The sequence below is a fragment of the Saccostrea cucullata genome, unplaced genomic scaffold, assembly GCF_032062105.1.
Source record: "Saccostrea cucullata isolate Sc308-1 unplaced genomic scaffold, CSIRO_AGI_Scuc_v1 ctg164, whole genome shotgun sequence".
Taxonomy (NCBI): domain Eukaryota; kingdom Metazoa; phylum Mollusca; class Bivalvia; order Ostreida; family Ostreidae; genus Saccostrea; species Saccostrea cuccullata.
Window position 1 is genome coordinate 174,362 of NW_026937694.1, and position 72,089 is coordinate 246,450.

Below are 72,089 nucleotides of genomic sequence, written 5' to 3' on the forward strand. Positions count from 1 at the left end.
ACAGCGGTCCAACATCGATGTTTTATGCCAACTCAGCAAAACATGAAATGTTAGGCTTGTTTTCTATATATTTGTACAAGAACTAATTTTTAAAGGTATAACAAAATGTTTTGTGGTCTCTTCCGAAGAACCCACAACTGGTGTTAATGTTTATGTAACACAGTAAACACCACGGTTTTATCTGTAGGATCAGCTTCATATTAGAGCAAATGCTCCAACAAATGCCGAATACGGGCAAAGGGAAAAAGGTTGTGCACGTTGAACTGGTATTTTTGTCATTGGGATCTATAACATACATTGTTCTATCTTTCATAATATGTTCTACTTGACTTTAAAAGTGTTCATAAAGTAACACAAAGTTAAATCATGATGACAGACAGACGGACGGACAGACAGGACAAAAACATACACATGTACCACCAAAACTTCATTTACGGGGGCATACATTTGAATATACATGTTATGAAATGCAGCATTCGATCGCAAAGGAGGCCGAAATGACCATCCGAATGATACATGGTGGCTGCAGAAAAGTAGGTTCTTACATCTGCCCTAAGTGAAGAAATATTAATATAGAAAGCTCAAAGAAATTCAATTTTACATGGATACCCACTTCCGCCCCAGTCCGGGGTTGAACTCTCGACCTACGGAATCTGTCTCCTAGCAGTGCAGGAACAGCGCGCTTGACCGCTCGACTATCTAAGCAAGTCATAAAACTTGCTTTCGAAGCTGATGGAATTCTCGCGGCGCTGCCCTACACTACACGGTCATTGCGAATAGAAGTGAGATACAGTTATTTTGACATTAGTTTTAACAGAGGATTGTTACCAATACATGTTGTAATAAAATTAATTAGTATTTATAAAGCACACATAACAACAACTCTTAAACTAACATAACTGCCCTACGTAAAGACATATTAATATAGAAAGCACAAAGAAATTCACTTTTACATGAATACCCACTTCCGCCACAGCCGGGGATTGAACCTCGACCTATGGAATCTGTCTCCTAGCAGTGCATTGCCTTTATATATTGCTATTTTTCTAGTATTAGAGGTTGTCCATAATTCACACACAAAAAAAAGCAAAAAAAAAAAAATCTTCTCACAGAAATGTGCATTCTCATTTGTCTGATTACAAATTTGTTGTTAAGGATCTTCAACATCCTAAGAAGAATAACATAATAAGTTAAATTATCAATGCAAAAAAAAGGAAAAGAAAAACAAAACATAACCCTACAAAAGATATTATACATTCGAGAAATTAGCAATAACAGATTCTATGAGATCAAAAGATACACTAAAGTATGTGAAAATATTTTTAACATTGATAATTGGAATATGGAACAATGATTACTAATTGTTGGCAATTACATTTAGATGACACAATGACCTTTTAGAAAAAAAGTTTCTCTTTTAATTTTCGTTTTACACGATTTATTCTGTCTTTTGTGAGTACCTTTCAAGATTAAGATTAACAACTCTTTAACGTTTTAAACTGTTTTAAAAACTTCCTCGTGAACGAAAAAAAGTTTTGAAACCTCATTGCTTCAAAGCATATTTTGAAATAATGTAGCACTTCTCTGATTAATAAAGAGCATTGTACGGAAAAGCACTTTTCATGTATTCCATTAATTAAGGTTTATAGGTCACTCCCTAAATTTTCCGGTTGTATCTAAATTAAACATGTACAGCACTTAGACAGTGCAAATTAATTGAAAGGAAAAAAGGAGACGATCAAGATTTTTTTTCAATCATGTATTTATAGATGGTATTTTGATAAAAAAGAAAATAATCATAAATAAACATCAATAAACGTAACCGTGTTTTCAAGTTTTTCTCTCAGATTACCGGATAAAGGAAGAAAACCTTATCAGTTTACAATTTAACCGAATTTAGAATTCAGTGATACCCACAATCACCAAAGTGCAAGTATGTTTTCACATATGATGGATCATTCGTTGCGTAACGTCATTTCATTATTGTTAGCAACCATTTTATTTCATCCAAATTGTTCATCTACTCCAGAATGTAAACAGTGAGTATATGACTTGTAGGCAGTTTTATGAAAGGTCTTGGTTGCAAATTGAAAAGAAATATAATTTTTAAAGATAAACCAGTTTTACCTGGAAGCTATAAGTCTCTATAATGTTTCTTTTCATGCATTTCTTAATTGAAAAGAAGTGCGAAGTTTTTTGTTTTGTTTTTGATTTACTTTATTATTTCTTTTTATTTATCAAACGAATTCTTGACAAATACCCGGTACCATTTGTTTCTCGAATAATGAAGAAAATGAACTTACTAAATATTTGATACTTTCAAAAAGATACTTCAAAGGTTGTTGTCCAGATTACACATGGAATTATGAAAGTCAGAAATGCGAAAGTAAGTATAAAAAGTAAAAGTAATGACTATGCTACCATAGGCATTCCTATACATTCAGATAGAGATATAATGAAGAGTACAAGTCTAACTAGTATACTTGAAACTTTTAATGAAATGTAGTACATATACCCTGTGCTCATACCTCATTCTATTTTTCTTTCGCATTAAAATGTTCCTTGACATTAAGCTTTGTTTAATTATATACATATTATAAAATTCATTTTTAATGATTAATTTCACTATATCATGTATATATAGCTAGTTGTGAAGAGGTCATTAAAATGACAAATTTATCATTATAACCTTGATCCGAAGTTTCGTATCGTGTCTCGTTTGATCTGATGAGCCACGCCTGTCAACTCGACGTGAAACGAATAATTAATATGTTGACATTTTTAAATTTAACTACGTATAGATGAAAATTTTTCTCTTGCTGAGTCCTCCAAACCTAAAACAGGGGCCGACAAGCATGTTCATATTAGAATTATTTCTAAAGAAGCAGAAAATGCATATGTAAACGAACATAGTAATTAAGTTTGTTTTAAACGCACTTCTTTGAATTTTTATATCACTAACTTGCCCTCTTTGAAATGAAATATACAAATATTCCAAACAAAAAGAGTTTAGGTTTTCCCGTTAGTTTAATTCGTAGGTTCTACGTATTATCCGGTTCCAACATGAAGTTATTTATTATAAAGATTGATAACTGAATGGTATCAACAACCTCCTTTAAAATCAAACTTTTTCACAGTCGTACATTTAAACAGTTCCTTAAATCTCGAAAATGAATTTGTTTAGAATGCTAACCAGGATATGGTGGATTCAACTGTTCCCAGTCCTGTCCGTTTCCTTACTATGGAGAAAAGTGCAAGAGGGAATGTTATTGTGAGAAAGACGTTTGTGATATTTCTCGTGGTTGTCCAATGATATCAATAGGTACATGCATATCCTTCTTTTGAATTGTCAATGTTAACACATAAATGTATATGTAGCTTGCTCATCGTCGACGTATTTTGGGGTTATATTACCTTCTCCATTTTTTTTTTTTTTATAAAGGAACAACCATTCTTGCCCAATCATGTTCTATTCAAAACCAAAGGAACCCCGTTTTTTTACCTACCAGTAGTTCGTTTTCCTTCTATATATGTTTTAATTATTCACTCCATTTAAAAGAATAGGAGACTCACTTTTTTCAAATTGTTAAGATTGAGTATATTCAAATTTAAGAAATCAATGCTATCGTTGAGATTATGTATAACAGGGAGAAAAAAAAATAATGAGCAGGAGAGAAACTCACTAGTATTAATTAGAAAGAGTTGTATCACGTGTACTTAGGGAAAATTGGCTCGCATGGTTTTCATGCATATGACTTTTCGCATGATAATGATACAAAAATGCGGAAAGTTCTACATTCAAATTTTATGCAAATACCCTCATACAATATTTATGCAAAATTCATGCGATTTTCATGTGACGATAATTCCGCATGGTATCCGAGCGAATTTACATTTATCAGTTTTTCATATATAAATCGCATAAATATTTTGCAACATTCATACATCAAGAGTAAAAGCAATGAACAAAGATATTGGACAATTCAATGTTTGTTAAGGTGTTTCTGCCACAGTGAGTGATAAAAATTGCCAGTCTCTTATATTGTTGAAATGATCATTGTTAATCCATTGACTTAAATGATGGTTGTGTTTAAAGGCTTGTGTCCTGACAAGCATTTCCTACAAAGAAATTTTACAATAAACTATTACTAACCATACATGTACAAATATTTTAATTGTTTAGGTTAAAGGGACCAATTCCTATTAGGATGACATTATATACAATAAATCAAATGATATCACATGAAAATTCCATGTTTTGTCATCTTGTATTACTGGGTATGTTAAATTGTGATATATGTTTTCAACAAAGCAGAAGGCCGCGTGTTCAGCACATTCATAACTGCAAAATAGAGACGTGTCAGACATTATACAGTGTGTTATTGACCTACTCAATAAATCGGCTTGCTATTGTAAACAAATGAGATAAAATGTTTAATTTAAAATGTAATACTAGTATTCCAATTGAATAACAATGAATTTTACAGACATTAAAAAATATTGAAAAGATGTATTATTTTAAATCTGCAATGATAATAAAAATACATGAATTGTGAATATATCAAACGCAATAGTATACTGTTTATCATTTTGCACAGACCTCAAATTAGTACCCAAGAAGATTGGGATTTTTGTTGAACTTATGTCATAAATATTTTGGGGGATACACTATAAAGTTTCTACAAATGAATCATACCAAAACAAACAGTTAAAAAAAAATCATTTTAAATAATTTACTAAAGAAACCTCTAAATAGATGTAACTGAGCATGATAAAGATCATTTGATTCAACTGACTGCGTTACTGTACGTAGAACCTGAAATGAGAATGAAATCCGATTTACTCTGAAAAACTTCTTTGCAAATTGAATATCAATAAAAATGTGCATTATGAACACAAAATATGACAAAGCATATATATTAACCATTGTTTCAGTGGATAAGAGCACAATCAGCCAACAAGAAAGTATGAAACAAACCAGAGGAAAGTGCTCTCTCTGACTCGATTTTTTTGTAAGAACATATGAAAAACTTTGATCGTCAATTGTGGTCCCGCCCTATTCATAAGGGTAATGATTTGAACAAATAAGAATCTACATGACACGAAGATGATTCCACATAAGATTCATCTATCATAGCCCAATGGTTCTGGAGAAGAAGATTTTATAAAGATTTTTCCTATATACATGTACAGTGTGTATAACTCTGTAAAATTTTGATCAGCCAATGTTGCAACACCGTTCTTCCAGGGGTCTTGATTTGAACAAAGTTAAATCTACGGTACCTGAGGATGTATCCGCATAAGTTTTAATTTTCCTGGCCAAGTGGTTCTGGAAAAGAAGATTTTTTAAAGATTTTTCCTTTATATTCCTTAATAAAAAATTTGATCAGCCATTGTGGCTCCGCCCTACTCCTAGGGGTCATGATTTGAACAAACTTTAATAAACATTACCAGAGGATGCGCTTCCGTATGAGTTTCATATTTCCTGGTCCAGTGGTTTTTGAGAAGATCAATTTTAAGACTTTTCCTATCTAATCCTTTTTACAATTTTTATCAGCTATTTTGGCCCCGTCCTAGCCCATGGGGTCATAATTTGTATAAACTTGGATTTACATTACCCGACGATGCTTCAACATAAGTTTCAACTTTCCTGGCCCAACGATTCTGGAGAAAAGATTTTAAAAGATTTTTTCCTATATATTTCTTTGTAAAAATTTGATCAGCTATTGTTTCCCCGCCCTACCCCCGGGGCTCAGGATTTTAACAAACTCTACACTACCTGAGGATGCTTCCATTGTGAGTTTCATTTTTCCTGGCCAAGTGGTTATTGAGAAGAAGATTTTAAAGACTTTTATTATGTGTTCCTATGTTAAACTTTGATACACCACTGTGCCCCCATGCTACCACTGGTGGTCATTATGTGAATAAACTTGAGTCTACGCTAATTAAGGATGCTTACGCATAGGTTTCATCTTTCCTGTTCACATTGTTCTTAAGAATAAGATTTTTTTCAAATGTCACTATTTTTTCACTAATTCATAATTATCTCACCTTGGAAGAGGGGATGGCGCTTCATTTGAACAAACTTGAATCCCCTTCAACCAAGGATACTTTGTGCCAAGTTTGGTTGAAATTGGCCCGGCGGTTCATGAGAAAATAAAAATGTGAAAAATTACAACAGCGACAACGACAACGACAAACAACGGTCATATTTTGATCAGAAAATCTCACTTAAGCCTTCGCTTCAAGTGAGCTTAAAAGTAAGTACCAGCTATCAATATACTACATGTGCATTATGGTTGATTATGATCATCATAAGATTTGACATTTCTAGAACAGAGGTCATATTAACTTCAAATCTGTGTACATGTACCTTTAACCTTGGTCATAACTTTTGACTGAGAAGTGATGGGGCTTTTGTGTTAACTGTGTATATTACCTGTGACACAACATTTCTAAATAAACTTTTTTTTAACATTCCTGAACTGTTATTTTTTTTTTATAACGTTTGATTGAGAAAAGTACTTTCACATTTGACAGCTGCATTACCTGTGGAGGTACGATAAGACTTTCCAGAGAATATTGTAGTGTACTCTGTGCATGCAGAGAGCAAGAGCCATCTTATGCATAAAATGGCCCTGTACTTATATCAATTAATAAACTATCACCCTCTTTCCATTTTCATATATCAAAATAAAATAGACACTTGGTGCTTTTATGTTCTATAATTGAATTTCGTTTCGAGAATCAAAATACTTGAAAACAGGCTTTGAGAAATTAAAATGTTCTTGAAATTTGTAGAAAATATGCATATTTGACTACCTTCTGTAAAGAATTAAAATATGAGCACAGCCCACGATCCAAAAAATAAAACATGTTTTTTGATCTTCAGAAATAGGCCTTTCATTATGTATTGGCATATTTTGGATCAGAGATTGTGCTCTATATGAAATATCGAAAAAACGCTTCAACTTTAGGTCATTTTCAAAGAAATTTACAGGATATGAGGAAAATGACGCATTTTATGACGTCATAATGCATTGACTAGATGTGAAATTACGTCCCAATTAATAGATACGTGGTCAACAACATTCCAAGTGATAAATACTACATTTGCAACCTAAACTGAGCGGTTTTGAATTTTCAGAAATTCTCAGGGCCAAATAAGGCCCAAAGTGGCTCTACATTTTTCTAACTTCAAATGTATAATTGAAAATGACGTAAAGTCACTGCATACTTGAGCTGTAATGATGGGGATAGTGTCATAAACTTTACGTCTTATTGCAATCAGCATATAAAGATGCAGAATGCTACTTTAAGATAAACGTGTTTTTATATTTTTTTTCAAAATTTTAATATAACCGAATAATTTAGACAACTTTGCTTTATTACTCTTGTTTAAGAGTCAGTGTGTTCAAATTACGTACGAAAATATACGTTTGACATTTGCCCTTTTTTAGACCCTTGGAAAGAGAGAGAATTCATAATACGTGTATTAAAAGAGCCTGGCACAGGTGATTAATGATGATTTATTTAATATCTTTTGCGGAAATATGTAAGAGGAGTTTTCCCTCTCACTAACTCCTGCTTGGGAAAATGTATGATGGCTTTGTTTTAAAACAATTGACAATATTCAGCAGAAAATACCCTCAGATTTGTCGGTTAGTTGAAGTTAATTTAAAAAAAAATTGTACCCAAATAAAAGCACATTTCGGGTTCACAAGGATCCAACAAGTTTATTTATGTGAGAAAAAAAAAATTAATTGTAATTGTGTTAATAACCTGCGCCGACGCGATTTATGTAGAGCATTCCAAAAAAGAAAAATTACCGTCACGTGATTAAAAAGGTCATGTGATATTGTGCCAAATATGTTCATATATAGCCTAGAGAACTCTCTATATGAATTGGTCGTACTTTAGTACATAACTTAAAAATAAAACAAAAAATCAACTTTGCAATGCAGTTTTACGTTTTAGATGCATTTTTATCTTTGGGAAGCCTTAACAGTACTGCGTGTGACATGTGCAATATATTTCCGATCATTTTATGATTTCTGGCCCCTTGACTTGACCTTCATGTTTGACTTAGTTTCAAAATTAAACAAATTTTATGATAACTTTTGAATGATGGGCGTTCGTATTTGACACAATATGCTATTATAATGACATGCCGCCCACAAAGACACAAAAATCAGAGAGACGACAATTCTTTGAAATTGCTTTTCCTGGAAATTGCCTGAAGATATTAAAAAGTCTTCAAAACGTGACATGCAACCAGGAAAAAAGATAAATATGGTATATAATGTATAATGAAGGGATTTTGAATGATTTTAAATTAATCGAAAACACATTGCTAGATATTGATAAAAGAGAAAGTACCAAAATTACAAGACTGATAATATGTAAGGAAACCGGCATTTTGTGCATTAAAAGTTTTTATAAGAGTTTAATTGCCCTTGATGAAAAGATTTCTCAACATTTCTGTTTCATAGTTTAATAAAGAGGGGGTTATTGCATATTTTCATCAAAATATTTGTTTGAAATCAAATTTCTTTATACAATATCTGATAAAAAAAAAAGCGTGCTGCCCATAGACATCAATGTAAAATTAAAGGTGCAATTAATTGGAAAATAAACATTATTTTTTTTATAATTCCTTTGTTGGAGCAATTTTATTCGATAACATCTTCAAAATGCTACCATGATTAAAATTATAGGATCATTCATTTATTAGATACAAAATATGGTTGTTATGCATTGAATACCTTAAATGAATAAATTATACAGAAAATATTGAAAACTCCAATCCCAGTTTCGTGTCAGGTTTTAAAGTTCACATTCTGATGTGTTTCGTGTCAAAGTTCCAGGTTCTCATTCTATTGTATATTAATTTGCTTTGTGAAAAAAAAATGTGGTATTTTAATTTTGGAAATCAATCTCCTAGGTATTTTGCCTACATTTATACTTCAGTCAAAAAAACTGGACTTGAAAAATACGACGGCCCAGTCCCAATCTGGAGTCTACGACGAAACAAACAACTGTAAAAGGGTTATAATCTTCCATCTCATTTTTTATGATGTAAAATTTTTCCTGGGAATCAGATTTGATTTCTACTCTAAATTTCCTGGTTTTAATTGATAATCAGGGAAGATTGACTAAAATAGGAAACACTTAATCATGTATACATCACTAATGACGAGTCTGAAAGTCAGTATACGGAAATATTTTATTAAACTCACCAAAAAGGCACCTTTGAAATGTGAACATTGTTTTCAAAAAATATACCATATCTATCGAGAAAATCTAAGTCGAATATACACATGCATATTTTGGGAAAAACATGAACACAAATTTTACACACGCATAAAATTATATACATGTAATCAAAAACTCTCTCCTTGTCGTTGTCTTTCGCGTTCACAAAAACGGTCATCAAGTTATCCATCTCAGCATCGGAAGATGTGAAAATGAATGGATTGAATTGAAGCAGTCAAATTGAAAATTGACTGTCGATATTTCCAATTTTGTTTATGGAGTATCTGAGAGATAATGAAAACCTTGATCAAACATAGTTTTAAGGATGATATATAAAAAGAATTCCAATAAATGTGCTTAGAACGAAACCATTTTACAAGGCATATGATACCCCGAACCCTCACAAAAGAGCTTTTCAATATCTTTTTCGTTTGATTTTTAATGTTTTAGGCACTTATTTTCTCGACTATATATCTTCCAATATCCCCTCAATTCGCATTATTGTATTATTGCATAATTTATTTATTAAGCACGTAAAATAAAAACAGATTGTAATTTTCATTGCACAACTTTGCCACCTTTCCCGTAATATGGAAGGAAATTTCTTTTTACTTATCATGCTCATATGTAGTGTATATATTGTGTATACGAGGGTTGTTCGGTAAAGTCGTGGAAAATTTGTCTTGTGTGAATAATAATCATCACTGCGTTCTGAAATTTTCACTACTTCCTAGTACATACTTTTTGAATAAACATAGCAATTTTCAAATAGATATATGCATAAATAAACGAATTATTTGATTTTACATTATGTATTGTATCGCCTCACGACGCACATAATTAAGTATCCATAAACAGTTGAGGAACCAATCTGGCACAAACTTGCAATCTTCTGAGGATTTATTAGTAAGTTACGGACAATATTTCCACCATCATTCAACTAATAGACAATCCTATATTGACGGTCAACAGTTACAGCATCTTTTGCTATTACAATAGCAGTTTTGTACTATTTGGGTATTGATCAAGAAAGACTTTACAAAGAAAACAACCATTCCATTTGTATACTAAAGATCTGGAAATTTTGGGGGGGGACATTTTTCTTCTGTATTCATTTAAAGTTTCCTACAACGTTATTACACCATCTTTATCATAGCAAACTGCTCTCCGGTGCGGAGTAACGTCATCAAACATCACCATTTTTCGTGTGATGTGTTTTGCCACTTTCTCATTTTGAATGCTCAGAAAACTTAAAAAAAATAACCAATTGCCTTGAAATCTTTAAAAAGACGACAAAATAAATTTTGAAGACGAATGAGGATAATTCCCCCCTAATCTTATCTATTTTTATCTTTTAATTGAAATCAATACTCGTGTATACTCTAATTAAACCTTCGTGTTTTGCGCCGTAGGACCTCACCCTGTGCACATTCAAAGCATAATAAAATATATATTTTTGTATACATTTTATCCAAAAAGATATGATGCACGTCAATATGACAAATAAATATTCACTGAAAATTTCAGCTCAATGCGTCAATTATTCATTGAGAAAAATATCCACGATTTTACCGGACAACCGTCGTACGTGTATGTGAATTGGTTAAGTCAGATTAGATCTTTTGAAAAACTATTATTTTGTACAGTAAAAGAATTGAAAAAAATAGAATGCCATTGACATATTGCATGTAAAGAACTCTTTCCATATATTTTCCTTTTATACGTGTTTCCTCTGTTACGAAAATAAATGTACATGTACAATATTCAATGTATTTGTTAAGGCAATTATATTTTTTACTTAAAATTACCTGCCAGTACCAATAAATATATCAGTTGAATGAATCGTTGTTAAATAAATAAAGGTAAAACAATTCTTTACCGGGAATGCATACTGCATGCATATTACAAAATCTTACATTTACACACTACTAATTTGAGGCATCACAAAAAAAAAAACAAACATTGGTTGCACATCGCTCTTTCATCTAAAAACGTGAGTTTGGGAGAAAGCAGAAATCAGTATAAAAGTGCCTCCTGGTTTGGATGCTTTTTAATATGACACGTAATGGTTTTGCTGTTCGTAAGAAGAACATTTTTGTTGATATATCCTTTTCTTTTGAACAACTGTTTGTTTGAATTTATTATCTCCATTTATCTTGATATGAACAGATATGATTCTACATTACCGTACGATGCTTTTATATAACAGATATTATGACCAATAATGTCTTTGAAAAGAATTTTAGAGATTTTTCCTATGTTAAATTTTAATCAAGCATTGTAGCCCCACCAAACCTGGATGTCATGATTTAATCAAATTTGAATTCATATTATTATACTTTCATGTTAAATACTAAAATCTGATTGGTTTAGACACAGTTAATAATCCGTTCTATTACAAACAGCCTTAGCAACACATGTGACAACGTGTAACACAACGGTAATGTCAAATGCGTGGAAATTATGCGCATAGAGTTCACCGTAGAATTCTCAAAACGTCAATTGTGCGTTTGAAAGAACCGGAATAAACTTGACGTCAATAAAAGCTTGCATCTCCGATGTAGCTTACTTAAAAACAACAAACGACAGACGAATCATGGAAATAACGAAACTTTATAAAGGACTCTTAGAGTATCAAACAAACGATAAAGAGGTCAGTTAATCTTTTTCGCAGTAGCGGTGAGTTTGAAAGCTTTCTAAACTTTAACATAAAGACGACCGACAATTTTTTTTGCTGACACCCTAAATCAATAAGACATTCAGTAGATTAAAATAAATGGCGCTGACGCGTCGGTTGACAATGATTTTCCTTGAGGTGTCAATTTCAACTGTTACCCTCCAAAACAGGCACCATTTGTATACTAACCACATGATGCTTCGACATAAATATTACAAACCATTTCTTAACTATTCTTAAGAAGATTTTAACACTCACATTTCCAGTTTAAAAAATTGATTGGCTAATGTAGCCTCATTTTAATAACCTACTCCCGGGGTCATGGTTTAAAGAAATATGAATTTATATTACCTAAGATTGCTTCCAAACAAATTTTATGTTTCTTTAACAAATTGGTTGTTGAAATGAAACATTTGGAGAACAGTATTTAAGGTCAAATATCCATAGACCAATACAAAGTAGCAGAGCAAACAGAGACCTTAAAATATCAGAGGTGGGATCAGGTGCATTATATTTGAAAGATGTCTTTTTTTCCAAAATTAAAAATTATCTTTTCTTGGAAGAAAGTGTGACCTTCGTTAAAAGAAAACTCTGAATTTCCTTAACCTAAGAACAGTTTGTGGCAAGTCTTGTTAGATTTTGTCCAGTGTTTCGTGATAGTCAAATGAAAATGTGAAAAAAGTCGTAGACAAATCGACGAAATACAAGGAATAAATTGTGATCAGGAAAGCTTACTTGAGCCTTTTGCTCAGCGGAACTAAAAATATTTACAAAGTCAAATTATCATATGATCATATATATCGTAATCATTTGATATTGATACAAAGTACAAAGGGCATTGACGCTTGTTTTTATAGACTCGATCCGAAAGCAGGAAATATCTGCGAAACACATGCATTTTTATAATTCCGTTGCACCACTTCCTCCGAAAGCACTTAAAATCTTATGTAGACTCTGAAATATTTGTAATTTTTCCATCTTACTGGTCTTATATCGTTCAATTGATAAAATAGCTATGATTCTAAACAAAAATTTTGCTACAATCTTCATTGTAATAATTTTGCATCAACCTGTTATATCTGAAGTAGAATGTCTGGGCCGCATGTAAGTACGTTACAAGATATCTAAGCACTTTTAATGTCAATGTATTATGTTATTGTTGATACTAAAAATTAATATTATCTTTGAATTTAAATATTTTTGGCAGTTACACTATAACATGGTTAAATAGTTAAAGATTTCTTAGAAATTGAGCACTTATTTTTAACCAGATACTTACTATGATTTACTTATGAATGGTTTTGACAACAGCCGTAATTTGATGAAAAATGCTCGCAATGTGAGGTCTTCGAGGTAAAAATCTCAACGGAGTAGAAAAATATAAGATTCATTAACGTGGTGCTGAAATGTCATATGTGTGGGTCTGTATGTCAAAAACGCTAACGCTTAACAAGTTTGAGTGATTTACACACTACTAACTCACACAAAAGTTAAACTTAAAAATCTGTATTATTGACATCTATGACGTAAGAAGTTTGGAACATAAAATTGGCGATGAAATTTAGCATATTTAGAAATTCAAAAGTTTATTCGCAAAAAAAAAAAATTATAACAAATATCATTCTCCATGTATATGAATATAACAAATTTCACCTTAAAAAAATAAAATGATAAAAACAAGATAAATTGATCGGTAAAATATATAATAATATAAAAGAACCCTTGAGGAAAAGACAATATATGAAAATGTACTGTACTAATAATGAAAGACAAAGAAACATATTGCCTTCTGTTTATTACACCAAAATACTGTTGTGATAATCGGATTATAATGTTCCTCTTTTAAGCATCATTTAACGCCATGATGAGGATAATCCCGTTCTGTATACACATTTATCTGTCCAAAAGTCTACAATTGTTATTTTTTTCTTGTTTGATTTTGTATAAATGTAATATATGGTGGGTACACGTATTTACATTCTTTTAGTATTTTCAATTCTTTTCAAAAAAGAAATTTTAAAAAATACAAATTTGTTCATCATATTTGCAGGGGTTGTTGTGATGGATATTATTTTGATGAGAAATTCAAGAATTGTACAAGTAAGTGTATATTTACAAAATTGTGTTGAAATGATTTGAATAAAGGAGATATCGAACAATCCTACAGCTTAGAGTCCATTTAATAAAACTAATTGGATCAAAGACCTCCAAAACATCAGAGGTGGGATCAGGTACCATGAATGTATGAGCATACCCTACCTATCAGTTACACCCGACGTGCTCTCTTTGTTATCAGCAAAAAGAAAACGTGAAAAAGACCGACAACAATATACTGCGTAAGTAATGACAATTGTCAGTGTTTATTAGGTTTACTTTGGCCACAAAGGCATTATAACGACCATTAACTTGCAAAATTATGACTTCAAACGAGATAGTTCATATCATTGTCTCATCAATTTTTTCATCAAAAGCTTGTTTCTTTTTTATGTGTACAATCAGAAGGCTAAAAGAGGACTTTTGCTAATGACTAATGTAAACATAGAGATATTTCACATATCGTTCACGGTAGCCTAGTGGTAGAGCGTTCGCTTCGTCATCGAGAGGCCTGGGTTCGATTCTCGTTCGCGGCGCCGCGTCAAACCTCAGACGTAAAATAGGTAGCGACTGTTTCTTCACCAAGCGCTCGGCATCAGAAGTGAAAGTCATTGGTCTTTCGGATATTGCCTTAGAAATATAGGTCTCATGTCAGGGTAGGTGCTGGCACGATAAAGAACTCTTACTGCTCAATGGCCCTAAGTACCGAATATAAGTCTAAATTCTAAGTCCTTCACCGGCATACGGTAACGTCTCAATATGAGTGAAAAATTCTCGAGAGATACGTTAAACAATATACAATCAATCAGTTATTTCATTCACGGCGATTGAAAATAATCAAGTTGTTTATTTGGCTGGACTTATTTATCGAGGGCATATTTATATATCCCAAATTGCAGTTTTGTGTTTATTTTATTTATATACCATAATATGGGGAGGGTTCATTTTTATCTTCAAAAATATAAGCGTCTTTTGTTTTCGACTTAAATATAGTATCAGCGACCAAAAAGTATTGGCTATAAATATCTGTTGGATTTTCCAAACAATAAAAATAAGATTGTCTGTCTTTCAAAAATACATTGAACAAGTTGCATAATTCGGTTGCAAATAGCATTTATTCGTTGGTTAAACCCATCAGTCAGGAGATGTGCATTTCCAAAAAAAAAAATCAATGAAATAACGTTGCATTTTCAGTAAAAATCCGTTAGAAAATGCCCATATCTAAGGGAGAAAAAATTCGTTTGATCCACCCATTCAATTCAAAATTCACGCGTCTCTTTGACAGAGATCTTAATTTTCGTTCGTAAAAATGTCATCAAAAAATCTTTGCAATTAAGCGATTACCAATTTGATTAATCAACAGATAAAATGTGCATTAGTAAAAAGGATAAAATTTCTGATATCGGACTAAAACCATGGAGAGAATTCCGTTGAATTAATTATTATGTGTATTTTTACTACAGTTGTGCCTGAAAGGTATTTTTCCAAGTGCAGAAACCAAAAATAATGTTCTACCGAGCTGTATCTGCAGGGGATGCAGATTGGGAAAAATAGGTCGAAATACAATACGGTCGAAAATAGGATACGAGTAGATAAACATGTAAATGTGTCGAAATTGTACGTTTTTATGTTATGAATTTGTTAGAATTTTGAGCTGAAAATTTTTAAAGTTTCTTAAAATTTTGAGTATCCAAATAGGATTAACATCACTCATCGAATATAATGTCGTTTAGTACTCAAAAAGTTTCTCCGTCACTCCTGTAAATATTTTACTGAGAAGTAATGAAAGGGGTTTGGAGGAACATTTTCTAGAACGCCTTTTGTATCTTTTTTGAAGGAATTTTATGCAACTTTGGAATGCAATAAATGCATTCATTTAGATTATTAGGTAATATGATATATTTAAAATGGGTTTTGACTTTGAAAATTCCCTCCTTTGAGAACAGTAATGGTACATGTATAAGTTTGATTACCCCTTGCAGAATTAAATCTTATTTCCTGTTAAATATTATCAAATAATAATAATCCAAAAATAAACCTTACAAACACAGACAATGTTGTTCACTTTTTAATCAAATTGCGCTAGTCCATTTACTTTACACTGTGCAACAGTTAATTAAAACTAATATTCAGTAACAGCTGAGTATGTTTCATCTCTATTCGCGAGTTTTATATCAAATTGTTACTATTTTTTTTAAAATGTGTTCATCAAACTTCAGGTACATCTAATGTTGCTAAAATTCTTATTTTTTATATTTTTTTTCCTTGTGTGAAAATGAATTCAATGAATTTTTTGCTACGATTTCGATTTCCGAATTTGGTGCCAATATAGCTTTTTAAGGAAATAATACGCAACTATGTAAGAGGGGAAAATAGTGAGAACTTTATTACATGTAATTAGGAAAAACAGATGATGCAAACATAAATGGCAGACTGATTTTGTATAAATTTTAGATCTTTTTTTTCTTTTGTTAACAATGCAAATGGATTTCTTAATGTTTCAAAAATGTGTTTTTGTGATGTTCTAAAGTCTCCCTCTTTGCAACAATCCCTATCAGGCTATACATTTTTGGATAAGTTTAGTTTCAAAAATTTTTATTTCCTTTTTTTAAGAATGTCAAGACGGTTTTATTGGTCCGACGTGTAAGTCACCCTGCCCATATCCTGGATATGGATTTAAATGTAACCTTACTTGCGTGTGTTCAAAAGAATTCTGCAATATAACAAGGGGATGTCCAAAGAACTGCAAGAATATTCTCAACTGCTCAGCTAGTTCAACAGTTTATAAAGGGTTAAGTGAGTATAATTATTACTCTGTATCTACACAATTACATTAGTTGATTGAAATTATCTATGTTTATTTCTCTCACTTACAGAATCAACAAATCCTCCTACAGATAAACTTGAAGAGAAAAAAGACGGGACAACCAAAGAGACAATTGTAAATTTACATACCCCAACTGAAACACTGTCGTCCAAGATACATTCCACTAATGACTATATTTTAATTGTAATTTACACTCTTGGATCAGTTTGTGCATTATCTGTATTTTTGTATGTGTCCATGCACTTTACAAAATCTTGGACAAGCATATTTCGACAACGGAATACCTCTGATATATTTATCAACATTGACCATTCCAACAATGTTAATGAAAACAATATCATTCAAATTTCAGACGAGCTCTGATTACCTTTTAAACTTTACTCTTAAAGTTTTCTTAAATCATACTCGTATTATTTCATATATCAAGTTCTTCAAAGAATTTTCCTTAAAATTCTGTATTAGATAACGAAAAAAACCAGCTACATAATGTAAATCTACTAACTTCTGGCAATATTTGAGCATCAAAAGAACCAAGCCACATTTTCTTAAATTAAAAACTCATCCAGATAAGATATTCTAACTTAAAGAGAGAAAGATATAAATGTAAAATAAAAAAAATATGAGATAGTTTTTAATAACTGAAAACTTATATTTAAGGTAGGACAAAACACCCGTGGATTCTATTTTAACCAATTTCTTAAAAAATACTGGACATTGAAAAAGAATAATATTACTATATTGACAACAATGAATGATCCCTGTAAGAAAAATAAAAAGTTTAGGCATGTTAGCGTCATATTTTGTGAAAAATCAGAGAATCCTTTATCTTGGTCACTTAGGGGCTTACATTTTGGAATGTTTTTATGCTAACTAAGTGTAATAAACAAGCATGTAACAGTCTGTTAGTAAATGCAGTGTTACTTTTGTTCCATACATAGTAGAGGAATGATATTTGGACACGTATATAAGGAGTCTCCATTCTTTATGTACTACAAAGGTCAAGGCCATATCAAGAGGTCAACGGTAAAATATTTTGACGTCATCTACTGAATCTTTTAGTTTTTTGCCATTGAATTTTTTTTAATCACAAAAATATCTGAAACCACCGGTTTAATTTTTCTTTATTTTTACACATTTTGTTCTAGGACCCATTTGAATCATTCTGTTGATTTTATGTAAAAATTGAGTTATACATTTTCTCTTAAGAAAACTTAAACTGTCGGATATTTACATGTGAAATTTCAATTCCGACACTACGTATGTTCTAATTTTACTTAATATTTTACTCAAATTTTCCAGTATCAAGTTGACTTACTAACTTAAAGCAACAAAAAGGATATCTTTATTAAAAGTATTACACAAATTTGCAGTAGATCAATTGATAATTCTAAAATAAGGCTTATTCTCAAGTCTAATGTCTGATTTCACAATCTCCTTACAGGGGTCTGATAGGCCATATTTCAGAATATGTTGGCAAAAAAATGTGCGGTTGAATTTCTTTAATATCATATATAAAGAGAGATTTTATATCTTAGAACAAAAATCAAAGTTTCGGGAAAATTGAATTTGAGGAAAAATTTGGCCTATCTATTGTGTCCTACCTTAAAAGCTTGACTTTTGACTGCAAAAACAAAACAGTACAGAATTTGCCAGATTTTTTTTCTATATTGTTCAATTCAAAATTAAATCAGTCTTGATAACAAACTTAAATAATTGATTTTTTGATCAAAATTATTCTAAATGTTTAAATTCCTTGACATTTTTACACATACTTCCAATAGAGTATTAAAACACTCCCTGTGCCACCATTCATTAGTAAATATTTCTTAGATTGAGGCGGCAAATGTAGCATGTACTGTACAAGTTACAGAGAAAGAGGGCCTTGAGCTGAAAATGATTTCCTTATTCATGTTTTGCATATTTATAGTAAATATGAAATAGCTAAGTGTTATAGGGCACATTTCACTATATGAAAAATCTATCATTTTTTAAATGTTTCTTTGTAATCCTCACAGCCCGTTTCTACTATTCCTTTCCCTCCACATATCAAATGCTAGTAGTGCTGCAATAATGTTAAAGGTGCATGGACACAGAACTGGTGTTTTTTTTTAATATTAAGACTAATATATTTTAATAGCAATTCACACAAAAATGGATCGAAATTCTTATTTCATCTAAAAGTTATTAAAACTTCAAATTTTTAGACGGGCTTGATTAACATATCCTTGCACTTCACACATTTTTAATTTTATTTTTAATGCTTAGGAAAGGTGGCAATCTTGTTGTATATAGATGAAAAATATCAAAACTTTAATCCAGAAAGTTCAGTGAAGAAAAGCAAAAAAAAAAGATAAAAATTAAAAACAGAATAGTGTCAGTCCGTGCAGTACTGGTGAGCAGACTATAACAATTAAACGCTTCCAGTGAATTGTAAACATCAACAATAATATAGACCGTGCACATTTTACACAAAACTGTGTACGTTTCACGGATGTGATCAATTTCCAAAGCCCAGTATACAACAACGAGGAGTGGTGATACTTGTGAAGGCCTGGGGTTATGCTTTCTTACATTTTTTCTCTGAATATGTAAGTTATTTCTCTGGATTGAAGTTTTAATATTTTTCATTAATACACAACAAGATTGCCACTTTTCTAAAGTATAAAGAATAAAGGTAATATTAATGAGAGTGCAATCAAACCCATCCAAAAAATTTAAGTTTCAATATCTTAAGATGAAATAATTTTTTAAAATATATTTTTGTGTGAAATGCTTTTAAAATGTATAAGTCGTGATATCAAACAAAAAATATTCACTTCAAATCTGTTTCCATGCACCTTTAAGCTTGCACCAATTATTATGTTTAATATGTTTGCAATCATGACATTTTGATATTTTCACTAACGCGGGTATGTTAAGGAAATATATAATTCATTTTTCGGGAAATTTAGACTTTTAAAAGAAAATAAAGTTTGATAATTTACCAAAACCGCTGATAAACGTAAACTATTACTATCTGATGCATTAAGATTAAAGAGTGTCTAAAGCAATGACGTGCACCACCACTGCATCACGTGACTTCTATTAATAGCGAAGTTTTCCTTAATTAAAAAAGCTAACAGAACAACAATACCCCGGAGTTTGATAATTCTTTGAATAAATTATGTTGTTGAAAAACATCTATTTTGCCTAAAAAGTGCTGCTAGAATTCTAGATAATTCTAGCTAGGGATTCTAGCAGCACTTTCAAACTATTTTAGGAGGCAAACTTTCCATACGTACAAATTTTACGTTTCGAAATATTCAGCTTATTGCTGTTCTGTTGCATAGACTTTGTCACAAATGACAGAGGAAAGGCCGACCGGGATACGTATATAGCCGACTGTCTTCGAAAGAGAATAAAATCGATGAAAATAAATTCGCATACCTGTTTTATTAACTGAACTCCATATGAATATCACAATATATTAACAATATTTGCTGTTAAACTCAATTTTACGTGACTTTAAACATGCCGTATTAGCCAAATTCTCTTTACACGGCATGATCAATTCCCAAGTTACTTGATATACACATATGACGTCATCGGTGGTAGATTTTAATCAAAATGAAAGAATACAGCATTACAAAATAAGAACATTTTATTTTTGCTAAATAAATGTTTACACGTTTCTGTTCATTTTGTAGAGTTAAATTACAGCTCTATATACCAATATTACGAAAACTTGTGTTTTAAAATTGACGTCATCTCGCCTACTATGACGTCATAATGTAGCACTGATTCAGTCAAGGTAGAATATTTTGTATACTTCCTTATTCCCCCTGCGTACTAAAATGTGATAGTACAATTTATTTCTTAAAAAAAGAAGTAATATAACATCTTTGTTACAATATGAAAACACATTTCAGTTCATTTTTATTTGACGAAAATCACAAGTGCTCATACATTTCATTTGATAATAATGATTGATATCTTTATTTAAGAATTACATATTAATATAATGCTACATGCATAATAAAAATAAAGGGCAAGATTCCTACTTGGTCCCTAGTTTGTGATTTTGTAATAATTTATCATTATAGACTTGCTGTAATTCTTTTTACAAAATGTATCATTTTTTTTAAACAAAGGGTACATAAAAGGGAAGGGAAATGTCATCAAAGTGTCATTTACTAACTTTTCTCTAACGATATGAAAGATTTCGTAATTTAATAACACATTTTATTTCGGAACACAAAGAGTATATTAAACTCATATATTCACAAAAATTATATATTCAATGCACTAATGTCAGACGCTTTTTGTATATAAAAATCATAGATTTGTAAGCTTGTGTTCTATATATCATAAATTCCGTAAAATGTCCAACTTTGGCACCCTCCTGCCCCCTTTTCTTATTGACTCAAACGAATTACTGTTTTTGAAACAGTCAATATCAAGAGTTTTAAACTCAAAACTATCATAATTTTTACTGTTCGTATTATAGCATCAAATTAGAGGCCACATTCGGCAATTGCCATGCCTTGTCCTTTATACATACTATGAAATGTCAATTTCTCTCATAATTGTACATCTATACTAAATTTTACAATGACAAACTACTTTTATTGATAAAGAATATACATGACTTTGAAATACAAAGTTAACATAAATTGTTTAAATTTTACAACTGTATAATCTACATCAAATTACAAACATGAAATAATAAATTATTTTCTCTTTTTTGTCATAGTCAATGAAGTGATAATTTCAATAAATCAAAGAAATATGATAGCAAACATGAAAGAAGTAATATAATATGATATAAAACAATAGATCATAAAACAAATATCTGTTAATAAGGATCATTGACCTTCACCAAAGCACTTTTTTAGGGAGAAGTAAATTTTCATCTTTAAAAAAAATTATTTGTAAATACAAAAAATGAATTGATTTGCAAGACAATTTCATAAAAAAAGTTATACAAAGTGAAAATTTAAATATACAATAATTTATTATTTACACAGTAATGTTCAGGCTTCACGAAGCTTTAAACAAGCTCAAAATGTAACACTGCGTTTCAAAATCAATTCTTGTTTTTTTGTGAGTTATGAAATCAAGTAGGTCTAATTCATATAAACAAATCCTTAGACTATACAGAAACGTATTTGTTACAATATCACATGACTTCGATGATCACGTGACGGTGATAGATCATAAAACAAATATCTGTTTATAAGGATCATTGACCTTCACCAAAGCACTTTTTTAGGGAGAAGTAAATTTTCATCTTAAAAAAAAATATTTGTAAATACAAAAAATGAATTGATTTGCAAGACAATTTCATAAAAAAAGTTATACAAAGTGAAAATTTAAATAATACAATAATTTATTATTTACACAGTAATGTTCACGAAGCTTTAAACAAGCTCAAAATGTAACACTGCGTTGCAAAATCAATTCTTGTTTTTTTTTTTGTGAGTTATGAAATCAAGTAGGTCTAATTCATATAAACAAATCCTTAGACTAAACAGAAACGTATTTGTTACAATATCACATGACTTCGATGATCACGTGACGGTGATAGATCATAAAACAAATATCTGTTTATAAGGATCATTGACCTTCACCAAAGCACTTTTTTAGGGAGAAGTAAATTTTCATCTTAAAAAAAATATTTGTAAATACAAAAAATGAATTGATTTGCAAGACAATTTCATAAAAAAGTTATACAAAGTGAAAATTTAAATAATACAATAATTTATTATTTACACAGTAATGTTCAGGCTTCACGAAGCTTTAAACAAGCTCAAAATGTAACACTGCGTTGCAAAATCAATTCTTGTTTTTTTGTGAGTTATGAAATCAAGTAGGTCTAATTCATATAAACAAATCCTTAGACTATACAGAATCGTATTTGTTACAATATCACATGACTTCGATGATCACGTGACGGTCATTTACTTTTTTGAAGATTTTCACATAAATCTGATTGATAAAATCATTATTAATTCTTTGTCATCTAAATAATCTCGTCGCATCCTTGTGAACCGGAAATTTGCTTGGGAAAGTTATACTATTACTCTGATAAATAATATTTTACAATAATTTCAACTTACCGAAAAATCCACTCAACATTGTCATCTGCTTGAAAACAAAGCCATCTACATTTTTTCCCCAAGCAAGATTCACTAGGAGGGAAAATTTTTTTGCATATTTCCAAAAAAGATGTCAACAAATAAGTTAAGGAGCTAACCTTGTTAAAAAAAGTTAAATATTTAAACGTTAAAAAGGAGAAAAATATTAAGAAATTTTCCCTCTAGAAATTCACTCTATTCTAATATCTTTAAACCGACTTTCAACTAATTCAGCATAATTACTAAGCAATGGTATCTCCTTTGCAGTTACCTCCGTTTTACTGTAAGAATTAATGTTCTCCATCAATAATTTGTAGTGGTCGTTCTTAAGAAATGTTTCAAGACACTCATCGTCCTTTTCCATATAAATAGTAAAGTTAAACAATGCATTTTCCAGTCTTTCCTTTGCTTTCTCCTTCAAAGTTACGTATCCATCACCTGAATAGTCAGCCTAATTGCAGACACCATGAAAAATGGAAAGAATATTAGTATACCCTAAATATTATATATACAGGGAGTTCAAAAATATATGATAGGATTTGGAATAACGCTATGAACGCTGGCTCCTTGTCATGAGCTTAAATCGCAGCCCCAACTGATCTAAGTAGATAAAAACGGTAGCGACTATTCCTAGCCATTTGCTCTGCACCTTTAAAGTTACGGGTCCTTCGGATTTGACCTAAAACGAGTTTTCGTTTCGGAGCATTTTATGGCATGATAAAGATCCTTCCCTGCTCATGATCAATGGCCATGAGCGCCGAGTATAAGGCGCAATTTGAAGCCCCTTCACCGATTTATTATTGAAGCCTCCTCATAAGTGAAAAATTCTCGAATGGGACGTAAAAATTCAATATAAAAATTCTTATTCATCTCATTTCATGCTTGATTCTGTAACTTTAAAGCAACAAATTATTCCAGTAAAATATGTCAAAATGAAATTATGCATTAAATTATGCACTAAAAATCCGCATAACAATTTGCTTCAAATTGCAATTCAATCAAGAATAGATTAATCAAATGAGCTACTAACTCTAATTTTATAGGTGTAATTATCACATCCATCCAGGTGCATGGTTTTTAGTCAGGTTTAGAAGACAGAAAGGAAATTATAAAATGTATACAATTTGTTGCATTGAAAATTGTTTTAGATGGGTAGAGCGAACAAGTTTTTACTCAATATCATTTTGGAAAACCAAATGATTTATCATTTGAAGAAAACAAAACTCAATGCAAATACATGTATTTGGTTCATGTAAAGCAAAGGAAGTTCGGATTATATTTTACTTTTTCAATTTTGTCGCAAAATGTGGTGTCTCGCAACATGAATTAAAAATAAAAGAGTACCTTTATTTTTATCATCATTATGCAAATATTATATGTGATAAAGCTCATTAATTATTTAATATAATTCAAAATCCTGAAATACAGAAAAATGAAAATATGAAAAAAACATTATCCCCGACAACAAATTTGTTCACATGTATCTCCATAATTTGATAATTGATTTCAGAAAATATTTAAACCATGAGAATAAGGTCAAAAAAGACATACTCAGGCTAAAACATAAATTCATTCAAAATTTTAAAGTATTAGATAAAAAATAGGAAATAATAGAAATCAAAGAGGAAATTCGGACAGTACATGTAACAATTAATAAGTTTAATTTATGGCTCAAACTCTAAAAAATGTAATTGTTTATCTATATGAAGGAAGGATATGGAAATGACGCTGTTCCATATTATATTTCATTATTTATGGAGTTGTATTACTTTTAATTTTTGGAAAAAAAGACAAGTGGTCAAAGTGTAAAGAAAATGAGATATTTTTCCGAGAAAGGTTATATAGAAGTAGCATAAAAAGTAGGCCATTGACCTAGTTATTTGAAATTCAAATTATGTTCTGATCATTGGAATTTTTTTATTCTGAGTAAATAATGATGTTATCTTTATTTCATTGTTATTATAACATAATCTTAATCGTTTTTTATCATAAGAAGTATACTTTCGATGAAAATTTAGAAATTAACTACCGAGAAATGCATGGATATCTTATATACAAGCAATATCTTTACAAGCGATCAGAAAGATTTTCTCAATTCAAAATCAAATTCAAAATATATAGATTTAATAATCTCCCCATCATATTTTTTTTTTTACATTTTGTATAAATCCTTTGTATGCGTCATATTTTGTCATACTCTATATATAAACAACGCAGTATGTCCGATGGCTCAAAAATGCCTTGAAAATATACATTTTAATTTTTTAGCTACATTTTAATTTTAATATGTAATTCTTCTTTGAAATAGTCAACTTGAGATAATAGTTCAATCAAGTTTTATTTTTTTTTAAATATTATGATGGCACGTGACTGTGTTGATCACGGGACGAAGATTTATGATATTCCTAATCGTTGCACAAAAATCCTTTGGCATAAGTGCAAAAAAATATATTGTGCAAAGTTTTTACATATATCAATTCATCGTGATGTCTGATACATGGAAAGTGCTGGGGGCAGATTTAATTTTTACTCATTTAGAATATCTTACAAGAAATTCAACTTACCAACATAGGAAGGGGTATTTCCACACTTTATCGCGATTTATACAAAAATGGATAAACAAGACACAATTCCCAAGCAAAATCCAGTTAGAGGACATACTTCTCTTATAGATTCATCAGACTATTTTCAATATGTCCTTGTTTACACTTGTGCCAGTTCAATTTAAACATGATTCATCAATTCTATTTACGGACATGTAAGGGGAGCGTTTCACAAATAATCATTTGCTATTGTTTGAATATGTGAATACAGGACAAGCAACAGGAATAGGATATTCAAATTTCAAATGTTCAACATCATAACCACACTCCATTTAAAAACAATCCTTACACTTGAATTAACCAAAATAAATCTACATGGCATGTATTAATTATGACACTTTCCCCGTCATGTCAGCTCATGCATGGAGTGACTTGACGTCATCTTCTATTATGACGTCATATCTACATGTATGTAGCTCAGAGAAGTTACTACAGTTTTATACTTTACAGACAGCCTTATTCTAGCTGCAAAGGAAATTCGATATAGTACTAGTATTGCGAATTTTATATTATAGATTGGGCAAAAAGCATATTGTAGTATTTGCGAAAAATTAACACTTTCCCATAAAATGATATAGTTTGTATTTTCAGACGATCCCTAAAAATACCCGGGTGGTAGATTTTCCCAAAACTTCGCACTGTGCACTGACGTCTAAGTAAGCTATATAAATACAAATAAAAACTTTCTCTATTGTATTTTTTTACACAATAAAACCCGAGATTGGCCCCTTAGAATATTTTTAAAAGTGAGTATATTGTGTCTTGCATCTTTCAATGTCCGTCAAGTTGTGTGAAAAAAATATACAGAAAATGTAATGTTTAGAGTACACTATATGTCTACTGTTACTTACAAGCAGAGGTTGCTTATCTCGCACAGATATATCTGTAAATAAGAAATTAGGCATAAAATTAGTTCAAATATCATTTCAAGTTAAGTAAATAGACATTTTTTCATTAATACGATGATTATATTCTTTGTCTACCTGGCTCTTCAATATCTTCAACATCTTCATCCATGTATTTTATATTATCTTTAAAAAAAAAATAATAAGACATTTGATAAAGAATGACAGTCTAGTTTCTTGGGTATGCCAGGATACCATCAATTGTTTGAAACGTGAAAGGAAAATAAACAAAATAACGTGCAAAATATCACACATTATAGCGACATGTACACAGATTCAACTGAAATTTATCAACTATGTTTCTAACTTGTTTCAATTTCTAACTTAGGCCACTGAAGCAACGCACTTTGATTTTTTTCAAAGTGCTTTAAAATTGGGAATAAAATCAACGCACTTTGAATTTTTTTTCAAAGAGCAATAAATACTGTTGACGTCGAAATGCGCTCATTGTGACATCATCAGTCAACGGATTTATCGCTGGGAATCAAAAATTGCATGAACATTTTCCAAGAGTGGATAGCAAACACTATTCTCCAGGTTAGAGTTTTGCTATATGTTGACTAAAAAGAGTTTTATAAAAGAGTTATTTTACCTCTGAACTTTAGATAGGAAAGATTTTAACAGAAGTATAATAACACCAACTAACTTTTTATTTAAAAATGTATTCATTGTTCCGGAAAATTAGATATTACCTGAATCAAAGGTTCTGCTGAATCCTTTATGGACAACTTTGCATGTATTTGTATCTGTCGATTTTTCTTCTACAATCACACAGGGCACAAACAAGAGTATTACAAGAGAATTACCTTGATTGAAATTTAAATAAAAAAAGATTTTTAACATTTACAATTATCAATCGATGTAAAAATAATCAATAGAAAAAAATATAAGTAACTGAGTGTCATCTGAAGAAAAAACAGAATCAAGGTCACACACGTCCAGTACCAAAAGACAACATTATTGATCCTTTTTGTTTTGTATTCACTGCCTTATGTGGAATGAGTGCATAGAGTAAATCCATAAATCAAAGACGGGTCAACAACAGACTCGAGGCAAACGTTGCAGTCTCCATCAAAATATGCAAAGTGAATACGGGTTTCTTTTTTGGAAGGGATTTACTATGCTTTTAGGTTGAAATTTTTCGGCACTGTACATTTAAAAAAAATTTGTGCAATAATTCATTGAAAACGAAATGTTTACCTTCATCATATCTTCTGCTGTGCCCTGATGGTGAGACATTATATTCATCAAGAGTTTGTGATTCAACAATTATGACAGACTCTGTAAAAGCAAAACATTTTCAAGACATTATCGAACAACAAATATTGTACAAATTAAATGATTAGAATTCATGGAGAAATAAATTCACAATTTAATATATAAAAAATCTATCGAATAATTGATATGAGAAAACTCGTGGTCATTTCTTAAAACCTGTACATTTAAAATAACCATCGATAGCCATATTTTAAATAAAATGACTTCCATATGAATCTTACAAGTTTCTTACACGATTTTTACACGAAAGTCGCACTTTTCTCACACTATTTTCGTAAGCTCGCTACACGGATTGAACACAACGGTAAAGGCAGGAAAGTTGCATTCTTTCCTGGGATAGTAACAGGTCTTTGGGTCTGTGCTGAAAGATTATGCTAATATTTTTTTTTTTAATCATTTGATGTTTGTTAAAATGTTTTAATTTCATGGCGCTTGATCAGATAATTTTTGATAACGCCTCGTATAATATCAATATAAAATTCCTGAACTTTGCAAAAAACATGGAAATATTGATGTGGTATATAAGTAGTATATAAAAACATACAAAATGGATCAACTTTCACACCCAACAAGATATAAATAAGATGAGAAGTCACATTACGTCTACAGTAAACCTGCTTTATTAAAAATTATCGTAAAAATTGTTAAGAGAAGGCATTCTTGGAAAGTATCACCAAAAACACGTGATGAATAGATCTGTAAATTATAGTCAAATTTTCCTGTTCTTTTACGCTTTAGTCTACAGAGCTTGCTGTTCTGAACATATCTTCAAAGTATGCATTGTTTCTGACGAATACAGAATACAAGTCTTGGGTCAATATCGTAATTTATACTCACCTCTGTTTTTGGTCTCATTGGAAAGTGAATAACAAGAACATTTTCTGTTTTCTGATCCATGGATTCTCTTCTCATTCTCTTCTGATTCAAAATCTATTATTAAAAAGAACAAATTATGGAAAATGTAAGCGACCTAGAATTACAAAAGTCTCTTTTTTAATATAGAAATTATTTTCTACTTTACCATCAAATTTGAAAGATTGAAAATAAAAGAAAAATCCAGCAGGTCATTTCAAGAGAGAGAGAGAGAGAGAGAGAGAGAGAGAGAGAGAGAGGGAGGGAGAGAGAGAGAGAGAAAACAAAAGCTCAATAAAACTTTAATGTATTACAATAAAGATAGAAGTATAACAATGTAAAATTCCCAAAATTTGTTGCAATGTCATACTACGACTTTTCACATCGTTTTTAAACTTTTTTTTGCACAATGATATAAGAAAACTTTTGGGTAATACAATAAAATTGGAAATGACACGTCTTGATAAACGTATACTAACAACTAAGAAGTTTTAGAATAAACGTTTATAATAATCCAGTTCGAATTTCACCTGACAGTTTTCCATTTTTAACCTATGTTCAACCTATTAAATTCTAACAAAAATATGAAATATAAGACCTCTTAGCCATTTGTAGACTCGGTTTCTCTTATTTACCCTTATTTAGTTGCTGTGAAAAGTCAATGATCAAATTTTCTTTAGATGAGTTATATGGGTTGCATTTTGTCTGTATTTTTATACATCCCGCTTGAAAAGTGGGAGGGTATATAGTAATCGTTATGTCCGTCTCTCCGTCTGTCACACTTCAGTGGTACCCATCTTTTATCCGCAACTTCTCTTATACTACTGAGTGAAATTTAATGAAACTTTCTCGGAATCTAAATTACTTATTGCCATTGTGGCCTCCTATTTTACTCTTTTATTCGACACCTATTTTAGTTTTCCCATAGCTAAAGACGGACATTGCCTTTATATTCTCTCTTTTGACGTCACAAATGGCGGCTTATGAATAACATTAGATACGACGAGTTATTCCTCTTTATGCTTTACCGTAAAACAATACATGTTTGTATATAGCAAAAAATGGACATTATGGGAGAAGCGGGTATTATTTAGTGAGCTCGTTGCTCAGAGTACCATTCGTTTAAAATATTTTTTATTGCATGTCATTTAGTTATTTGAAAAACACATTACCTAGATCATATCAAATTTTTGATAAAAAATATGACAGGAAAACACAGAGAAACACAGAGAGCCTTGTCTTGCAATATTTTATTTTTCGATTAAAAGAAAATCTTGTTAAAACAAAAAATAATTAATTTTGAATAAGTATAAAGTCTCTATAAAAGATGATATAGAAATAATAATTACCATAACAAAAATCATTTTTAATACTGATATTATTTTAATGTGTTTATTTCTCGTTTATCTAGAGCATTATTTGTTTTCAGATATTGTACTTTTTAACAATCCGTTTATGTCAACTTAAACCCTGAGTAAACGTCATCCGTAAAAAGAGTTATGATTGTGTGGAATTAATGCGCAATACAAGCTTTTCTTTTAATCATAAAGCAATTTTTTTCAAGATATTTTTATAGGTATTTTTTAACAATGATAAAAACTTTGCTCTCAGTACATGTACTTAGTTCAGGGATTGAATTGAGTATATAGATGCATGAAGTTTATTTCTCACTAATTTTCTCTCATATTAGATTTGAATTTCGAAACATTCATTTTATTAACATTACATTGCCAGGTTACTTTCTTTAACAGTTATGTCACCTTTTTTGTTTGAAACTTTACATATAATCACCGTCAGTACACAGAATTTCAATCAATCTAACCTTTTAATGAAAAATGTACAGATGGCAAAAAAACGACAAAATAATAATCCATAGCATTACGCTTTCTACATTATTTTCAACAATATGTTATGTTTAAAACTTACTGGCACATTTCTCCGTCAATGCACTTGATGTCTTTGTTAGTGACAAAGGGAAAGTGGGAAATTCCATTCGAGAGGACATACTTAAATTCTTCTTTGATCTATTTTCTGTAATTCCACAATACACAATAAATAAACCTTGTCAATTTTATTTTATCTACAGAGTTCTGCCTTTGGATGAAGAGGAACAGTCCATTTTTAAAGTCAAGGAAAAATCGTTGAAAAGCTTACAAATCAAAAATAATTCGGCAGATTTTTTTCACAAGTTTTATATATAAACATGCTTAAATTTACTAACCTTTATATTTTGGATAACACCTTAAGATTATTATAATAACACTGATAAATAAAACTGCTAATATAGTCCCCAAAGTCACTCCTATGCCATTGAACGAATTCCTCTCTCTATCACTGAAAATATAATAAAGTCCTTGATTGAATACTTTCCTGCAAGTTATCTCGTATGTAACTGATATAAGGACAAACTTCTCGGAAGAATTTCATCACGAAATGTAAAATGTTGCATACACAATTACTCAACAATTCTTCATCCACGAATTCAAATCCTCACAAACAGAGTTTTTACTAAAACCACGAAATTTTGAATCCACGAAAATATGTGATTTTACAGTAATACAAATATACGAAGTCGGCATGTAAATGCAAGAAATGTTATTGTCAATACATTTGATGTCATCTAAGTGACATATAAGTGTTCGCTCTAGGGTCACGGAATAAGGAGTTGATCCTTACGTTGCAGGTTCCAAACCCTCTGTTGGACTTATGGCTATACGGATGAGACTGTATTAACTGATGGCCAGCATCGCAATGAGTGCTGGCACAAAAAATAACCTCACAATACTCAAAGACCATGAAGGACGAACATAGGTCAAATGTTGCAGCTTTCCACCAGCAAGTGGTGGGGTCTCAATATGAGTGATTTTTTTTTTCTAGAGAGACATTAGACAATAAGCATACAAATAAAATCAGTTTATTTGACTGTCAAGTTAAAGGTCATGTAGAAGGTTATTCAAAGTAATCTTTAAGAGCAAAATTGTTAAAAAATACCAAAAATTAAGAAAACAAAAGCATACAGTCGTACCTTCTTATTAGTTGAAACACAAGACGTTAGTTAAGGTTGAAAATATTTTAAGTTATAGAAAGGGAAATTGTTAATTAAGAGGGTTGTAGAAAGAAAGAAATTAGACAATCGTCAAAATTTTAAAATTACAATCACTTAAAAAATATTTTTCAAACAATTTTCAAAAAAAATAAATTAACTACATGTACTTCAAGATATTTATTGTTTATCTGTACCGTAACGATTTTCCAAAGTCTTTTTTTCTAAACAGCATGAATGCCTAACTCTTACACTGATTTCCTTCTTTTAAACTGTGAATAACATGCACTTGATATTTCTGGGTTTTTTTATTTTAGTTTTTTAATCGTCCTTATCCTTTGCTTTCTACACATGATTATTGTATGTTATGCCTTACTTTTGTTGAGTTGTTCTGTTAATTGATGTAAAAGTTGTAGTCTTGTCTTCAGACGTGCCCAAATGCTCCAATGTTGTAATTTCTGGTTTTTGGGTCATATTATAACATTCTTGATCTGTAAAATACACAACACCATCAAACCATAATGTTCCAATAACACCCTGTATCATCTTCTATGAAATTATAAATTATTAAAAACTGAGAATGCATATAAGATTGCATTAAAAAAAATCCATGGATAGAGAACTTGCAATATAATCTGAAAAACACATACACATGTATATATATATATATATATATATATATATATATATATATATATATATATATATATATATATATATATATATATATATATATATATATATATATATATATATATATATGATTCCAAAACTTTGAAGAGTAAAATTAATGATAAAATTACAATATATGCATGTATTAATGCCATGAAATGTCACAATATACTAAGTAATCAATCAACGGAGAAAATGAACCTACATTTGTACGCTGTTGATGACAGGTATCTTCCTGGGCAATGATGACATTTGGCTTCATAATTGGCTTGTATTAACTCTCCTTTTGTATTATATTCGGCACAATATCCTGAAAATTGAAATGTGTATGATTGTTTTCAGCGATTTGGGTGAAACCTTGCTATATTCTGAACAAATGCTGAAGATTGCAGAAAAAAGATGTAAGAATGAATTTTTTAAGGGAAACTGTTTTTATAACGCGGCATGTGAATACGTTTATTTGGGAAAAAAGATATTCATTACCTAGATTGATGTAAGCTTCCACCGCGCACATTTCCATTTTTACACTCATAAAATGGTCAATGACACAATGATACACGTAATTCTCAGGCCAGGAACAAGTGCTGTGTTTATATAGAGAGCTGCAGTTCTTTAGTTTTGATCGCTGTTTCCATGATTCTAGATTAAAAGGGCATGATTCCACGATTTTCATAGAAATGTTCGATATTTCACAGTGCTGAGCACTGATAAGTTGTATTGGAAAACACTAAAAATAAAAGAACTTTATTTTTAGGGAATAAAAACATTGTTATAATCCTGTAAGCAAAACGGCGGGTATATTTAAAGAGAAGAGTAATAATATAACAATTTTAAAATATATATATATTTACATGTATACGTATTTAATCAAACTTATTATTTCTAGCATCTTCAGGCATATTTTTGTTAATAAATATAAACTATGTATATTATCCACAATCGTTTTGCTGATTTGTACTGCTTAAATAAATGTGTTTTGCTAGTATTTATTGCCTGTGCTATTTAAAAAAAATCTCATCTGTATTCTAGTATGGATCTCATATCTTAAGAAAATCAAAAAGAGGAGGTCGACCAACAGCAGTTTATTTTTATTTTAAGAAGGCATTTTCAAGGTATCTTTATTAACAAGCTCGTGTAACCTGACATATGAAAAAATACTAATATATTAATATCCTGTTGAAAAAATATCTGTAGTCTCTGGTTCAAATATGTAAAAACTCATTTGGGTGACATCAGAAAAGACAATATATAGATAAGTACATTTACTTTAAGCAATTTTTACTGGACGTCGCTAGATTTAATGTCGAATTTTTGCTTCAAACAAGGTTTTTAAATTAAAAAAATCTCTAGCAAGTACAATTTAACAACTGCAGCGTTGCACCGACCACTAGAATGAAAGATCAATTTGACTGCGACGAAAATTTAATTCCATTTATTACTGTGTACTTAGTAATGAATAGAGGTTTTTTGCATATGCGTTATGGCTGACGTCATCAGCCCTGCAAAGCTGATATAGATTTGCGGGACTGATATGGATTTGGAGGGCTGATACGGATCAATGTCACATCCTTAATAAATAAAACCTTAAAAAAACACTGTACTTTTGATCATACACATATTTTGGGGGTAACATAATTCTCCAAACTTTAACTTTTTTTGAATGAAGGATAATCTAATTGATAATAAATTGATTATTTTCAAATTAAGAGTCTGGGACATTTGAAATATAGTACATGTAGAAACAAACCATAACCGTATGAGAAAACAGACTGTGTATGTTGTAGAAATCTGTGCATGATTATTTACTAACTTTCTTCTCAACTCAATGTGTTTTGTATTTTGTTACTAAGTATGTAATAAATATAATAAAACATAAACTTTTTCACAACACATCCTGTATCAGCCCTCGATCAATATCAGCCCTCGGGCCTTCGGACCTCTGGCTGATACAGGATTTGATATGGAAAAAGATATGTATTATTCTCTATATATTATATATTAACAAAAATTTATATGAAGCTTTCAAATGTATGTCTGGCATTGGAAAAAAAAACAATATATTTACAATATATCAGTCAAAATGTTTTTTGGTTTTTTTAGGGGGGGTGGGGGGTCATACAAATTTACTTGAATGCTTGATTGTCAAAAATCTTATGACTGTAACGTAATTGCTCACTTTTGATCCTATGATTGAAATAAAGAAGTACATGAGGAGGAATTTCGTGGTTAATTCCATCAAAAGATTTAGATTGAAAGTGTGCCATTGTTGATGCAATCTTGATTCCATACATAATCTTGTATCACATTTTTGAAGATCTACAATGATAATAAATACAGATAAAAGTTAGTCAAATTTTTTTTTTCCTAACCAGTAATGATACTTACGTTCATAAAGTATCGAAATGAACGTAACACATAATACTTGTATCACAATCTTTCCCTTTTTCAATATGATTAAACAATTAAGTGTCTCCTACAACGAAATGAAATGGATTTCAGAATGAAGGGATATCGGCGGATATACCATTAACTCAAATTTCCTCATGCGTACATGCACAAAAAGTGAAAGCAAAATCCGTAAGGAATGTTAAAAAACAAATCTAAAAGTATTGACACTAGCTATATAATAACTTTTGAAAATTTCCACATTATTAATTCCGTTTTGAATACTTACATGTATAACCACTTAAACATTCTCTGCATTTGCTTTTCATTTAGTCATTCTAACAGGGTCAAAATACTTCCCACAAGAAACAACTGTGTCCTTTTTTCAGTTTGACAAGTGTAAACATTTTCAGATGGACCTACATCTATATACTCGTACGGTGTACTATATGCATAGTATTTAGATTTCACTCACAGCTTGCGCTACATCTGAAGGTATTTTAATTAACTTGCGAAGCTACTATCTCATAGTACAGTGGACCTTCAGATATCCGGACGCCAGATATCCGGATGCTTCAGTATCCGGACGATTTTTCATCGGAACGAAATTTTCAAATGCTATTCTGTCTTGTTTAACTGGAGATTCAGATATCCGGATGCTTCACATATCCGGACAAATTGACTGGGAACCAAAGCGTCCGGATAAATGAGGGTCCACTGTATACCTTATATTATTATATACCCATCAATTTCCTTGTTTTTGTTACTGTTAATTTTTTAAAGTTTGATCCGATTTTCCGGATCACCTCACTGTGGTTCTCAGAATCCATATGACCACTCTCTGAAACTGATGACGTAGTACGCAAAAACATGACGTTATTTTTGTGGCGCGTTAAAAATTCCCTTGTTATTATGCTTTGTGTTATGGATAAATATTAAACAATTGATCTCTTAAGTTTTATTCTGCTATATTTAGCTAGTTATAAGGGGGTATATAATAAATTTATCATTATAACAGTAACTTGATCCGATGAGCCGTATCACGTGTCGTTGACAGGCGCGGATCATCAGATTAAACTCGACGCTTCGCGTCTCGTTAGATCTTATGATCCGCGCATGTCAACTCGACGTGATACGACCCTTCGGATCAAGTTACTGTTATAATAATATATATTTATTATTACTTAACGCATACCACATAATTTTACTGTAGATTTAACGCAATCACTTGACGTCGTGATCCGACTTTCTGGATCACCACACTGTGGTTTTCTGAATCCATATCACCACTCTTTGAAACTGATGACGTAGTGCACATAAATATGACGTTATTTCTCTTGCGCGTAAGTCCTTTGTTATTATCCTTTGTTTTAATGGGTTAACATTATACAATTGATCTCTAAAGGTTTATTATACCCCCGCTTGAAAAGCGGGAGGGTATATAGTGATCGGGATTTCCGTCCGTCCGTCTGTCTGTCCGTCCGTCCGTCTGTACGTCCGTCCGTCCGTCTGTTACGCTTTTTCTCTTATCCGCAACTCCTCTTATACTACTGAGTGAAATTTAATGAAACTTTCACAGAATCTTTATTACATATTGCCATTGTGCACCTCCTATTTTACTTTTTTATTCGACACGTATTTTAGATTTCCCAGAGCAAAACATAGACATTGCCATTTTTTGTTTACCTATGACGTCACATAATAGAAGCTTCTGGATAACATTTCATAGGACGAGTTATTCCTATTTACACATTACCGTAAAACAATATAAAGCAACACATCGACATTATGGGAGGCGGGGGTATCATTTAGTGAGCTCATTGCTCACAGTACCTCTAGTTTTAATATATTTAACCAGTTATTGACGGGTATATAATAAATTCGCGTCTCGTTTGATCTGATCATGATGATCCGCGCCTGTCAACTCGACGCGATACGACCCTTCGGATAAAGTTACTGTATAATAATATATATTTACTCGGATTAAAGAAACCCCTATAACATTTGTAATAGACACAGACAAATTTTAAATGCGTCTTATAAGTTTATTGTGATCATTTCACATTGCAGAGGGCTGAGCAGCGGCGATAGATGGCGCCTCAATCAAGTCTGGGATTCCTGGCTGAGATGGCGGTACTCACCTGTCGTTTTGTACGATAGTGACAGAAATACCAATCGTCTAAAACCCCAAAATGTTCAGAAGAGTAAATTTTTGAAGAGCTCAGATAAAACGGATGCCAAAGAAAAGAGCAAAATAATTTGAAGGATCAAAGCTAGGCACTTAATCTTAAATCTAAAATCTGATTGAAACAATTTGTAAAATTTTGAGAAAATGGTCAGAGGCAATAATACACTCGAAAAATGATAGGCACAAAATAAAAAAAAACTTTAAAACACTTATTGCAAACGTTAAAGTATGAAAGCCCTGAAACTGTATAAAAGTTTTAGCCAAACTTAAACTATGAAATTGTTCAATCTTCAAGGTCAAGAGGTTAAATTTGGTGTTATTGAAAAAAATCTTTTCACTAGGAATTAAATTTTAAAATGTGAAAGAAATGACCCTGTCAACTACAAAGTTATGATCAATGTTAAAGTTTTTCGCTTAAACAGACAAAGCAACAGACGGGCGGACAGGCAGAGCAAAAATTATCTAACTTTGGACACCCAATCAGGAAAGAATAATTAACATTTTTGTTATTGGGAATTCGTCAGAAATTTTTCCTAAAAATGCCAAGGTTTTCCATATAAATAAAAATGTTATGAACTGTCTGCGAATATAAACATTTGCAATTTTAAACATGAACCTCGTAAGCTCATTTGAGTCAGTTTGGTGTGCTTATTCATTTCAATGTAAAATATGACATAATTATATTATCATTCGGTCTACCTCTTAGGGGTACGATCTGGAAAAACAAAATTGCTCCACACAACCAAATAAGAATTCTTATAGCATTAAGTTATCGTCTCTGTTTTTGTTTTTCCTTAATTTGTTTTTCTTTAGAACAAACAAATCTAAGTTTCATCCTCTATTTAGTCTCATCCTAGACCTGGGATTTACGAATTTAAGAATTCAGAAAAAAATCTTTTAACAGGAAGCTCCGACATTAGTTTTACTAACCAGTTGTTCTTGTCAAGAAGGTTTTTCTAATAAATCTTAAATGAAAAATTTTAACAAATATTGATGCTTCGTCCTAGGATTGTCATGATTCGTAAAAAATAAAATGTACGACTCCTAAGAAGGCTTCCACACAAGTTTCATATTCATTGGCCCTCTGACTCTTAAGAAGAAGATATTCAGGGGTTCCATACTTTTATTAAATATTTTGGTTATCTTCTTTTGGAATCTAATTTTGTTCTTTACTTTAAAATCACTAATTTTCGTAGGGGATTTTATTTATTGTTTTGGAAGTATGGAAAGACCCATGAATTTATGACCACCAGGAAATAGAAAAATTCATATGCATTGCTACTAAACATTGTCCAACCACGAAATCAAATCCCTCAAACTAGATGTATTCTTAAAACCTCGAAAATTTGTATTTTAATACTAGATTTGTAGAATATCCTGTACCAAATCTTCTCTAGCCAAGGGTGTTTGATACTTTACCACTACATGTAACCTGTGGCATAAGGTGTCAAAAATAAAATTGGACTTTTTCTCAAGTTGTGATTGGAGTCGATCAACATTATTCGTACTATCGGCTATTGTTTTTTTTTAAAATAAATATTTTGGATATATCTTGTCTCTTTAATCTTGGGAATGTAAAAAATGCAAGTGAACAACAATGTGTAAGGTGTCATCCAGTACATTCGCAATATGTGAATACGAGTTGAATCTATATTGAAGCAGTTGAGTTGTACTTTTAAAAAGTAACAAATAAACAAAATTAATACTTTTCTTAATTATTATTCTTTAAAAATTCGATTTTTTTTAAAATATGCTTATTTATGTCTGTACATGATGCAATCAAATTCGAAAACATGTGACAAAAACAATTCCTTTTTGATGGCACCATATACCAATTGAAAGGGTTTACAAGGAGAGTAGCATATATGAAACCCTGGGCTAGTGAAATTGACTGCTTCCGAGAAAATTATATTTTGTGCCAGTGTTGGTTATAATTGATCTGGTGATTCTTCAGAAGAAGTCCAAAATATCATGTTTATAGACGAACGGGCAGGTAGACAAATGGAAAGTCAGATTACAGTTGAACAAGAGGTAATCAGAAAATTAATGATGTTAAGCTCTAGTAATTAGAAAAACATTCATAATATTAATACCCACAATTTTTTTCTCTAAAGTGTAATTATTTTCCCCCCAAAGAATCGGTTAATAAATACAACATGTATAAAAGTTAACGCTTACCAGATATTTTTCTGTCGTCCTTTTCTTGATTGATTTTTTGAAGGCCAATGCATACACTTGGTTCACATCTAACTAAATCGACAATTTCGGTTTCGTTTGCACAAGCGATTCCTATCAATAAAGAATTTCAATAAATCTACAAGACAAACAAGTAGTTCGAGCTTAGATTGATTTGAGTTTTCTATCGAACAATATCCCTTGGAGATATATGGGTCTAGGATTGAAGCATATTTTATGATTTTCCATGCCTCAATTGTTCATTAAAACACGGAGTTAAAAGTTTTTTTCTTAAATAAGGGGTGTTAAAAAAGTTCGTTCCATAATGAATTATTTTCAAAAATTTCAAAGTAGTGCTTACCTGTAAAGATTAATTTTCAAGTTTGACAAAATCACAAGAGTGTACTTTAGATTTATAGCATTTCATTTCTAGCAGGAATGTATAGGATTTTTCTTCCATATGAAAATATACATAACATCTTAATTTAAAGAACCCGAATGATTGAAATGCTGGTCATTTTGAGTGAAAATAAAGGTTTCTGCGTAGCTTATTTTGTATCCGAGAAGCTAATGAGCCTGGGTATAAGTACAAAAGACCACTTTTCAAAAGAATACATATACTAATGTAGGTTTTTAATTTTGAAATTTTTCACTGACTTGATAATTTTCGCATTGCATTTGAAAGGACCATTTGACATGTGAACTTCATATATGCCACAAATATGCATCATTCTTTTTTTCTGCACAGTTATAATCTGTTAATACATGCCCTCCCCATATTGATTCAACAAACGTCAGTTAAAACTTAATCAGTAGCAAGAATGGACTCTGTCAACATGAAATTTGTAAATATACTCTACTGAGGTGCCACTTTTTCGCACTAAGAAGCAAATCAGACATATGCTAAAAACTATATTTTGTCATTTTTTTAACTTTCATAATATTAAGAACAAGCTAACTCAGAGAATTTGTGTACCCCGCTTAAGGAAAAAGTATAAAACATGCGCATTTTGGGGAGGGGGGGGAGAGTCGGATCCCCCTCACTGAATTTGTAGAATTATTAAATGTGTACATGCATGTTTACTGAAGCAAATAAAATATACCATTATGGATATAAAGATTAATTTGCTTATTTTTTTTTTATGTGTGTAAAGAATATTTTTTTCTATGGAATATTTATCACACTGTAATGATGATTTTATGAGTTTGTACAAGCCAGACCTCGTAATTTTTTTTTTCATTTCGCGTGCTGAATACTATTATTTAGTAAAATAAAAAGTATTTCTAAAATAAGTGGTCTGGCCGGGGCTTGAACTCCGGACCTCTTACACTGGAGTCGAGAAAAATATCTCTAGACCATGGAGTCTCTTTACATGGAGTACATCATACATCCATAATTAAATTAATGTTTGGTATTGTCAAAATTTTACACAATCCATGGTGTTTGATTTATTTAACCTTTATTAAACAGTTCTAATAGATGTAATAAGAACATAAAGTCCGCCAAGAACCTGTTTTATATGCAATAACTCTCCTCATGCCCCTGTGCTAAAAAAAGCGACATGTAATACTTTAAATACTAATAAAGGAAACGGGGCGGGGCACTTTGAGAGGGGTGAGAGAGGTCCTCAGGAGTTTTGGTATAAAATTACATTGCATAAGCTCAAAATCTTTTTAAAATATCGCCTGGAAATGATAGTGTTACACACAGACAGAATGTATAAATTTACTACCTTGAGCGTTAACTTTTTGACCTCAAAATCAATAGGGATCTTCATTTAGCCTCTGGGACTTGTTATGTAAAATTCCATTGCAATAGCTCAAATGGTTCTAGAGATATCGTGTGGAAACAAAAGTGTTATAACAGACAGAATTTGCTTATTTATGACCTTGACCTTTGACCTCTTGACCTCAAAATCAATATAGTTCTTAATTATTCCATAAGAAGTTGCTATACTAAATTTCATTGCAAAAGCTAAAAGGTTTCTCGAGATATCGTGTGGAAACGAAAGCGTTACAGACGGACGGACAAACCAAAATTAATATCCCCCACTTTTTAAGAGGGGGACAAAAAATGCTTTAAACAGTAGGTTTTATCAATTATATACATGATCCCTGATATATTTAATTAAATGGTAAATGGATTTTATGAAAGGCTTACTGAATTATCGACATCATTTGATTTTAATACAACAGTCTCATCCTTCTTTGAAATTTTGAAAGTTACGTCACATCTGAATGGCTTTAAAACATTTTTCCTGTTTCTTAAATTGCTAGTTTTGTATATTTTAGGGTTTTGATATGAATAAAAATGCGAGCCAAATCTAAAGAGACGTTTGTTAACTACATGTAGATTCTACAATTTTTCCCGAGTTTTCTAAAGAGTTTAATGCAAGTTTAGAAAATATGAAATATTTGCTAAAATTCCAAAGAAGTTTTCAGCCATTGATAAAAAAAAGATCAAACATGCAAGATCTGTGCAGATGGAATTTATAATGGTTTACAAAAGTTAGGCCATCATGAAATTCATATTTTAATATCTGTCCAGCTACAGGTATCTTCGCTTTAATATCAGAGTCTTCTACAAGAGTTGATTGTTCATAAAACGATCCCTGATATTTACATTCTCAGGTGTTTGTATTTTATTAAAGGGAAAACAGAGAACACTCTCTTCGTATGCTTTTTTATGATTTACTCTAGGATGTTTTAATATGTCGCTAAGGTGAGCAGGTGTCCAACATCATATCACAAGCTCTGTAAGAGGTGGGGATATGATCTGTTAATTTTAAAATGTAGACTTTCAAAACAGACCAAGGCACACAACAGTCTAATAATACTAAAAAGGGGAATAGGGTCAGATCTATATTTCTTTGGAAGAGTGTTTGAAGAGTTTAATTTTCAGTGTCTGTTATTATCATTCAAAAGCAGTTGTTAGAATGTTGATGAAGTATGACATTTGAAGAGTTGAGCAGTTATCCGTGAAAAGCTCAAATGTTTAATGCAGCATAACAACTCCGAAGACGTCAGCAAACACAGATCTTCCTAAACATCAAAGAATAGATAAAGTGCCAATGAAAAGCAAGCATACCCTGTCGATCGGTCAGTTTTGTTGTGTGTACATTGTCTCAATGGGTAACTGTAAACATCTGTCGACAATTGATGCCAAAAAAGGCTCAACTAAGTGATATACGCAAGACAGAGACGACAGTGAGCCCTAAGTAATAAAGTCAACTTGACCACACTGCTTTTCAAAACAAAATTTCATTTTTCTCTCAAATCGCATGGAATGTTTTGCCAAATACAATGGACCAATCCTGACCTAAAAGGGCGTTCGAATCAACACATCTTTCAGATGCTTCAGTTACTGTATCAATACGTGTTCTTTCCTTGAAAGATTTATTTCTGTGCAATAGTACATGCATTTTATATAATCTCTTATTTTAATGCCATCTAAGCCCTAGTATAAGCAATTCCTTTGCTACTCAAGTTTGATTTCACATATGTTGAAAACATTTGAACAATAAACATGAATAATTATTCTAGATATTATATTTGATGTTTAATATATTTCAATATGAAAAACATTTAATTTTAGGGGCTCTTTTACGGACCAATGATCGATTTGAAAAAATAATATCCATTGACTAAGAATGACTAATAATGCTAACATGCAAGTATATCTTCAGTCATAAACTGTTGTTTCTCAGGGGGGAAAATGCACTTTTACTGGGTATTTATACTTCAAAACTGTAATTATATATTGTGAACCCCGACCAGAACTTCTATCGGCCTTGATTTAAACATCTTTTATTGCTGATTTTTCTCTTTTTAAACAGAAGAGGTATAACTGGAATAATTATTTAATGTATCAATCTTTAAGTTAAATTGGAACAGAAATGGGGGGGGGGTGAAAAGTTAAAATCAACAATTTCAAAGACAGCTAACGAACAATATCTCTCGCTAAAGCCTTGAGACCAGTTCAGCTAAAACGTTATTCTTAATTTCTACATCCAGTTGCTAATTTTGTTTTTACAGAAGCATTTGTATGTGCGTATAAATCTGGGGAATAATGACCATTTAGTAAAATGGCTGTAAAATTATTGATATTTGTCCAATATATTTGTGCTATATAACTTTAACGATATTCTTTATAACATGCTTTTTATCACAAAATGTACAGTTATTTGAAAATTTTCAGCTAAGTTGCATGAGAAAATTATAAGAATCCAAAAGGAAATGTTTGTATGGATTAATGTCAATTAATAAAATGCAAAATATCACAAAACTGGTATATAAGTTTTCACAAAATTAACGAATACTATGATACTATACCAGGCTTTTATTTCAAATCTGTTTCCATTTTTGTTTTTAAAAAGCAAAATTAACATTCCCTTTTTCTTATTCACGGTTTATTTGAAACAATTTACAAACTTGTCAAAAATTGTTATCCACCAAAAGCTCCACAACAGTCGAATAGCCGATAACCCGTTGAGCTGTGTGGTATATGTATAGAACAACGTGTGTTATATAAAAAGAACTGAAGTCTTTGTATGACAACTCATAGGTTTAAGTTCATAAGCAAGTCAAACATCATGTTCAAGAGAAAAAAATTAGTTACCCGAAGAAAGCCCTTGTATCAGGGAATATGTGTCAAAATGAAGTTGAAGTTTCTTAATAAGTATGTCAAACGTCACGAACAAATGGTCAAAAAAAATAATGACTAAGGGAGTACCTTGACACAAGGAATACACATGAGAATTATCGTGCAACTTTCTACATGTACCAACCGTTCAAAAACTATAGACGAGGTTAATGTTTATTTCTTTTTTATGTCAAACTCATACTGATGAAAGGGCCATATAATTGTTAATATCCAATATATGATCTTGCCAAAAGGAAAACTAGTACATGTGTGATATAAAAAAACATTATTTACAATTATGAAGGGTTACTTTTTTCATAGTGGGTCTAACTGGAGAGCATACTCAAAAATCCAAACATATAATTATATACCAAGGTTGTTCGGTGAAATAATCGTGGACATAAATTGTCTTGAGAGAAAAATAATTGTCACTACTCATTAGTAAAATTTTCATCAATATACAAAATAGCAAATTCAAAAACAATTATGCATGAAAAAACAAATTATATGATTTTATGTTATGTGTTGTATCGCCTTACGGTGCTCGGATGATAAGGTCATACCCTAAAATCTTGAAAATAAGACGGATTTAATAATAAGCCGGTTTTGAAAATAAGCCACCTTTTTCTTGCATTAAAAATTACTCGAAAATAAGCCAGTTTTGAAAATAAGCCGGTCATGACAATGCTATGTTAAACGTTTGACGATTTCCTCGTCTTAAAAATTTGACGAGTGAAGACGTTTTTTTACTGTGCAAAATAAAAAGTTATCTTTCTTTAATCCATTTAACCTTTACCAATTTCTGCATACGTCATAGAATGAACTAAGTCTGTAGCTACTAATGAACGTATGTAAAATTACTAATAAAGGGTTGTTTATAAAGTTAATTTTTTTTTTACCAGTAATCATGTTATGCTGGCTAAAAAAAACTTCTTTGCGGAACCAGCTAAAATGGTGAATTTTTTTCACGAAATTGTCAGAACAATAATTACCCATCTAGACCCGTACAAGCTAACGATGTGTTAAAAGTTGTTATAATTAAATGAGTAAATGGATAAAAGGAAGTTTTTGTTTGTAAAGCATTTAACTGTCCGGTAATACTGCCCGAGGCAAGAAACTTGCTGATCGGCAGGGCTTGGTAGTAATTATATTTCAATGTACCGTATAATTGAGTTGTTTAAATATGTGTAAATATGTGTTTGATTAATTTATCAAGTGATTCAATTGCAAGCGGATATCTTATATATTATTTTTACTTTTTTAAAAAAAGTTTATGTAAATTCATGTAAATTCATATGCTGTATACAATGAAATTAACTTTTCGGGATCGGCATTCTCAAAACATAAAGTAGACAATTGATTACACCATGTACACCTTATACCTAAAGAACGTACACCGGGAAACGCCAATGAATACAAGAGTGCTCTCTTCTCTTATCAGTTTTTTGCATTGATAATAAGCCGCAATTTGAAAATAAGCCGGTCTTGAAAATAAGCCCCCATTTTCTTACCAAAACTTAAAATAAGCCGCGGCTTATTTTCAAGATTTTAGGGTATTGTCAAAGGCAGTCTCATGTTTTCTTTTGCTGAAAAAATCCTACTTAACGAGGCTCGGGGGTGGCAGCCATTTTTAGACAATTTCAATCTCCTTTAAAAGGAGAGCTCCATATAAAGATATAGAAATTGATCAAATTTTAAAACCTAAATTTTTGAATTTTTTCTTTGTCAAATGATAGTTCACAGCTAAAGATACCGTATCTAAAAAAATAAGTTAAATCTTGTGGTTAACTTGGGATTAATTTGTTGACCCTCCAGCCTCCTTAAAACCCGTCATTCGTCCATAAACAGTCGAGGACCGGTCAATTTGGCACAAACATAGTCCTTTTTGAAGATTTATTAGTTTGTTATGGACAGCATTTTCACTATCATAATAGGCTATTTTGTATCACTGGTCTACATTGAAAGCGATTTCCCTATTATCATATCTGTGTGTCAGTATGTTAAGTTCTCTACAAAAAAGATTTCACTAAGAAATTTTCCATTTCACTTGTATACTAAAAACCTGATGAAAATGTCGCTTCTAAACTCATTTAAATCTCTTAAAGCATCATTACTACATCAAAATCAAACTGAACTGCTCTCCAGTGCACCGTCACGTGTACAAACTTCATGTGCCGTAGGAAAATAAAATTTTGTCTATATCTGATTTTAAAAATAAAGATGCACGTAAATATGATAGATAAACATTTGTTGGCTTTATCCACGATTTTTTTCCGAACAACCATCGTACGAGGGTTGTCCAAAAAGTTCGTGGACAATACCAATGGTTAAAATGATGTAAACTCCGATATTAAGAGTTCGGATTAAAATGACCATTTTCTATATAACACAAGTAAAAAATTAATAAAACTTTTATGTAACACAAATAAAGATGTTATTATCATTTTATGATATCTTAAATATCGCTTACTATATAGACAACGAAAATACACAAAGAAAACCTTAGCAAGTACGTGTCAAAACTCAACAGAAAAAGTGACGTCGTCCGTCGGCACGGGGCAGCGTCCAGTCAAAAAAGTAAGTTTTATAACGGTTGAAACGATGTAAGAGACAAGATGTTTGTTAAAACAACTCAAAATTATTGAAATATATTGAATGTATCGATTTGGGATTAGAATATACGATTTTTCAACAGTGTGTATAAATTCAAAGACACTACAAGAAATTAAAAACACATGTATTCAACTGCATGAACCGTAAAGGGAGATTTCCTCTATTCATGACGTTGTTATAATTCTAGCGCAGCGTCGGACTTGGCTGTTCACTTTGGATATACAAACTGTTAATTTAGATGACGCTCGTAAATTTGTTTGTATTTTTTGAATTTTAAAAATCAAATAAATTATAATCTATACTTAAAGATTATTTCTAGCAATTCGAAGTGCGTTGCGCCTTAAAAAAGAAATCTTGTGTGTGTGTTAAGTCAAGATCCAAATGTTTGACGCTAGAATGAAATTAGCGTAACGTCAGACTGGTTCGCGCGCACAATCTGCGATCTTTAAAGACCCCGATTAAAAAAAATAAGTTTCATCAATAAAAGTTAAATCATTCTGACTTATTTTTTCACGAGAAATATTTTGATATACAATAAATGCAAATAGAACCATTTATTTTAACAAAAACGTCATTGACCACGAACTTTTTTGACAACCCTCGTATATACGAAAGTTCGCAAACTAATTGAATAACTTTCATACAAGAAAAAATATTTGGTTTAAATGTTGATTATATTTTAGATTCACCCTCCCAAATTTTTATGCAAATCAATCACCGTTCTGCGCATGCGCAAATCACGTGACCCACTCCATAGCGTTCTGTCACAAAAGTTGATAGATTTTTCTGAGCTTTATATTTCTTTCCATGTGAGTTAATTTTTATGACAAGCACAGTTCATTTGTCAGAAATAGTCATATCTCGGCAACAGAATGGATGGAAAATAATATCCTTTCCAAAAATAAGCATGGCAACCATTAAAACAAAAAACAAGGTGAATAGAGAATGAGTGCATCCTTTTTATCATATCGAATATGTTTAAAATCTAAAGTAAACAATATCTAAGGTATTTAATACTTATACAGGTCAAGACCACTACCTTATATGGAAGACAATTTTCAACACGTGACGATATCTTCGTCACACCTGTTCGCCAATCAAGTAAATGAGTTCGAAAGCATGACACTCTACTACGTGTTTATGGCTACACGTGGTTTTCGTCGGTTTCTGCATAATATTCACTTCGTAACCGGAAAAACCGTAGACCTTCTTTGTCACTTTTTAAGTCCAAAATTGAAAGATTACATACCCAAGACATTGCTCCATGCTCACATTTAATATTGGAGTTGTTTTATATGATAAATAGTTACTTCGAAAATTCGAATAATGTGCAAACGATTTGATGTTTGCATGTACAGTACAAACTTTCTGATAATATTTAGGGGTTAAGTAATAATAGCGCACCTTGTACTGCTGTCTAAAACTATGTACACGTATACGCAATACTGTTAAGGCTTACTATGAGAAATCAACGGAAAATAAAAGTGCAAAAAACGGGAAATTTTTAAAATTGAATTTATTTTTATTCAGCAATTCTATTATCAAGGAACTTAAATACTTATAAAAATAGCATGGTATTACATACTCTGTACTGTGTAGAGTTTGGTCCCATCGATGGGCAGTCACGTGATGAACGCATAGCAGGTACACGGAATAAAGGTCAATAACAAATTTCAATATCACAAGGGCATACCCTAATTGAATTTAAAAATTCAAGCTATTAATTGTTTCTGTGTACTTTGTAGTTTCTGAAAAGTGCTGCTTTGAATAGAATTCGCGTTTTAATACTTAAATGTTTAAGTAAAAAGGCCAATGTCGAAATATGTTAGAATTTTACCAAATATTTTGTGCACTTATAAAATCACGGCATCGATTTAAAGAAAGCAGCAGCACTTTTTAAGTTAAGGAATATATGCTTTATCTATATTTAAAAAATGGTTCAAATCTATGCAGTGTATGCCCTTGCGAAAGTACGATTTTATGAGGCATCTCGATGTAAAATATACGGAACCTGTACATAAAACACGACATAATTAATAAAATACATTCTCTTTGTAGTTAATTAACAATCGCACTAAACAAAGGCTATACCTTGGTATTAATCGACTATTTAAAATCTGTAAATAATATTCCGTTTAATAATAAAACACATTTTTCGTTGATAAACAATTTCTCAATTTGCCTCTCACAGCACATGAAGTACGTCATTTTTACCAGTATGACGTCATGTTTACAAGTTCATCGCGACGAGTGCTTTGTCTACAACAAGCTACATGGGATTTAACTAGCAACTTTTTTAAATGCATTGATAAGTTATAATGTTGTTTATTATGCTAATACTGTTGAGCGTTGCAGATCATTTCATTTACAGGTATAATGAGAACTACATAAATGTCATATTTTTGTCTGACGTCATAGTATACTTTTCCCGTATAAATTAGGCCCTGCCCCCTTATTCAAGCCTTAGCAATGCTGCGTATCACGTACAAAAAAACTCGATACTTTATCGACACGATAGCATGTACATGTGCGTCTCTTCGAACACTTGTTTAGGCCGATGTATTATAAGTTGATAAATAAGGCTTCATAAAGCAGTTTTTGTAAATGTGAGCATAGAAAAGAAAGAGTATACATCATTATATATATTTCTTCCATTAATCTCAAAAAAGAATTGAAAATAAGTTTCCAAAGGACAATCAAAGTTGGCCTTTATTTTCAACACAGCTGAGTACTTGTAGTAGCCCCAATGCATTGCGACTCATTCATCAATGGGTAAAGCTACTTTACATGCAAATCTATTCTGACGTCAGAAAATCTAGTGGTCTTGACCTGTTATATCATTGTTAAAATATTCAACTATTTTTCAAAGTGCTAATTGGAGATCTTTGATTGCAAATTGCTTAATTTAAAATAAATATCTTTTCAAATTTGCTTTCACTGGGTAAGATGACAAGTATCAATCTTAACCAACAGCCTTCCTTCAATAAAACGAATAATCCAATCATTAATTGAATTTATCGGAACTAATTAATCTCAATAAATTGTCTACAAATTTTTTATATGATACTGTAGAAAATTTCTAAGATATATTATAAATTGTACATTCGTTTGTTGAACGAGTTCGACTGAGACAACCATTTTTCGTCACAAGTGACCTAAATAGTGACGTCATTTTCAAATTGTGACATCACAAACAAGGCGAGAAACTTAATTCAGCATATGCTATTTATAGAACCTGTGTATGTCTATATGTGTACTAATTTCATTCTAATCTGAATTGTGGTTTTCTAGAAATAAAGACAGTTGGCAAACTTTTCGATCACCCCTAGTACTCTAAAATTATGTCTTTTCATTAATAATACAATTTGGAATGAGAAAATCCTTGCATTAACTGCTCATATATTTTGGTTATCTGTGCAAAAATAGGTAACCTCAAAGGTAAGTACAGAGATCAAACATGTTCCTTTTTAACGAAAAGTTTCTTCTCAAGGAATAAATAAATACAGTTAATATTGAATATGAAAGGCACGGTTTCATACAATCAAAGATGACATGTAGCTTGACATAAAGACAAAAAAAAAACTAGAATGTAAACTAAAAAAAAGAAGAAATGCACATACTAGGTAAAATTCCTGACTATTATTTTTCTTTGACACGTATAAAATAAGAACATGGGGCGGTATGAAATATTGTTTTTGATATTATCATTGAATTGTACAATTAATTGAATAAATAGTTTCAGGAGAACTGAAAAAAAATTACTTCCAACTTTTTTTGATAATAAAAAACATGATATCCCGTAATGAAGAAAAAAATTCAAATAATAAAAAGTTCCGAAGATTCGAAATATACAAGCCATTAAATATTTTTTTTAAATTATAATAAAAATAAATGCCAAATAAATTTTAATATGCATAAATTTACGTTACCATTTTTCAAGGAAGGGCCGGTATCATTTATAAGATGGTGAGGTTGAAGGCCAAAGCAGGATAGCAAATTTTTATTGTTCTTGACAGATTCACTTTCAGGTGTTGGATTTGAATAAAAGTGTCCAATACGGCTTTCAGAGTATTTAAAATCCGAAATATGTAGATCTGTGTTGCAAAATAGTATATGTTCATTCAAATCAAAGACTGTGTCAGAAATCATAAACAAAGGAAAAGTGCCATGTGTCCCATTTTCACTAAACGTTATATGAACTTCCAGCTGTATTAAATTTTTAAAAATCAAAACTTTTATGTCTTTTGGTTTATATTGTTCCACGAAAAATTTCGGAATTTCTGATATGCTGTCTTTCCATTGGTCATTTAATGGACTTCCAAAATAAAAACAAGGTATCCAGCAGTCAAAAGGCATCATTAGTTCTTGTTCAATTGCAAGTTCCAAAGGATCCTTCAATCCATAATGAGGGAAATGGAAAATATGAATCTAAATATCTTAATATTGTAGGTTTAATAAAGATTCAATTTTGATGAAGACATCATTTAAAGAAATGAGTTAAAAATTATATCTTAAGATGCATTGAACTAACATCAGCAAATTATATCAAATATTTGTGAAACTTTAAAACAACAGACACTTAACCAGTTTACTATAATAATGTATATAACTATAATAATATAATTAGTGTATTTTTATCAATTTATAAATTTGAATTCTTTTTAAAAAAAGGACTTTGTTTTACTTGCTTTATCTGCGGAAGAGGAGTTATTTTATATTTCAGATTCCATTTAAAATTATCTTATATACATATCTTAAATCTTTGGTTGCATATTTTGTGCATATGTACGTTAAAAAGTCATCTCACATTGCATCATTTACTAATATCATATACCAGTATATATCAGTACCATATTTATTAACCGGTCATTGGAGTTCACTTTATAAGGCCATAACTCAAAAGGTTCCAAAGATCTAGAGTAAATGTTGTAATCTGAAACACAAAGAAATTTACAATTACTTTTAAAATAATAGTAACGTTTAACAAAGACGTTTTAAGTTTTAAAATAATTATGTTTATTTTCTTTATGCCATTTTGTGGAATAAAAAAAAATAGTGCACTGGCTAATACGTCGTTAGCGTAATCATGAATAAGTGCTTTCTATGTCCGTGCTGTTTATTGTATATGTTTGTGAATGTTTTATTTTTCTAAAAAAAAAGAATATTAATCATAAATTGGCACCCCAAAGCCGATAATATAAAGCCTGTTTTTCTAAATACACATATGAAGCAAATATGCGTGCGTGACGGGAAGTCGGCAATTCTACGTTTGTATTCCAATTTTCTGTCTGAGAAAAAAATGTACCTGCGATCCTGTTCAGTATTCATCAATGAAAAACATGCCGTTTAGTACTCTGATCAGGTTTTGAACATGTATAAATGTATTATTTCAGAAACAGAATTATCTACAGTATAATCTACAACCGGAAGTTAACAAAACCGCCTCCACTTTCACTTCGTGAATGTAATCATCAATTGAAACAACATTGATAAAATAGACATTATTGATAGATTAGATATCATATCAGAAGGAACTATTAAATCGAAATAATTAACACAATTAAGATGTGAAGTCAGTAAATTGTTATAAATTTCAGATGTGCCAGCATATTTCTTTGCCTGGTACATGTGGTATGTATTATGGAGAAACATCTATTATGAATGGCAAGTAGCAGTGTTTTAGGAGGCCTGTGCTTCTGTATTTATTTTTACTCTTGTCATGTTTAATGCAAATGATTACTACTCAAAGCAAGGTTACAGACCACGGATTCCCCATTCCAAATATGCTGTTAAGTGTGTAAATGGTCAGGAGAAACGCATTCTATATATAGCATGTTATAAGTGGATTTTTTAGTTTCATTGAACCCGCGCCCCCTTAAATTTTACGAACTTTCGCCATTTCTTTTGATTATGAGAGAAAGAGACTTCAAAATTGGTGTTCATACTCCACTATAATGAAGTACTTTCAAATGACACTAAGATCAAAGACTTTGTGATCTTGACTTTGACTCACTTGATAAAAATGGTTCTTGTGAACTTTGTTGCGCATAGTTTTTCAGAAACACATCTTGTTTTTTTTTCAAAAAAAGCATACAACATAAAAAAATCATGTTTTACCTCTTAATGATTTTGTTTCTTCAAATAATTTTTGTTCCTCGTGTACCTCCAATCCCTCAGTATATTTCATTTTCTTAGTCTCTCCTTCACTACTCACTAACAGTCCGTTAAGTAGATTGATTTTTTCTGCCCCAGGTATTCCTGTAAGCATTAATCTGGCACGTTGGCCGATTTGTATTCTTCCCAGCAGAAGTTTATGTAGCATGGCTTTCCCCACCCTAGCACATCCTACAATCCTCCCCCGGGCGTGGTGGACTGTCTGTGCTCTCTTAAAGTTTTCCAAATACTGCTCTCCGGCCTTCTGGTTCGACACTAGTTCTTTTCTAGAGACTCTTGCTGTATCAACAGTATCAAATAATAAAGAACTAAAATAAAGCATTGTTCTACTGTCAATAATGTGTCATCGGCTGGAATGTTTCAATGTACAAGTCAGCAAAAAATTGAGCTCTATACAAGAGTCGTTCAGTAAGAAGTGTAATATATATTTTCTATCATAAAAACTGTTTGGGAATTTGATTTTATTTTTTTTCCAAATTACAAAGTTCGATTAAAAAGCCCCTTGACATAGAAAAATATATGTTTTTTTCATCGCAAAGAAATTCATTTTAAGGACAGATGATATAAGCAAAAATAGTCGATGTCTTAATTGGTACATATAATTTTTTTACCTTTTTAGGTTGAATGTGATGTGATAAATTAATTTCTAAAATATCAGGAATTTGTAAACTTTCCATCGTGTTTTTTTTTAGATTCAACCTTTCTGTGATTATCCCTATTTATCTATACAATTTATTTCACTTCAAATCCAATATTTCAGTGAAACTGTATATGAAAAACTAAAATGTGTGCGGCTAAAAGTATGGATTTTACTTGTATTAATGTATTTAAGGTTGTTTTAGGTTGTTACTTTCAAGATTTTGATAAATGTTTGAGTTACCTGTCCTTAAAGTAAGCACGGTCACTACATCCAAAAAAGGACAAGCAAAGGTTACTTTTATGTTCAAATTGCATCAAGAAAAAACTGAACAAATTTCCTGCATAGGGTGTACAAATACCGGCGACCAGAACCTTTTTTCCAGCGTCTTACAACAGAGGTGCATATACACTTAGAAAAATGAATAACATTTTGAAGAAAGAAAGTATATATAGACCTTTATTTTCCACCACCCATTTTATCTATATCTCAGCCATTGTGATATATTTTTATTCGCAAAAACTCTCATGAAAACAATTAAAGAAAGATTCTACTATGCCAAACATGTCATGGAAAATGATATTTATCAGTGTCTTTGGGGCATCTCTAAAGATGAGAATGCTGATTTATTTCTTTGTTCAGAGATACAGAGACTTACAGAGATTTCAAATGAACAAAAAACAAGCTTATACTCCATTTATATACTACCAATCAGAAGCAGAGTTAATACAGACTTCAAATAATATAAAAAGCAGGATAAGGTACCAAAGTAGAGTTAGCATTTCCTATCAACCGATCTGACCCGCTGTGTGATCATGGCCTAACGACTAATATTAAAATGTTTGCAGTATTTGTTCCAATGATAGAGAGTATTTGCACAAAAGGTCATTGAATCGACCCTATAACTTGCGAAATGTTGACTTCAAGATAAATATGGATAACTTTATTTTATCAACTTATCGGTTTTTAGTTTGCCTCATCGAAAAAACGATTGCATTTAGAGCATGCTAGTGTGTAATGAATGAACTGGAGTACAACAAATCCATATATACCGGTACATAGCTGAGAAGGGAATATTGCCACATAAGTAAGGGACGTTGACTCGGCACTTAAAAGCATATAGTGAGGTGAGCGTCTTTACCTTGTCAATGCTTACCCTGGAAGTATCTCCTTATTTTTCCATTTCATTGTGAAATTATATAATTGTAGATTTAGACTTTAAAATTGTAAACATAGATTTAAATTACAGGAGGACTCCCATGCCAATTTCAATAGTCCTCGACCATTTATGTAAAAAACAAAGGCAGCCGCACGAGATTTACATGCATATTTAGCCTCTTAAGCGTCAGACACAGAGACAGATGAGCACGCCATTTGTATGCACATTCGGCCTCCTTAGCTTCTGACCTATAGACCTGCCTAATTAACATTCGGGTAAAATTATCAAGAAATCAACTCCCCTAAATTTAAAAGAGTTATCACAAAGTAAATAGAAATAGAAATGGAAATATTTCGTAATCAATTAAAGTACTGTTAAAGTACATTTTTCAGCGTGGTATTAATTTAAGCGGTCACAAATTTTCCGCAAAAATCCTTCCAAGCCTTCTTTATATCCAAGGCATATATTTAAAGTGTAAGAAGTCCGTGTAATATGCAACCCGAGGATTAAATGGAAACTGAGATTTCGCGGAATTGTGAAACGTGGAAAAAGTACGTCTACAGTATATTACATATAAGATTTTAAAAGGTAATGTTAAATGCATTGTAAATAATAGTTATTTACATTTATTTACAAGTTTTTTTCTCTGTGAAAATTGATTATAGTGATTGCTATTCTTGATACGGATTAAAAACAACATAAGTATCTAATTAAACTCATTGAATCTTTAAAATTAGACAATTTCAGATTGCACGGTTTACTTTGTATATGTATTTCTCTTTATATGAGTCCAGTTACACATTGATATCTGTTAGCATACATGAATGTACCTGATTTGAGATTATTTTGATTTTTTTAAGATGTCTTACAAATTAAAACATACACATTTTCTCTCCTGTTTCTTCCTGTTTCTTGTACATGGGCTCTCCTTAAAAAAAAATTGGTCAGTATCACCTGGAAGTAAGCACACTACAGTATGTACAAATACAGTTCCAGACAATGAAATATATCCAAATTAATACTTATGACTTATATTTGTAAATTATACCTGCTTTGGACTTGCCTAAATTTTTCCTGGTAAGATATTCAATGACTTCGGCCTCTGCAACTATTGTTTTCAAGTTTTTGTTCTTTTGAACTATTGGTTGTTATGTTTCAATGCCGCTGCAAGCGCACAGTCCCTCCTTTTAATATGACTTCAAGTCCTGTGAAAGTGAAGTATTATAAACTGTTTGTGTTTGTATTTATAAACATGTACTATTCAATGTTATTTAATGTTTTGTTATCTCTGGGACATATACTTCATGAATTGTTTGTATCAAAATTATAAAGGAATTATTTATAGGCTACGTATTTGTATAATAAAATTGATTACTGCATTCAATTGTTAAAGTATTATACAATTGTGTTTTTTTTTAAGGTCAATATTTTAGCCACCTGATGAGTACAATATTCATCGAGCCGGACGGCAGTGATGTATTTAGTATTTCAAAGGTGGCGTGATCATCATACTGTTGGAAGCATGATAACAAATTGATTGATATTGTTGACAATTTCAATTATTAAGGAATAACTTTGAATTAAAATGGTAAATTTATCAGAATACAAAGTGTATTATATTGCAGCATGATGTAGAAAGTAGCTAATAGCAAAAAAATGAAACCAATGTATTTAAATGTGTGCACTAAACTGTCATTGTTTGATACAAATATAGTAGTATAGCAAATTATGGTTGCGAAGTTTGGGAGTTTCACCCAGCTGGAGGATTGGAAAGTATCCACTAAGATTTTTGTGAAAGAGTACTAGGTGTTAAAAAAAGCACTGCGACTTTCAGTATTTAATTTTTAGAGATTTTTTTTTTTGAATTTCATTACATAAAATACCTTGATCAAGGAATTTGTAATACATGTACTTTGATAAAGCTATATATCTTTATCAAGCTATACACCTTTATTAGGGTATTGTGCTGGACCTGTTATTGACAGGTGTCAAACTAATCAAATAGCTACATTGTAAGTATTATTCTCGAAATAAAGGGGTCGCTATAAATAAAGAAATTCATAGATAAATTGTATAGAAAAAATGCTTGGGAGATTCCCCGAACGGGGAAAATCCCCCAGGTTGTCCTTATTCAAGGCTTTAACGACAATACAATCAATATATTCTCCATTGCTTGGTCATACTCAGTGATAAAAGTGATAAAACTGTACACTGGGGTTTAAAATACCAAGAAGCTAATTCATATCAAAGGTATAAATGATAACAAGGCGCATCATGCGCATATCTAGAGGGCAGATCCGGACCACACACACCATTAAAATTTCTAGAACAATCGGATGAATACATAGTTTAACTATACCATTGAAAAGTGACCTTTGACCTCCCTAGAAATCGCGGACACCAAACCCTCACCCCTCTCGAATCTGTAATTAGTTTGTATGAAAAGCCATACATAATGATATAAAGCTTTAGGAGTCAACGTCATCCATCCAATTTCTAAACCATGAAATAGGGTTTGAAAATACGTTTGAGATAGAAGTTTACATACATCTTGAAAAAAAATGTCAGATAAGATTTTTTTTTTTTTGGGGGGGGGGGGGGGAGGGAGTGGAAAAACATTTTGGATTCGCGCCTTTGGTCCCACGAAATCATTTATAAAGTATGAATCTTTATAAAATTTAAGTTACTACAACCTGATCATATAAACAGGGTAATATATAATTGTTTAGAAAAAAATAAAAATAAAAGAAATAAGGAAACAAAACGTTATAGTAACATGAAAATGTAAATGCTTAAAATGAGAGCTTCCCATCCTCTTCTATTTCTACCAATGATCAAAGATTTTCATCATTTGAAGGATAATAAAATGACTGGAACCAAAATAACAACAACACTGGTATGGGTGTTAAAAAATTAAATAACATGAAACTTTAGTACTGTATACTTACGGGTCTTTTCTGTTTATATGGATTTAATCACTGTCAAAAAATCAATATACACAAATTCAGAGTCTATTTGAATAAATATATCAGATAAGATTTAATTACCTGCGATGTTTAAAAGTACCGAGGCAATTCTCGCTTCTGTCCCTATTTAAATAATTTTGATCGACTTTCGTTTTACACTATCTATAATCCTACCCCAGCAATTTCCCTCCTGTGTCTTATTAAGTCTAGGTCACGCAACTCGTTTGACTCCCCACTGTGATACATGTACCATGCATCGATGCAACAAACGTGTAGGTGACTTAGACTATATCTTATTCGACGTGGCAATAAAACATTAATGAACCTAATATATCATACATGTAATTCCTATATCAGCGTTTCAAAGAAAGTTATTTTCGGTTTATATTTATAAATTGGAAAAGTCAAGAGATAGTTTAAGATAAAACAAAAGTTTTTAAGGTATATGACCCAGATTAAGGCATAACTCCGCACCTTAAGTGGCTTAGGTTTGTTGATCATGCAAAATAGCAAGGAGGTTTTAATAAAAATATCTTGGATAAGTATTCACAGTATATGACTAAAAAATCGCAGATAAAATACGGGGTCATAGTACTTCCTTAATAAATCATTTTAAAGGGCTATAATCATAATCTTATTTACGTAGAGTAGTGTAAAAAATTTTTATCATTAAATAAATATATGTATTGTAAATCAATGCGCATAAATTATTTTGTTACCTTTTTACACTAAAAAGTAACATATTTTGAGTATTAAAAATCTAAATAGGCAATACAATATTTTCTGGTATCAAACTTTTTACGAGTTTAGTCCTAATCAATCAAAAGTATCGAGTAGATTGAATAAAAGAAAAAAAAATTGCAATCATTAATGTAAATTTTGAAATATATGTCAAATTATGCGATTTTCAGGCAAAAAAAAATTTTTACCTTTACGTATATAATATATCTTCATTTCTCTGCAAAGTTTGTTGAAGGAAGGAGTAAAATTTGTTCTTAAAAAATAAAGTAAGACCCATTTTGAATGTTCTTAGTATATCATAACAGAAAATGTTCGACGAGTATGTGAGGCTAAAATCCAATGAAATATCATAAAATTTGAAGCATAATACACCGTGTATATCCCAACATACAGGGTGTATACTATGTTGTGCGCGGGGTGTATGCCTCCGAAGCGAGAAAAAGGAGGTCAATGTAGGTTCTTTGTCAATTTTCTCAACTTACGGATATTTTTCGCCAGAAACCATATGCCTACGGAAGAAAGCAATATCTAAGGAGTATATGGATACCTATGAATCCACTGGACACCTTCTAGTTTTATCAAACACCTCAACACAATTCCGAGGATCGGAGCAAGATTGACGCTACACTGTGTTTATGATCAAATATCAGAAGAAAACATTGCTTTATCATCACTTTTATATTATTGTTAAATGCATGATTACTTTATAAACGTTTGTACAAATTGTCTGTTAATAAAGCACTTCGTATACAAAGATATTGACGAAAAATCAATGTTGTGTCCGGGGTGTATGCAACATGTTGCATGCGGGGTGTATACCCCTCTCTTTACTCTAAAGTATCATTGTCTGAAATATCATAAAAAAATTCTTAACAATTGACTTTTGTAAAAGTTATATTTATTTTTTAAATTATTCACCAGTTTTTTAATAGCACAAAGTCAGGTTTATGAATTCGATGTACGGGGAAAAAATTGATACACGTTCATCGCACTTTTGGCGTTGAATGCACATGGAAGTAAATGTACAGGTGCTTTGTTTAACTGTTTAATGTGATAAACAACAATTCATCCCTTCGATTTAAAGACACCTTATTCAGATCATTCCTTAATAAATGCTTCACTCATGCATCATTTTGAACATTTTACATTTTCTCATAATTTCTGTTTAACCCGTTTCAACAATTTTTTAATGATACTGCATACGGAGTGTGTATATCTCAATTGATTCGATACGCAAGAGCATGCTCTAGGTATGAACAATTTCTTAAACGAGGTAAAGTATTGACAAGCAAGTTGATGAAACAAGAATATCAGCAGTCTCGTTTAAAGTCATCATTTCGTAAGTTCTATGGTCGGTACAATGGCTTTGTCAGCAAATACAATTTATCATTGAGTCAAATGCTGACTGACGTTTTCAATACCAATTATTAGTCCATTAATTATACACTGAACTGAAGACGGATTTTTTGCGTTATTTCACGATCATGACAATGAGCACACGGCGGGTGTGACCGGTCAGCAGGGGATGCCCACTCCTCCATGGCACCTGATCCCACCTCTGATGTTTCGGGGGTCCGTGTTTGCTCTGCTCTTATTTTTTGTATTGTTTTATGGACTTGATATTGAATATGTTCGTTATCTCCACACCTCTTTTATAAAAAAATATTTAGCTCTTTGTAATGTCATAAACACCGCAAAAAATGTTTTCCATCATGTAGTATTTACATGCTGTGTACTTTGACCCCAGGAGGTCACATTTGGCAGTAAACTATTGTTTTTATATTGAGGTATTATATTGTACGAAGTACATATTTTCTAGGAATGGGCCCGGGGAGGGTGTATTTGTGTCTTAGGTCACTTTTTCTGGGGGGGGGGGGGTAACTTTACTTCCTGTACATACGATAATAAAGTAGAGGAGGGATAAACATTAATTAATATTAATTACACGTCAACGTAAAATTGTAATTGTACCCACAACAGTTTTTTTTCAACTGTGCATGCCCCCAGAAAATTGTCCCTTATTACAAATGTGCATTACATGTTTATTGTGATTTGTAAAATATGAAATCTTTTCAGATAAGGAAAAATGAATCCAAATATTGCAAAAATTGAAAGGAAAATTAATTTAATATATCATACAAACACGTAGTATCACCCCCTTTTTGTTCCAGGTACAACTTTTCACTACAAAAAATGTTCATCGAAAGTCAAGTTGTCCCCCCCCCCCCCTCCCCCGCCTTTGTAGCAGCATAGTCAAACAATGATATGTAATAAGTTTAAGTAAAAAAAAGGAGAGTTGTCCCTGAAAAAAGATTGGACCTTCAACCACATCTGAAATAGGTGTTTTAAGTTTCGATAAGCCCCCCCCCCCTTTTTTATAGGTAGTCAACTTATGTCAAGGGTTTTTTTTAAGGTACCCCCCCCCCCTCCAAAAAAGATTCTACATTACGGTCATGAATGCTTAAGAATACATGTATTGATAACATAAAAGTTGCAGAAACAAAAAAGAGATTTATTCATTATACACCATTCATGTTGTGTTTCTATTATTTTTAACAGGCAAAATATTTAGATTAAAATGATGCGAAGAAAGGACAAAGTGTCCTCAATGCAGGGATTGGGGGGGGGCGAGGGCCCCATTTGGAGAGATTTTATATTTTATGATTACGTAGATTTACACCATTGCGCCATCTATAATGAAGCATTTATTCATATAACAATCGCTCCTTGCATATCTAGAGCCTATTATGTTTGAATATGATAGTTTGTTTTTCTTTTATTCTTTTGATTTTTTAAAAATTTAGTTAAATTTTTTTTTATAATTTTGGACTTTACTTTTTGGTTTGGCATTAGTATTAGGGTCTTTCATCAACACTACCTGTCGCTTATAATCCTGTGTAAATAATATTTTCATAGATACTTTGCACTAACAATCCTAAGAAAAATATGGGGTATACACCCCGCGTACAACATGTTGCATACACCCTCGACACAACATTGATTTTTCGTCAATATCTTTATATATACAAACTGTTTTATTAACAGACAATTTGTACAAACGTTTATAAAGTAATCATGTATTTAACAATAATATAAAAGTGATGATAGAGCAAAGCTTTCTTCTGATATTTGATCATAAACACAGTGTAGCGTCAATCTTGCTCCGATCCTCGGAATTGTGTTGAGGTGTTTGATAAAACTAGAAGGTGTCCAGTGGATTCATAGGTATCCATATACTCCTTAGATAATGCTTTCTTCCGTAGGCATATGGTTTCTGGCGAAAAATATCCGTAATTTGAGCAAATGGACAAAGAACCTACATTGACCCCCTTTCTCTCGCTTCGGAAGCATACACCCCGCGCACAACATAGTATACACCCCGCATGTTGGGATTTACACGGTGTAATAAATAGGGTTGAACCATTCTAAATATATATAGCTGACGACTGACATACCAGTGAAGTACGCTGAAACTTATTCAAAGCAATGTGTGGTTGATAAGGATTTATCAAGAGAATGTATCAAAAATATGATTACCTGAGCAGTAATTAAATAAAGAATACATTGAGGTCTATGAAACAAGAAAATTTTGGAAATAAGAATAAGAATCATACTCTGCTATAAAAAAAACAAAGAATCAAAGGGCGCAGTTCAACCGAATGTCCCCAGTATACGCCATTTTTTGTATATAAAGAGTGTACTCATGTGTCTGAGAAAACTACCTTAATTTATGTTTCGGGGTGTCTGTTGCATGGCAACCAGAACTAAAACAATTATAGTCATTATTAAAAAAGTTCTATTTCGTGAAATATAGCACTGTAACCCCCATATTTCCTCTACACACAAAAAAAATAACACTTTCAATAATATAATTTATTTGAAGCATTCTGAAATAAATAAGGATTTATATCTTTACCTGAAGTGTTTCAAGCTTAGAGAAGGCTCAATTTTTTGTGTCTTTCTCAAAATGCAGAAAACCCCATTTTACCCACTAGGGGCTCTTTTTCAATTAAATGTATCTTTTAAGCCCGTTTTCCTATATCCCCCTGGGTCCAACACCTGTATATCAATCTAAAAAAATCAGTAGATCAACATTACCGCTATATTGCGAAATTTTTCAACTCATTACTGCTGTGCAATAATATTCGGAACATCGGGAAAATATTACTGCTTAATCTTAATATCCGTTTCATATAGCAAATTATCCTTAATAATTTTTTTCAGAGCATTTTGCTTATGTTTCTTTCTTTGCTTTTAATAACTTTGTTAAGGCCCTTCGACTTTTCAGAAGACTAGCTTGTTCAAATGATATATCTGTGCCTCTAGACAAGCCATCCCGGATCTGTAGGACAATATCTTCTTAACGATAAAACAATCTATCTAATACCCAACATACTGACTTGCAAATGTAGCAATTACATGTACAAGAAACGGTATAACTTAATAATTTTTCCCAAATATGATAATTTCATGTACGTGTACAATTTGCCTTTAAGATTCTTTGAAATGCATTTCAAAAACTTCCTTGTGGATTGCACAAAGTCTAACATCCTTGCACAAAAGCACATAATGAAAACCTGTTGTACTTCTACGATTACTACATAAACATTTCCATAGATAGTTATTTGAATTATAATTTGTTGAGCATGTTGAGGTGGGGAAAATACTATACTGACAGGCTCATCATACATTTATCATCTAATATGGCTCTTTGATTTACTGAAGATAAAATAACAAATTTTATTCTTGAAAAAACTGTTGTTTACCACCATCTCATCTTAAATAGTATATAACATAAACATAATATAAAACAGTCTGTTAGAAAAATAAATATCAACTGATGGTCTTAATTATAAATAATTTATCATTAAAAAAAAAAGGCCAAAAAAAAAGATTTCGATGTAAATTTATTTTTTATCATATGTGAATGTAACATTGAGGTAAAGTCAGTGAAACTATTTTTGTAAGTGTAAGATAAATGAGGTATAATATATTATTTTTTTTTAATAATCATATTTCGATCCTTACGATGTTTATATTTCTTCCTGTCTATATACAGATGGAGATGTCACATCGTTATCTCACAATTGAGGGACTTAAGTCAAAAATCTATTAACATTTACTCAAGTTTTTCCTGGTCGATTAACGGATGAAGGAAGAAAATCTACAGCATTATCATGCAAAACTATAAAGCAGATATAGTCAAAACCATGATGTTAGGCGCATATTTGTATGTCTAATGGCATGGATTACATTTTGTTAATTTTAATATCATTATTGTTGGAGGCCATATTTATTTTATCAAATTGTTCAACTATTCCGGTATGTGAAAGGTAAGTATCTGTAAGGAATTTGAATTTATCGACGGGTGCTAGTAAAATATTTTGCAGTCACCTAACATATGTTACAAATTAAAACTAGTTCAATTTATCTGGCATATACAGTTACTGTACTTTCTTTTTTACAATTTTCATTGAAGTAAGCCTTAAATTACATTGATGTGTATATGTATATTTTATTAGTTTATGATAACGATATTTACTGAACGGAAAAAAAGTTAAATACAAAACATGTTGTTGCTTTTTTATTCACATATGAAATTCAATTACGGGACCCAATGTAACTTCATTAAGCCATACAATGATTGAAAAAAACATTTATACCGACTGCACATCTGATCCATTTTCATAATTTTCGGTCACATAGTAAAAGAAAACCTCGCACATTATGTTCTCATGCGTCTCTTTTTCCTTTCAGTATGTAGAAAATTCATACGTATGAATACATTTTTATTGCGCTCACTACGCTTTTTTTTTAGTTTGAATCACTGTAAATGTATTACATTTAACGGTGTATTATATCTAACAATTTTGGCGGAAAGCAGAGTCTACAAAATTAAGTGCATCGCTTAATGCCTTGTATACATACATGTACCATACATTTATATCGAGCACATTTAGATAGCGAAATCAAATCTGTACGTTAACTTCTTGAAAAATAAAGAAGATGAGTGAATAAGGCGGGCGAAGTGCCTAAAATGCGACAGATAAGAAGTGGAAATTTTAATCTCAATTAAATCCAAATTTTATTTAATATTTCATCTAATATTAAAGTATTCTTTATGTGAAATCTCTACAATTTACAAAAATCTCACAAAAACAGAAAATATTTACTTATGAAAAAGCTTACACACACTAACAAGAACACGATCATTTTCTCGTACTTGAACAAAATCTTTCAATATGAGTAGGTCTTCGCTCCATTTTTTTGAAAGATGATCCTAAAAGTTTGCAATAAAATACTCATTTTTTGGTTTACAAAAACATAGAGCGAAGACCCACTATACCTAAAAAGTACACTTTTATGACACAACATTCGCATCTCTCTGAGAAATACTTCAAGTCCATTAAGTCGCGTGTAATATCACAAACATGATTTAAATGCCCGAAATCACCATGAGTTATACAGCATAGTGGTTAACTCGTTAGTCTCAAAGCATTATGCTATTGATACGTCGGATTTTTATTGCAAGGGTTCGAATCCCACGAATACCATCTATTAATTTTATGAAAGAAAGAAATATTTTACGAGATTTATTTTCTTTAAGAAAAGTTTTTTTATCCTAATAATTTAAAAAATTTCAATAATTTGAAGTAAATTGAAATACTCAATTCACATAATTAATAAGATTTCTTAATATCGGACGCTATAGGCATTATGCCCGCATTATGCCCGCCTTGTTCTCCCATCTTCTTTCCGACAAATATCGTACACTCCAAATATAATAAATTTACAGCATTCAAATTCTAATTCCATTTGTATAAAATTCATTCACACAGAGGTTTCAAAAGTTGCTGTCCGGACTACTCGTGGGATGTCGAAAGTCAAGCATGCAAAAGTAAGTGAATGAGAGAATCTGTTGTCCATTCAAATCATGTAAAAATGTTGAAAAAATGTTAAAAATACATGTAGATAAAAATGTCATTTTAAAGTTATCACGACAAGGGAGCACACAGCGGGTGTGACCGGTTAGCAGGGGATGCTTACTCCTCCATGGTACATAATCCCACCTTTGATGTTTTGGAGATGTTTCCTCTGCTCCTGTGTGTGTGTGTTTTTTTTTTTTAATTTACTTTTGGGGTTGAATACTGTTCGATTCCTCTGTATATTACACTCCTTCTTACATGAAATGTATGAAAATTACTTTAGCATGCTAATAGAAAAAAATGTTTTTTAGCAGCACTGCTAAAGCTATATAAAGGTACCCCAACCTTTTTCTCACGTGCTTGTCTTTAAATAGCTCAAAATAGCATTATAGTATCCATGGGTTCTAGTATTTAAGGGAATATCAATTAATAATCAATTAATTAATTACATGTTAATTAAAATATATATGTGACGATCCCGTAATCGAACAAACTTAGCAACTTTTTTAATTAGCGGCACCATTTTCATATGTTTTATGTATCACATATGTATGTACAGATTGACTTTAATTAAAAATAAAACTATGATGGGAGTAAATAACGATTGCTTATTATCTATCAACTATATATACATGTAAAGTTGCCTACATAGATTAGATTTTAATTAATAGTCCCAAACATTACGAATGGAGGTTACGTTTTACAAATCCTTTTATTTTCTTTGTACAGTTTAAATGTTATTGGATAACAGTTTTTGAAAGTGCATTTTCATCCAAACCTTTGTGAAAGAGAATTTTTAATTTGATATAAAACCTGTCAGGACAATTAGTTAAATATTTTCTTGTTGCTTAATATGTATTTAGATCCTCCATTGTAGACTTCATTTCATTTCAAAGCTAATCAAGAATAAACATCATTATAGAATGCTTACCAGGATATGCTGGAATAAACTGTACAAAATGTCCATTTCCTTACTATGGAGAAAAGTGTCAAGAACACTGTCAATGTTCGGTGGAATTGTGTCACTTTTCTCAAGGTTGTCCCATTCCATCAACAGGTAGATTGATTTCATTTCTTTTACAAATTTGTTAAATTAAATATCTGTTTTAAAGGCAAATTATCATTTTTTTTTTTATTGGATAGTCGTTAACTTGAAATGCCTAAAAAGCTTTATACGATAAAAATACCGAAGTATATTCAAAGATATTGCTTTTACGAATTTTATTCATAGAAATGGAAGACCTTTCTACGGTCACTAGTACGGTAATGGAAAACGACACCATCTGGACGACAGAAACATCCTCATACATGTACACAAATTCTACAAGCAGAGTCTCGACAAATGAGCCTTCAAGTATAAACAGAATCCTTCTCATTTTTATAAAAGTGATTGGTTTTGCGGACGTACTTATGATTTTAACTAACGTAGCTGTATGCATTTATGATCGACAATATAAAGCTTATTCTCGGGATTTGAGAGACACAACTGTCAATTTTCCCGATAACGACACGATGTATGAAAACGTTCAAATTATATTCCCTCCCGTCTGATTTATATCGGACACATCGCCGTCTTTAGAACTATCATATGAAACTTAAAACATGTCATTGGAGTTGCAGTAATCAAGAATTTCAGATATCGCTATAACCACATTGTACCACAGTGAAGACATACATGTATTAATCAGACGAACATGATGAAATTGAAACAAATTAACTGATTTTTAAAAGAGAGTTTACAGTTATAAAAACAGTCGGTTATCTAAAACTTCGTGCTGATAAATTTAAGAGAAACAATTTCAAACTAATTTCTTTTTTCGTACAACAGGTTTTCTTTTATTGTAAACCAACTTTTATTCGCGGCGATTTTATTTCGCGTTTTAGCAGGCGAAAATAAGTCCTTGACAATTCATTTTTTTGATCAAGTCTAGTTTGGATCAGTTGTTGATTGAGACAGAGACCTTATGGACCTGTTCGCGGAGATAAATATTTGCGATGACGAGGCTCTCGTGAAAATTTCTTGCATACATTACAGTATCTCGTCTTGCATACGTATCATCTAGAAGATCTTAAATGCAGCATTAAAAATCATGCCTAAACATATATTTACCTGTACATGAATAAAATCCAAATTTAACTGAAAAACTCGATCTAAAGCACTTTCGCCCCACGGGGGCTCGTCAGTAGATTAGATAGGAAATTCAGTAAATCCAGTAAACCTACAGATGAGCCTGATGGGGCGAAAGTTTTTAGATTGGAGTAAGAGTTTTGCATTTAAATTTGGATTCTATTTTATCCCTATACCAAGGAAAAATAATTTTTTGAATATACATGTATATATGTCTGCATCTTTTAAATCCTTATAATGTATTTTGAGCTCACATTTTAATTTTGGATTAAAAACTGGTTCATGCTTCCTGGGGATATAATCCAATTTTTTTCCGTATTAAATAGGGTTAACTGAAATGAGGAACTTTAAACGCTCGACGCAAAGAACATAACATTGATGTATACACAACACATTTTGAATTAAGTGACGGTTTTTGTAATCATTTTTAGACTTTCTCTTAACATTGATTTTCAGAACAGATCGACTTTCTTGATATAAACTAATGCTTTCAATATGCATGTTCGTAAGGATAAGGTGTATGAATAACTAAGATTTATGATAAACAATAACTATTTCATAACATTCAAACTTCTAAATTTTTCCATGCACTCAGCTAGACAATTGGTTTTTAATCGTTTTTGAAATGACAATAACACATCGGTTGCCGTGTTTGACAAGCATTTCGAAAATTCATGATCCAAAAAAGGTAATTACGGTTTATGTCTATAAAAGAATGTTATCGTGTTCAATAATGCAGGAAAACCGTCATTTGACAAACGTTATAGCATGACTGTATAAAACGAAATTCACATTAATATAAGCTTTTAAGGTGTTATCGTTAAACTTATTTAACGACAAAAAGGTACGTACATGTACTTCTATGCATAGTCCCCTAAACGATTGCAATTATACGACCTTCAATCCGAGCCCTTCAATTTTCAACGAACAAATGTAAAATAAATACGACAACTGAAATTATGTTAATATGTGTTTTCAAAGGAAAATTAATGAAAAGCCGGTAAAGAAAATTTGCGCTATAGAAAGCTATTCTAAAGATAGTGAGCCCATACAAAGATAATAATAAAATAATAAAAATATTATTCAGCCTTAGGCAAATATTTCTGAATGAGAGGTAAAGCATATGGCATAAATCTTCATGCATATAGTTTATTTTAGGATGTTTTGCGTCGCTAGCTATAAGACAAACAGGTGTCCAAAAACAGATTGCAAACTCAGTTAGAGATGGTAATGATCCAGTTGTATAGATTCAGATAAAAGGGTCAAAGCACACTTCAATAAATCAATAGGGTAACAAAATGGGAATAGGTTTGTGACCTTTTTCTAATTTTCAGTTTCTGTACATATAACACCATAAAATGGCAGACATATTGGTACCTTGTTGCGGAATGAAACATAAATATTTTGAAATTAAATCAAGCTCAAATGACCAATTGAATATTGGAAATTCGAAGCAGTCAGCAAATATGGACCTTTAAAAGACGAGTTGGGATAAGGTATACAATGCTGGATTAAGCATCAAAACGCACGTTATCTTGAAAAGAATTATAGGATCATGTGAGAAAAGGACATCTGTCCCAGTACATCCGTAATATATGTCTTTTTGAAAGGCGACTGAATGAACTTGATGCAATTCTGGCGAAGTTCTCTACAACTTTTTCCATAATATGAAATTTGATTTTATATTTCAGGGTCCACATTTTTCCTATGACAACAATTTGTTGATCTACACAGTTTTAGACAATTCCGAAATTTTTTACTTAAAAAATTGAATTCATATGAATTGGAATTTTTTTATAAAAGCAAACTAGGAGGTTCCAAATAACGCATGTGTTGCCTACTTTGTACATGTAGCTTCATTCAAGATGAAAAATCAATCTAAGGGTGGTCAGCTTCTTATTTACTATTAGTATGATCATGATGATATTTTGCCCGCAAAGAAAAAATGACTGCCGTGGATAGTTTAGAAAAGAACATTTATTAGACTGCAGCAGAATCTGACAATCAATCAAACAAAAAATGACTCAGATGAATAATTAAATTGAAAATATATGAAATAGCTATTTATCATACGTGTTTCCAACAATCCTCCAAAAAGATTTCCGTCTGACTTTCCTGCATGCGTACTGCCAAACGACAATCCTCGGCTGACTCCGCTAAGCCTCTTGATAGGTACGAGCTTTCCGAGGAACACGATCCTTGAAGCACAATGTCCGTCCACAAATTAATTAAGTGTAGAATACCAATCCCAATATGTATTTTCAAAGTGTTTATGCACAAGTTTGGAACTGGTTCTCATAGAGTTTCAAATTACAATTTCATGCGCTCATCAACTTGTATAAATCTTAAATCTCTCAAAGTAAAAAAAAAGTCATGTGTAGAATAAAACTGCTCATCAAATATATATTTTTTTGCAAAGAAGTTCAAAGGTTAAAGTCATGTGTATTACATGTATCATGACAAACAATGCACAAGCTAAAGAACATAGTCTTACTTCTTAAATGTCAAAAATACATGTATGTGTAGATTGGCACCATGGCATATTTTGGAAAGTAGGTCAAAGTTCAAAGGTCATGGGTAATGAAATCTATATTAATAGTAATTTATAAAAGCCATGATGTCATGTAATACCCCAGGTATATGCCTAAAATATCGATTTGAAATCCATATCTCTTAGTTTTTGAGGTATGGGTGTGACAGACGGACAGATAGATGAAAAAGCAGCTACATCTAGACAGACAGACATCGGGTAAAGTGGTCCCTAAGTGCCGCTCTGCTCTGCAAGGAAGATACTTAAGGAACTATTTAAAGTTTTGTATGAGTAATTGGTGTTTAACAGGTCCAGTACAAAAAATATTTTCCCAATATTAGTACTAATACATATAGCTTGTAGGTATTTGAACTTATCCAACACCAAATTCCTTGATACCGTCACATTGATAATGAACACGACAAATTTTAGCCAAAAAATGATTAATTCGTAAATTTACAATTAGCATTAATTACTTAAATTACTACACAAAATTGTTTAAGAATTATTCATTTTTTGGCCTAAATGTTGTATTCATCAGTGTGACTGAATTATTCGATTACGTACTGGTCGTGGCGTAATGGTTAAAGCGTCTGTTCTAGAGTCGCAAATGTAAGGAGTTGATCCTTACATCGCGGGTTCGAATCCCACTGTGGGACATGGAGACCGGTCCTTCAGATGAGACCGTATAAACCAAGGACCAGTGTCGCAGAAGTGCTGGCACAAAAAGATCCTCCCTGCTCAATGGCCTTTAGTGCAGAGTATAGGACAAAGTTTGCAGCTCTCCATCGGCAAGTGGTGGCGTCTCCATATGAGTGAAAAATTCTTATGAGGAACGTTAAGCAATATACAATCAATCAATCAATTAGGTGCTCACCATATTTCACCATTTCTGCTTTTATAGCCACAAAATGTAAGTAAAGCAAAACTTAGGTAAAATAGCCACTTAGGCTAGATTTGAATAAGTACATGAATTGTATAAGCAGCTATGAAGGTAGAAATCTATTACTCTTTGGACTAGGCTTCTTTGAATCACACAGACATGTCATGTAGTCATATTTAATGAAGACGCCTGACTATAAATACTTAAATGAACATGGAGAAAATGAATACTAAGATAATTGACACAATTCATGACATGTATAATCTGGAGTATAGCAAGGGTCGATCAAATGCCACAAAGGAGTCAACATCCTCTGCCTGCAAGGTAAACCTGTCGTGTGTCCCTTGCAATGAAAGAACACAAATAAACCTAAAACAATTCTTATTAAAAATAGTGTGCTTACAATAAGTATGAAACGTTAAGTCTTCATGACTTAATGAAATATTAGATTGCTGCAAAGGCTATTGTATTCACAAGGAACTTGCAAGCTGATGATTTAAACAAGACTGTTGGTATTCTTCTTTCATAAATTGTCAATAACTTGCCTTGTTTCATAAATTGATATGTGATATATATATATATATATATATATATATATATATATATATATATATATATATATATATATCTTATCTGCTCAGTTTAATCTTCATGCAAATAGCATGACAAAAAAAATTGTCTGCATTGAAACTGTTTTAAACGACATAAATACATCAATTCACTAACAAGCCTTAATCACAAGACAACATTTAAACAAATTTATACAAGTAAGTATATCAGTTTCAAAGAATTAGCAGTATGTATTAAAACACCAACACTAAACACATTTTACGTTTCAAAAACGTTTTTAATCTGGTGGAAAAAACTTTTCTTCATCATGGTTATCCTTTCTTCTTAGAAAATACCTCTCCAGAGATTCCAGTTCTCCTATGTGTCCATGTATTGTTGTAGAGGTCGCATTCGTAAAATTGGACACATTTTCATACATTTTACTTGCAATTACATTCAACTTTTCATTGTTTTCATTGTAATTTTAACTGTTCTGTTCCGATTGAAGAATTGCCATCCTTTCTAGCCCATCACTAAGCACATTTACAGTACCCGCATCGTTATTCTTTACAAGATACACGATACGATAGGATACACGCACGATACGATAGGATACACGCACGATACGATAGGATACACGCACGATAGGACAGGATACACGCACGATAGGATAAACGCAAAACACGATAAACGCAAAACACGATACACGCAAAACACGATAAACGCAAAACACGATAGACCTGATAAACGATCTTCACGATAGGATAAACGCAAAACCTGATAGGATTGTTTCAAAATGCGGAACGTTTTTTGACAAGACGAAAATATTATTTTGTTTAGTTACTGCAATATTTTAATTTAAATACTTGCAGAGCTTCAAATCTAAACTATAAAGTACATTTAATTATTATAAAAAGAACCTTATATCTCTGTGGTAATTTTACAAAAGTTGTTTATTTATATAAAAAAAAATTGACAGTGATTAAAGGGATTATCATGAAATGGAGACTGTATTTTTTTTTTAATTTCTTCTCAAGGGTGTGAATTTTTAAACTCTATAAATAGTTTTAT

The 72,089-nt window shown here is 31.4% G+C and overlaps 3 protein-coding genes and 1 long non-coding RNA gene across 4 annotated transcripts; 2 read left to right on the forward strand and 2 right to left on the reverse strand.

The window, feature by feature from the left end:
- The first annotated feature begins 1,618 nt into the window (after nucleotides 1-1,618).
- On the forward strand, nucleotides 1,619-3,632 carry LOC134248694 (uncharacterized). The gene is made up of 3 exons (XR_009988104.1): nucleotides 1,619-2,039; nucleotides 2,328-2,386; nucleotides 3,185-3,632. It is a non-coding gene; the product is annotated as an uncharacterized LOC134248694 (long non-coding RNA).
- An 18,976-nt stretch (nucleotides 3,633-22,608) lies between these two features.
- LOC134248689 (uncharacterized) lies at nucleotides 22,609-30,638 on the reverse strand. Its single transcript, XM_062731091.1, has 6 exons — nucleotides 30,534-30,638; nucleotides 28,593-28,685; nucleotides 27,678-27,758; nucleotides 26,556-26,603; nucleotides 26,424-26,455; nucleotides 22,609-23,420 (listed from the first exon to the last, which is right to left on the reverse strand). The coding sequence occupies exons 1-6, from the start codon at nucleotides 30,610-30,612 to the stop codon at nucleotides 23,160-23,162; spliced, it is 594 nt and encodes a 197-aa protein (XP_062587075.1). The 5' UTR covers nucleotides 30,613-30,638; the 3' UTR covers nucleotides 22,609-23,159.
- Nucleotides 30,639-30,823: 185 nt separating this feature from the next.
- On the reverse strand, nucleotides 30,824-50,686 carry LOC134248672 (uncharacterized). The gene is made up of 6 exons (XM_062731067.1): nucleotides 50,255-50,686; nucleotides 34,499-34,638; nucleotides 32,806-33,049; nucleotides 32,528-32,632; nucleotides 32,027-32,141; nucleotides 30,824-30,941 (listed from the first exon to the last, which is right to left on the reverse strand). Exons 1-6 carry the CDS (start codon nucleotides 50,682-50,684, stop codon nucleotides 30,824-30,826), a joined length of 1,152 nt encoding a protein of 383 aa, XP_062587051.1. The 5' UTR covers nucleotides 50,685-50,686.
- Nucleotides 50,687-63,075: 12,389 nt separating this feature from the next.
- On the forward strand, nucleotides 63,076-68,047 carry LOC134248685 (uncharacterized). Its single transcript, XM_062731088.1, has 4 exons — nucleotides 63,076-63,335; nucleotides 64,842-64,900; nucleotides 65,851-65,985; nucleotides 66,160-68,047. The coding sequence occupies exons 1-4, from the start codon at nucleotides 63,235-63,237 to the stop codon at nucleotides 66,477-66,479; spliced, it is 615 nt and encodes a 204-aa protein (XP_062587072.1). The 5' UTR covers nucleotides 63,076-63,234; the 3' UTR covers nucleotides 66,480-68,047.
- Nucleotides 68,048-72,089: the final 4,042 nt, after the last annotated feature.

Excerpts from the sequence above, each read along its gene's own strand:
- LOC134248689 (XM_062731091.1), bottom strand. The coding sequence starts at position 30,612 with ATGTCCTCTCGAATGGAATTTCCCACTTTCCCTTTGTCACTAACAAAG. Across the intron at positions 28,686-30,533 it reads ATTGACGGAGAAATGTGCCA|ATTTTGAATCAGAAGAGAAT; the intron begins GTAAGTTTTAAA and ends TTTTAATAATAG. Across the intron at positions 26,456-26,555 it reads TGAAGATATTGAAGAGCCAG|ATATATCTGTGCGAGATAAG; the intron begins GTAGACAAAGAA and ends TCTTATTTACAG.
- LOC134248672 (XM_062731067.1), bottom strand. The coding sequence starts at position 50,684 with ATGATGCCTTTTGACTGCTGGATACCTTGTTTTTATTTTGGAAGTCCA. Across the intron at positions 34,639-50,254 it reads CGGCCCTTCCTTGAAAAATG|ATCTTCAAAAATGTGATACA; the intron begins GTAACGTAAATT and ends TTATCATTGTAG. Across the intron at positions 33,050-34,498 it reads TTTCAATCATAGGATCAAAA|TGTTTTCCAATACAACTTAT; the intron begins GTGAGCAATTAC and ends TTTTATTTTTAG.
- LOC134248685 (XM_062731088.1), top strand. The coding sequence starts at position 63,235 with ATGTCTAATGGCATGGATTACATTTTGTTAATTTTAATATCATTATTG. Across the intron at positions 63,336-64,841 it reads ACTATTCCGGTATGTGAAAG|AGGTTTCAAAAGTTGCTGTC; the intron begins GTAAGTATCTGT and ends TCATTCACACAG. Across the intron at positions 65,986-66,159 it reads TTGTCCCATTCCATCAACAG|AAATGGAAGACCTTTCTACG; the intron begins GTAGATTGATTT and ends TTTTATTCATAG.